This window comes from Alnus glutinosa, chromosome 4, assembly GCF_958979055.1.
Source record: "Alnus glutinosa chromosome 4, dhAlnGlut1.1, whole genome shotgun sequence".
Taxonomy (NCBI): Eukaryota; Viridiplantae; Streptophyta; class Magnoliopsida; order Fagales; family Betulaceae; genus Alnus; species Alnus glutinosa.
Genome location: NC_084889.1, coordinates 24840538 through 24892330, shown reverse-complemented (window position 1 = coordinate 24892330; position 51793 = coordinate 24840538). Strand labels below are relative to the sequence as shown.

The window sequence follows — 51793 nt, the reverse complement described above, 5'->3', positions numbered from 1 at the left end:
CACTATGAATTGATAAAAACAAATAGAAGTTCTTTATTATTATTATTGCTATTATTATTATTTATAAATTTGGTTCAATTCATTTCCTTTTGCATAAGGGGAGGCAAACATCCAAATAAAATAGATTGATAACTATGCATTTTCCGCTTCCTCCCCTTTTATCCACTTCTCTCCTCCCATTCAATTTCAAAATAGGAATAAATGTAAAATCAGTCATTGTGGTTAGCCTAAATTACAAATCGCTCCTTGTAGAATAAAAAATAATTCAGATATCTTTGAAATAGGCCAAAATAACAATTTTAGTCCATGTAGTCAAATTTTGTCAAGTATATTGAAAGAGACTAAATCAAGACACGTGTTACTCTTAATTAAAAAAATTAATATATTAAAAATTAAAAACCTAAAAATTAAAAACCTTATAACTTTAAAAAAGAAAAAGGGGTCCTTTGGAGGTGAGGGTGGCCTGCCGGTCACCCCTTTCCTTTGTACTTTTTTTTTTTTTTTTTCTTTTTCATTTTTTAAAAATAAATTTTTCAGTTTTTAATTTTTAGGTTTATATTTTTTTTTATTACGAGTGACACGTGTCATCATTCTATTGTTGCTGATGTGCCACATTAACGAAATTCATCGACTGTTTTGAAAGAATTTGACTACAGGGACTAAATTGTTATTTCGGCTTATCTCGAGGACCTCTAAATTATTTTTATACCGTACGGAATGATTTTGTAATTTAGGCCAACTACAAGTACTGATCGATGTTGAATTTATCCCTTCAAAATATAATCTGAATTTTTCCCAAATTGGAGTTGGTTGTTGGATTTGTACATTTTTAAGATATCGTTGGAAAGTAACCTAATCAGGCTCAATGATATAACTTGGGCTGCAAATGTGTTGAGCCTATGGACAGACTAATTCGAGTAATTTTAAGAACTGGAAGACTGTAAAAAGACAAAAATATTACAATAATTCTCTATAATATTACAATAATTAATCAATAAAATTTTTCTTGGATTAATATTTTGTCAAGATCTTTTTTAACATTTTTGAAGGGAGACGAGTTTTTGTAATTTCTAATCATATTGATATTTAAGGATCATAATGAAAATATGGGGATCATTTAATTTAACAATGTGCTTGATAAAATATTATTCCCATAAGAAGTGTGACCTTCCCAAGAAACACACTGATAAAAAAATTAGTGAAAAAAGTTGGTATGTTACCGAAGGTTAATTAAACACCTCTGGATTCATGGAAATTACTTTTTCTAATTACTAGCAATTTGGTCAGGTAATGTGAGAGAGCCTATATACATGAGATCCACATGTCAGGAAGGTGACCGAACAGTCTAAAATTTATTTAGGCAAAATGAATTTCATATGATCAACTCTTTTACATTACTTATCCAAATTGTTAGCAATTCATACAGATAATTATTATGGATCCAAATCCAACACAAAGTCCCCATTTCAAATATATGCTTTGACTCCAAATCCAAAACCAGCCAATCCTAAACTATGGGTGAAGGCCTGAGACATACCTTTTTGACTGAGGTCACCTTGGCCACTACATGCAAGTTGGTATTACTTTTTCCTTCAAACTTAAAATAAATAAATAAATAATCTTATTTAATTACCTTTAGAGCTGGTAATTCACGGATATATGAGTATTAGACATTGATTACTCTAGCTTCTCATATCATGAAAAATGATAAGAACCTAGATGTCATGAAGAATCAAACTAGTAACTGTAGGATTGACTATTTTGTTCTCATTAATTTGTGAATATTGCGTACGGGTCCAATGCCACCTTCTCAATGGCATGGAACATAAAATGTGGAGGGGGAATCTTTTCTAAAATATGGAGGAAAAGAACCAATAAAAATAAAATGATGAGAATACAGCCAGAAAAGAATTTAGTTACACCCCTATTTGTCACATAATAAACACAAAAGTTTACACTTGGATTGATTTTACCTTCTCTATACTTGATATCTCATAAATTAGCAATGTAAGCTCACTTTATCAATTAGATTTTATCATATTCTGACAATAACATAATGGTATCCTTAATTACCTAAAAATAGACCACTGAATTTTACCAATTAGTCAAACTGATTTGATCATAGTATTGAATGTTCAAGATTATTTCATTTAATTTTTTTTTAATCTAAGCCGAACTCGAACTGATCATCAAATTAGATAATATGTTCAAACTTAATTCATTTATTTTTCAAACAAGTTTAAGCTTGTTCACGAACTGTTTAATTAATTTATCCATTTTTTATATAAAGTAAATATTTTTATTGTTGATATATTCTAATAAATCCATATTAATAATTAGTTACTCAGTTATTATTATTATTAATATTTTGTCATTTGAGTTAATTTTTTAAATTAATTTTATTTATAAACTTATAAAACTTACAATCATCAACTTTATATTTGTAATAAATCACATATTTTGGCACATAATCGCAGAACTTTTTTATTTCTTCTCTTTGATTTGCCTGATTTGGAATATCGCTGAGACCATTGTAAGCTATTCTGATTTTTTAATTTTCATGGACGGGTATCGGCGACCTTACCTAACCTACCCCCCTCCCCCCCCCCCGGAGCAGCTCCCAAATTTGAATATTCCTCCAGCTCCAGCTCCTGCGCCGGAGTTGCAACCCATCCTATTTATATTATATCTTATAAGCTTATCTAGAATCTTTAACTATCCAATATTAATGAGTCTATACACACACATTTATATCAAAAATCACAATCTTAAGGATTTCATCAAAAAAGAAAAAAAAAATTACAATTCGTCCTCAGGAGCCTCTTCCTAATCCTTAACTTAAGAAAGGCTAGAGTTTCAACTCCAACTCTGTTGTTTCAGATGTGGGGAGCCTGATCAACAAGCGATAGATTGCCAAAAACCTGCCTGTAGAACATGCAAGAATGTCTTAATTGAATATGAGACAATATAAGAAGTCGACATCGGAGATCCAGTTTTTTATGATGGCAATGTAGATGAGATTTTGTATGGAGATGGGAACGAGACTCTTGTTGTCAGAAAAAGCTTGCTCGCTCCAAAAGGTGACTCTGAAGAAAATTGGTTAAGAACGAATATTTTTCACATCACCTGCACGATTGCAGAGCAGGTTTGCAAAATTATTATTGACAGTGGCAGTTGTGAGAATGTTGTATCAGAGAAGGTAGTTAAGAAGTGTTAGGTGAAAAACTAATTTGTTGGGGATCATGTACATACAAAGTAAGCGCAGCAAAAAATCGAATCCAGAAAAAATTTTGCTTCAAGATAAACAAGGGTAGATTAAACAAGTACACAAGTTCATGATACTTACAATTAAATTCGGCCTCTACTAGGCAGGTAGGGCTATTTACTTTTAGCTGAAAATTGTATTTGCATGTTGAATGAGCAAGAACACGCTCTTGACATTCATGGTGTTCTTGATTAAACATTTAGACCTTCTCTTTGATGACTGATTATGACCATGATTATGAATTCACAAACTATTTCAAATCAATAGAATATGTAGAAGCATAAACTAGAGAAAACCAAATATTCTTTCTTGAATATCTTTCACTACTCTCTTGTACATTCTTTTGTCTTTCACAAAAATATTTGTGAAACTTAAAGTCTCGTAGTTTTTCAACTTGTGAATCAATGAATTCTATCATTAGTGAATGTGTAATTTATGCTTCACTATGATCCTCTATTTATAGACTTGAATTTACAATCACAAATGGTATAGAAGATAAACTAAAGTTGTTGTAGAACTATAGAAGATTGGAGTCATAGAAAAACTAAGACTGTTGATGTGCAAATTTTAATATATTCGCAAGTGCACAAATCGTTTGCAATATAGCTTTTTGCAAGTGCGAGGTCGAATCCACAGGGAATTGTGTTGCGAAAATTAATCTCTATTCAAACTAATCTTATTTTAACCTAGTTCCAAATTTAAGGGTTTTTGATAAAATAAAACATAAACAAAATTAATGAAAATAAAAGGGTCTAGGGTTTTGGAATCCACACTCACCAAATCACAACACCTAATCTCATGCTCATCACACATATTCTGAGGTTTTCAAATGCAAATCTTAGGTATGTTCTACTTTTACTTCAAAAATAGTTTAAATCATTCAATGAATCCATTCTTCCATAAATCACAAAAGATATCTAGTTTCAACTAAATCATCAAATGTATCCATAGAATAAAACACAATGAATATCCAACATACATGAAAACCCAAGCCATCAATTTAATGAAACAATTTCAAATCATCACTTGTATCCGGAAATCACAAGAGATATCTAAAAATAATCTCAAAAACCGAAATAGAACAATGAGAAATCAAGCCCATAAACTCAAATAGTATAAACAAGCATGAAACTCAGTTTCTATTCACTGGTGAGGTTTCATCCTCAACCCTAGACGAAAGTATTAGCTAGACATGAACAAAGAAAGTATAAATAAACTACAAGAATGCATTAAAAACGAATAAACTTACAAAAGATTGAAGTTCTAGGTCAAAATCGACCCAAAAACTATAAGATACAGTGAAATCGGCCCCTAGGGCACTCCTAAGCGGCTTCTTCCGCGGCTCTCCCTCTAAAAATGAGAAAAGAATGGTATTTATAGATTTAGCTAGGGTTTCTGAAATTCCAACTCCGCATAAATTCGATCGATCGATCTACTTTTTCAGCACTTCCGAAAATCCAGCTTTTCTATGTATTTTTGCCTTGAAAATTATCATTTTTCTCTTATTGCCCTGCAATACGCAAAAACACTAAAACTAACCAAAACATCAGAAAGTAACAAAGCTAAAGGTTTAACTAATGTAAATTAAGGGGTTCAAATATACACTTTTTGGCACTCATCAACTGTAGTCAAAATAGAATTGGGGCTGCAGTCATAGAAGACTAAGACTCCTAGTCCTATCCTTTATGATACACAGCCAATGCGAGAAAAACACTCCCCTTGGCCTTGCATCATACGACCATGGGGATAAAATATTCCCCCCATGTGCCTAGGCCTAGGGTTTTTAACCCTACCCCACTATTACACACACTCTTAAGCATGGGCTTAGGTTTTGTCCCTTATACTCGATATTCCTGTAACTCCTCTTAAGCCTATTAGAATAAATTTCAAAAGGTCAAAGCTCTTTAATGACTTAAGCCCTTTAGAAAATAAATTCATAGGCCCAATCATCTCTAAGTAATGGTCCCGTTTGGTTCACGGAATAAACTCATAGAATGGAATGACTATTCTATACAAATAACTATTCTTTAGTTTGGTAGGGGTCTATTCCATAGAATAGCTATTCCCATTAGAATAACTATTCCTTTACGAATAGAAATACCTATTCCTCTAAAAAATAAGAGGAATAGCTAGTTCTTAGGGTAAAAATTACATTTTCCAAAAAAAAAAAAAAAAAAAAAAAACTCATTTTTTTTTCTTTCAAATCTTTTTTTTATAAAAAAAAAAAAAGAAAAAGAAAAAAAAAAAGAAAAAGAAAATCTAAACTCCAAGGTGGTTGGCCGACCACCCATTGGGGTGGTCAGCCAACCACTGTAAAGGGCCAGGGGTGGTCGCACCGCCCCCGAAAAGCCACCCCCGAAGGTCACTTGAGGGTGGCTGTGGCCACCTCCAATTCAACTGTGGGTGGCCAGCCACCCACCAGTTTATTTCAATTTTTTTGTTTTGTTTTGGTTTTTTTTTTTAGTTTATTTTTAAAATAATAATAATAATAATAATAATATTGGGTTTTTTTAGGAATTTTTGAATTTCGATTAAAATGTGTGAGTTATTACCGAACAAAAGAATAGGAATAACCATTCCATTCCACCAACTTCTATTCCTAGAAATAGTTATTTATTTTCCTAATAGAATGACCATTACACAGACCAAATGATGCCTAAGTTACTTAGAAATTAAATTTCTTTGACCCATGTTTTATTAGAAATTAAAAAAAAAAAAAAAAAAAAAAAAATTGGTCAAACCAAAAATAATTTCGACTAAAATATTATTTTTAGTTGCACCAAACACTATAAAATATAAAAATTATTTATTTAAAAATATTTTACGACAAAACAAATATATCTTTAAGTTTGGTTAGGTTCTTCTGTGAGGACTTGTCGCAACATTGTTTATCATATCACAATATTTTCTTTTTCATCTTTCTTGAAAGCAACCAAAATATTTTCAAAAAAAAAAAAAAAAAGAAAAAAAAAAATAAAGCTACCAAAATGAATAAAGAAATAAATAAAATATACCAAACATGCGTTGTTGTCGTTTATTTATTTTTGTTTTTTTATTGGTCAATTCACCTACTTTGACTACATACTTCCCGATCATGTATAAAGAATGGTAAATTGCACCATTGGTCCCTGTGATTGGCTCTAATTGTAAATTACTCCATGTGGTAACAAAATTAAATGGGGTCCCTGAACGTGTTTTCCTTCAGTCATTTTAACAGTTGCCGTTACCCAGCCACGTCAGAACCAATCAAAGGGCGACGCGTGTAATTTTTTTTATAAAAAATGTTAACATAAATTTCTGATTTATACAAAAAATATTAACACAATATTAACACAAAAATGACACATGTCATTTTTTCCCATGCCAACTACAGTACTTTCTAGGGTTTTTTTTTTCTTCCCCCCAAACTTATCCCCCCTTCTTTCGCCTCCCATCCTCACGTGTTGATGGCCACCACGTACCTTCTCCTTCCCCAGCGCCTCGATCATCTTTGCGCCCAGGTTGTACACGATCTCCATCTCTGAGGACTTCAGGGTTAGCTTACCGGTCTTAGAGGCAGCTCCTACGACAGCAAGGCGGTCGATCTGGATCTCCATGACCTCTCCCTCGATGACCTCCTCCTTGATGCGCACGCCGATGGCCTTGCAGAAGGCCTGGGTTAGGGCTTCGGTCTTCGACATCTCCAGCAAGAAGAGCTCGCTGCTGGCGAGCATGGTGAACGAGGTCTCCTGGCCAAGTCCATGGTGATGGCAATCTTGCCAGTTCTGGGTTGACCTCTGGTTCCAGGCTGACCCGCTAGGAGGATGATGCTGGCAGCCTTGCGGGCTGTGGTCTGGCCCTTCATGCCATCCAAGACTTGGCGGGGCTCGAGGGCTGAATCCATACCCAGGCCACGGATGTGGGAGTGTGCGCCTATGCACTCTATCTGCGTTATGTCTCAGCTCTCCGAGAATTTCAGCTCCGCCATGGCTCTTCCGTATAACGGTGGAGGTGGGAAACTAGTGGTACGAGAGGCAAAGATTTTTGTGTTAATATTTTTGGTGTAAATCAAAAATTTGTGTTAATATTTTTTTTTAAAAAAAATTACACGTGTCAGCCTCTGATTGGTTCTGACGTGGCAGGGTAACGGCAATTGTTAAAATGACTGACGGAAAACACATTCAGTGACCTATTTGTTATCATGGCTTACCAGAGGGATCCCCCATTTAATTTTGTTACTACATGGAGTGATTTACAATTAGAGTCAACCACAGGGACCAATGATGCAATTTACCTTATAAAAAAAAAAGAAATAGAAAAGACAGGACTAATGAAGAAAGTAACGGTCAAAGACTTCAAATAATTAAAGGAACGTGGCAGACACACTCCACTTGTATAATATATTATGCAACTTGATTAAATTAGTTGTGATTTAATTTGAAGTTTGATGTCCATGAGGAGTTCAAAGGTTAGAGCACTTGTAGTGAACTCACCAAAGAGACGAAATCACCAAAATCAGACGAGTTTCATCAAAATTGTGTCTGCAACGAACTCGTCTCTGCTACAGGAAATTTGGTGAGTGCCGATTTGGCTCATCTGTTCTGCTGAGCCAATTTCCTCTCGTCTCTTCTTACTTTTCATTTGTTTATTACCCTTCCCGCGTTCTCGATCTCCTGAAGCGAAAATTGGAGCTCCTTCGCACCTTTTCTCACAAATCACCTCTGCAAGCTTTTGAATCCCAGGTTTGTTTTGCTTTTATGGGTTTGGTTTGATTTGGTTTATGGGTTTTGATTTTGAATCTCATATTTTGATTTTAGTGTGTGGGTTTTGAATCTCTCTTCCTCTTGTCTGTGGCTGAGTAGTGTGATAATTTTTAGTTAATTGTAAACCCACCAACAGAAACCTTGTGGTTGAAGGGGTTACAAATGATTTACTGGGTTTTGGTTATAGGTTTCTTGGATACATTTGTTTCATTGGAATGTTGTGGTTGGGGAACAGAGGTATAGGGCGAGAATGGGTGCAAATAGACGAAAAGCAATGGTGTCTTCGTTGGTGTTGCTACTCTCTGTGTCTCTGCCAATTTGGTGAATGTGGTGTGCTTAAAAACATGTTTATTGTGTCAATCAATGTAACCGCAAAACTGATGATGAAAAGAGCAATCAAACCCATTCATCCATTCTGCCAACATTCTGCTTTGATGAGCAGCAGCTTTTGGAGATACCACCACCTATTGTTTTTTTTTGTTTTTTTATTTTCTCTATTTCTGCCCGACAAAAGGCAATCTACAAGGGCACCGAATTTCAAAAACCGAACATGGGTTTAGAAGTGTGCCATAGCCCACCACCCTTCACTTTTCTGCAATCACCTTCCTGTCTAGGCAGTGGAACTTCCCTTTATCATTTCCCAAACGTCAATCTCTTCAATTCTCTCTATATATACATTTTTCGCAGACCTACCTTCCTTGCTTGCTTGTATATATATACATGAGAGAGAGAGAGAGAGAGAGAGAGAGAGAGAGAGAGAGATGACAAACATCCCTCTTGAAAAAGTATTGAATAAAGAGAGGGATTATAGTATATGATAATCACAAAGTGTACATAGCAATTTATACAAAGGACCATTCGTGATGGACAAGATAGAGCAGTAAAGGAGAGTTACTGTGTACAGCAAGACAATTCCACATATCATGGAATTGTTAATTATAAAATATCTCCTAGTTAATTCTTTCTATATGTGTGATCTTCTCTATTGGACATTCCTTTCTTGCATGGTTGACAGTAGCAGAGTCTATATTTGGTGAGTTGAGACGCATCATATCTTGGACAGCAACATAATAGTCTGAATGATCTCTGTTGTCCTTGATTGTAGTAATCCTTTCCTTCCTGGATGATTGACAGCAACGTGTTCTCCATTTGGTAATTGGGATCACATATTTGACAGCTGCAAGGGTGAATCGGTTGCATGCTTGACAGCTGCAAGGGCTGAATGTACTGCATGTTTGACAGCTGCAAGGGCAGCTGTGGTATTCACTCTAACACCTCTGAGCCTATTCTTTTTCTTTTTCTTTTTCTTGAGCTCTCTGAGTTCCTGTCGCATGTGAGTCCTTGACCCATCATATGTAACCCCACCCACCTTCTCAATGGAGTTTTAAGTACTTAACTATATATACCATCTCTTCTTGCCTATTATATACAATTATAAATGATATGTACAATTTCATAGCTTTAATATCTGTTTGTTTAGTACATAACCTAATTCATATCCTTAATGAAGTTTATTTATCATTTGTAACGTAGATAAAAGCATTTATCAATATAGAGATATCATTTATGGAGATATCATTGCCAACCTTTATCTTTTTTACAAATTTTGGCCTTGACTTTATTTTGAATCTAGTAAACTTAAGTGTGATTTATTTTGTTCATGGCTGATGGTGGATGTTTATCAATATCTGTTGCAATTTTGGAAGCTTACATTTTTTTAGAAGGGAAGTGAATGATTTAGAGATAGGAGAAAAATGATATGAGATTTTTTCATCTCTTTTGAAGGCACTAGTTTTAGTTTAAGTTCTATTCTATTTTGCTAGTGCGCCCTAGAGGCTTAATTTTGTAGCTACTGAAAGTCATGATGCTCTGCATAGGTGGATCTTGATGTTTTATTTTGCCTCTAGCCGCTTGTGTATCTTGTAGCCCTTGTAAGTAACTTGGTGTTCTCTTATGCTGAAGGCCAAAAAACAGTCTTTTTGATAATGAAAATATTGTCTTCCAAGGATCTGCTGTTTTTTGTCTGCAACCTGTTGTGCTTGGATTTCACTCTATGCTTGTGTTGAGAAACTATTTAATTCTTGTACATCAGCCATCAACCCATTACAAATTGAATGTTCATATCAACTAGTGCACATCAACTTTTAGCCTGGTTGTGCTACTGCCGCAAGTACACTTTCAGATTGCTAATAAAATCCTGCTTTGGTAAGGGGGATGTCAAATCCATACCATTCTCTTTATCCTTTCTCATTTTATCATGTGGGCCATAGCAGGATGCAGGTCAATTTGTTTGATTGATTTCATGGGCTGAGAGATCCTCCAAATGCAAAAAAGAGCACTTAGAGCAGAAGGATGAGAAGCGAGAGCCATTTGATACAAGCTTCGGTGTTATTTTTAAGCTGCTGATGTAATTGGAAGGAGATCCGGTGTAGCATTTATAGCTTGGGTAGTAGTCTAGGCTTTCTGGTTTTTCTGCAGCATGGACTGATTTTCTACATATAATTTGCTTTATGGGGTGACTTCTGGTAGTTTATGCATGAGTTATTGTCTTTTTTCTTCTTTCCTTCATTTATATACATTTCTCTTTACTTGCAGTCCATGGCCAGCACCAATAAGATCAAATAGGAGAGGAATGAAATGGGGGTTTCTGCAGAGTTTTAGCCCTAAAAAGATTACATAATACTTATCATCAGATGACACTTGAAAAATCTTTATGATGGTGAACTGGTCTTTTCTTCAAAGTGGTTTGGACTCAAGTGTCTAGAGGTTTTCATCACTGGTGGATAGGTCAAATATGTCCTATATGGGGGGTATCTTTGACTCCTTGCTTGTTGGCTAACCTATGATTTTTCTTGCAGCAAATCCAAAAATGGTCGGGACCATTGGAATCACTTGCAGAAGACTGGAGATTTCTGATATTTGTGTTTCTTTTTTCTTCTTCTTTTTTTCCTTATCATATTTGACTACGAAATCCGCATATCGTGAAGGACAAAATTTATGTATTAGGATTCACCTTTCATTTTGACCACATGACTTGTTGATAGGGCATGTGTTGCATCTATACACTCAAGGACAGGCGGAACTTCGTGATGAAGTGTGCAGCATCCAGGACTTCCATTACTTCAATTAATTGTAGTTCCAACCACTTCAATTAATTCTTATGGGCGTTGGTGTTGAAGCATCCAGGACTTCCATTACTTCTTATCATGTATGGACGTTGCTATTAAAGCATCCAGAGACTTCCATAACTTCTTTGCATGTATGGGCTTTGGTTTTTCATTTTTTAATTCATTAATTGTCATTCAGAGCCAAACATCCAACCACTTCCATTACTTCTTATCATGTATGAACGTTGGTATTAAAGCATCCTTGGGCTTCCATTACTTCTATCCATGTATGGGCTTTGGTTTTTCATTTTTGAGCTCATTAATTGTCATTAAGAGCCAAACATCCAACTACTTTCATTAATTCTTAGCATAAAATGGTGTTGGTTTTTGTACGGATAATTAATTGTCTTTAAGAGCAAAATGAGCGTTGAAGCTTATATGAGCATTGGAGCTATATTCATCAATTGTAATTAATTCACAAAATGACGTTGGAGCATGTATGGGCGTTGGACGTTGGAGCTGTATGGACATTGAAATTTTAATAAATTTTGGTTTCATGGTAGTTAAAAGTGGTTGGAAGTGGTTGTTTTAAAATCAATAAAAAAAATAGTATTTATTTGAAATAGAGAATATTTAGAGAGTTTGATATTTGATGTCTTTAAAAAGTGAGTAGCTAAAATAACTTAAGTGCATTTTTTAGCCAAAATCTGACTAAACTTTGGTGAGCTCACTACAAGTGCTCTTAGCCCCTGGTTTGGCTAAGGTCTTTTGTTGTTTTTCTCTGGTTTTTGTTCCGAATTCCGATGAGCTTACAAAATAAAATAATAATAATAATAATAAAAAGGTATCGAATTTATCCGACCTTTAAAGTTTCATTGCAAAGAAACTTCCTCCAAATAATTTAAGATTTATTAAATCGAGATAAGAAGTTCAAAAAATAAAAAATAAAAATTGTGCAAATAAAGTTAAAATAGTTTAATTGTTACGAATATCTTAAATGCCTTAACTAAAATTTTAATCATGCATATATAAACTTATTTTTCAAAATTAAATTTTATCAGAGATTTATATTATTTAGTATTAAAACTAAACATCCCGTCGAATATAAAATTAAACTCAATTCATCGAATATAAGATTAAATGGATTATGGCTCCGTGATTGAGTCACAAAGGTAACAACCCATCGGCCCAATTCTTTCTGGTCAATTCCACTTCCTTTCTACCTTCCCCAGAAACACACTAACAAAAACAAGTAACGAAATTCTTAAAGTTTGATTGAGGATTACGAAAATCGAAGGAATGCCCATGCCACACGTCTCCTTATATTTTATTGCCATTATTTTTTTATTTTTATTTTTTTTTTTGAAGTTTAATAATTATGTGAGAGACCTCGTTTAAGTTTAATATATTGCTCAGCTCAGACGCGCTTTCTTCGGTGGACTCCGCAATGAGTTCCAAGTATACAAAGGTCTCTTTGCTCCTCTGAAGAACCTTCTTGGAACATTGTGCAGAAATATTGATTAATCTTTTGTTCATAATGGAAACCCTAAAAAAAATTATGTAAAAATAACTTAATTATTCTATTGTTATTTGAGGTTTAAGCCACTGCCTAATTTACATAATAAGGGTGCGTTTAAAATTATAATTTTGAAGACAAAAAGTGTAATTTTAAATCATATCGCAGAAAATGAATCGTTTGAAAATTGCATTTTTTAAAAAAATTACGATTTAAAAATGCAGAAAACTGTTATTTCAAATCACAGCTAAGGATATGTTTTTTTTTTTAAAAACGCACAATTTTAAAAGTAAACCTATGTTTTAAAATCTAAATTACGATTTTGCAGCGTTTTAAAAATAATTTTTTCAAATCGCATATTTTAAAATTGTTATTTTTAAATCGTACTTTTTAAAATTATAAATCCAAACAAACCAAAGCGTGCCTCTAAAAATTTAAACTTGACGAAGGGTTTATTAAAATAAAAGTATACAAGTGGACTATTTTTTTTGTTGAAAAACTCTTTCAATCCAAAGCAAAGCGCGTCTACTATTCATAAAAGATTCCTTTCCTACGTATAGGACCAAAATACTTTTTTGGTCCAGACCGAGTTGCTGACCATTTAAATTTCATAAACTTTTTCTAACAATATAAATCAAATATAAATCTCTCTTCTTCTTTTTTTCTTTTTTTATATAGATAATATAAATCTCTCTTAAGCACATGCAACGACTCAGCCCCTAGATTAAGTGCTTTAAATGTTGGAAAATATATAGAATTAGGTCGGTGGTTTACTTGATGTACAACTAAGTTTTTGTAGTATTAAAATCAATTCATAGGCCTTTTTTTGTAATATGAAATAAAAAATAAAAAATTTACTCACTATATTAAAATTCTTTTAAAATACTTGATGAATTTTGTTAGTGTGTAACACCAATGCCAGTCGCCAATTATGTTAATGCGCTACGGTCACCTCTGGTGTGGCTTACAGGCCACCTCAAAGGCGCCACACCTATGGGTTGAAGTAGCGTTCGGACTTTTCTATGGGTTGCGTGTAAGGGTAAAAATACAGATATAGATACAGAAATTGTTGTTATCACTTTTATATATCCGCATTAGCATAATGCGGTTGCTATTAACATCCGTGTTGTTATTACAATTATTATCCGCTATCCTTATAATAATAAATAAAGAACATATAAGATAATTAAATCATAACAAATTAGAAAAATTTCCTAACAGTGAAATCCAATTTAATTATATATAAAGGAAAAATGCGGATAGTGTAGTTATTATGCGCCTGTATTTTCACCTCTAACTGCAGGTAGCTCGTGGGCCATCCACAGCCACCCCCAACCAAGGGGTTTTTGCCGAGCCTCCCCACCCCACCCCTTTCCTTTGTTTTTTTTTTTTAATTAAAAAATAATTTAATTTTTGAAGTTTTTAATTTCTTTAAGTTTTTTAGTTTTTTTTTTATTAAGAGTGACACATGTCATTTTATTGACGCTGATGTGACGCACTAACGAAATTAATCCATAAATTAAGTGTTTTAACAGAGTTTGATTGGATGAAGCTAGTATTTATTTTTCCGGCTTACCCCATAAATCTTTGAGATCATTTTGATACAACATAGAGTTAATTGTAAATTAAGTAAACTAAATGGACTAATTTTGTTTTTTCTCCTTTAATAGTTCGATAAATTCAGCGGCCAAGTCCAAAAATTATTATAATGGGCATAACTAAAAATATGATAAACACAATTACAATAGAAATGGAATAATTTATCAATTAAATAATATGTGTATCACAAAAAATGTATCATTTTTATAATAAAATTTAAGGTATTTTTATCATTTTTGTTTGTCTCGCCGCCATTAATTTTTTTTTTTTTGGAGATATAATACTGCAAATTAACTTTGCTCCATGTACGGAATTAACCTTTTTTTAATAAAGAATCTTACTGGAGAGCAAATACACACAAACTCAGGTTCATCTGATAGGGGTTGAGGTCTAAATAGTAAATAGCATAAAAGAAAGGGACCATTCCGCAATTCCAACACAAGCTTATATATATATATATATATAAGTTTACCAACTTCAATTTGTGTATCATCGTTTCAAACATTTAACAATGTCACAGCCTCTAAGCTTGCTCCTCCTTATTCTCTCCCTCTTCTTCTTCCTCAACTTCTTAGCCACCAATTCTACTTCTTTCTCACCACTATGCGCCATGCATCATTGCGGCGACGTTCTGATCGGGTACCCCTTTTGGCTGCAAGTTGATAACGCCACCTCCGATGAATCATATTGTGGCTACAAGGGCTTCGGTCTCACGTGCCTGTCGGCCGACCAGAAACCTAGACTTACTTTGCCCAACGATACATACTACGTAGAGGAAATAAATTATACTCAATACACCCTCACCCTCGTTGACATCGACGCCGCTATCCAACCGTGTCCGAGGGTGCTTCACAACGTTACTCTCGGCACGCTGCCATTGAACTTTTCCGGTGGGGATCTGCACCTCAGTTTTTACTTTAACTGCAGTTCCTCCCACACAAAACTCGTGCCGGAGGTGCCTTACATAGAGTGCTTGGGAGAATCATATGATGGGAACCGGTCTTTTGTTTTTGTGGAAGGGGAAGAGACGACGGCGGGGTTTGAATGGTCAAGTATTTGCAAGGAGAAAGTGGTGGCGACTGTGATGAGGACGGAGATCGATCTTGGCAATCTGACTGGGGGGTTTATTGGGGCCATAAAAAATGGGTTTGGGCTTAATTGGAAGCCGCTTCAGGAGTGCGGTACCTGTGAGAGCTCCGGTGGGTATTGTGGGTACAACAGTACACGCGAGAACGCCAAGTTCTTGTGCTTTTGCGAGGATGGCAGCATCAGTGGTGAACGCTGCAAAGGTATGCTCTCTATTGCTCTGACAAGTGTTTTTTCGTTGATATGATTACATGATCTGCCTAATCTCATGTTAGGCACACGTTAATTATGGTCCACATGAATTGTTAAGAAATTCGATGCTACGATTACATGACCTGCCTGTTCTCATGTGGGATCCACGTGCATTATGCCACATGAATTGTTCACGGATTTAGGATTTTCTGTAATTGTTAAAATTGTAGGGGTTGGAACTTCAAAAAATTCATTTTAATGAACGGTAATAGTTATGACGTATTATTCATTTGGAGTCCAAAATAAAAATTTCGAGGAAGAAGCCCAAGCAATCACCCTTAAAATGGGTGTTCCGACCAGTCTTTCAAGACATTTTAAGGAAGGTGGTTCGACCGTGGCCGACGACACCCTTGGGAGGATTGACCAAATAAGCCTCTTTTGAAAAATATTTTTAATTTTCAATGGATGACGCAGCATAATTTTGACCGTTTACTTCAAATATATGGTTAAGATTTTAGTAATTGCATGCCTTCATCTTGAGGGCAATTGGCTACTCACCCCATAACTCCCCTTTTCTTTGTGTGGCACCATTACTAAAAGTATTTTAAACATGGCCGACTACCTTCAAAGTTTTTGAAGGTAGCTGCAAGCCTGCAACACTCTCAAAACTCTTGAAGGGGTGGCCAAACACCCTTAAAAGCTTTTGTTGGTAGCATGACCACCTCAAAAATCTCGTAAGGTTGCTAGACACGAAAATAAAAAAGGTTGTAGGAAGGGGTCAACTATCCCAAGCAAGCCAAGGTCACCCCTTCAAAACTTTTGATGGGTGATCTATCATCTTATAACGAGCTTGGCATGGGGTTGTCGACCACTCAAAAACTCTTGTGGGAGGGGGTAATAGACTGATAGGTTGAAGAAACCCTTTCATTTATTTTTTTCCTAAAAATAGATAATATGGCATAATCTTGACCGTTCATTTAAAATAAATTGTTTTAAGTTTGAGCATTACAGGCTCAGCTCCTTCCATATATTCTTAAGAATTAAAAAAGATCCTTATCCTAGATTTCAAGTTGCCTTGGATATTCATATATATGGTGGATTTTTGTTGGCACGTACGTACAACAAGCCCATAGATATTTTGTTTACTTATTTAATTCTTTTCATGTCTCTTCCTCCTAGTGGTATTAGGTAGGCTAGTATTCACTGGGGGCCATTGCCAAGACATTTGATTCTTGGCATAAGATCCCTGGTTAATGCCGCCCGCAGTTTCTCCACAGTCGTTTGTTTTAATTTGCTTGCTTGTTTTCACTTCATCATATATTTTAATTTCTTTTTCTCTAGTACTTTTGTTTTGTTTTGCTTCCTTGTTTTGACATCTGCATATATTTCTTCTTTATTTTTATTGCTATGGAAAGCTTTAACTTTTGCATATGTTTTTTCTATATCCATTATTACTGATAGTTCGAAAACTATGTGATAAGGTCATGGAACTATTTATATTAAGGCCATGGAAGTTGAGTTTTCTGCACTTATTTAAAGAAGTAAGCAAGTATATATCCAATTAAGTAGTTGTTTTTAAAAGGGAGTTTGGCTTTCTTGAAAGGCCAACAGTTTAGATGCATTTTAAGAAGTGTATTTGTTAATCGGGAAAAGTATACATACCCCCCTCAAACTATCACTTTATTGTCAATGTCCCTTCCAAACTACCAATTGTGTTTTTTTTTTTTCCCTAATTAAACTACCAAAACAATGTCAATGTCCCCTCGATAACAAAAATACCCTTCATAAAGTTAAAACAATTTTCATAAAAATACCCTTCATAAAGTTTTCTTTAAATTTCTTTAAATTAGTCTAATAAGTTAACATGTGTGTCTAAAATTAGACACATCAATTCAATAAATTAGATTAAAAAAAATTTCTAACCTAATTTAAAGAAAAACTTTATTCTTTATATATATAAACTCGCTCCTTGATTTCTAGACTTGCCCTTCTACCTAGCTAATTAAGACCAATGCCTTCATCCCTTCATTATTATTAAACCAGTATCTTCAAGGGTTTTAATTTCTGGAGCTTCTTTTTTAATTTGTTACTTTTTCTAAGGCTACGTATGCAGTCTCTACTAAGAACGAAATATATATATATATATAGAATATTAGGTCATAACCATTATGCCTAATCTCATAGACTCGAACCCACGTGACGAAAGCGATTACTAGGTTGAAAGTAATTTTTCTATGTTCCATGGTTTTATTAATTGTTCGAGTACTCCTATAACCTTTGTCGGTTCTATAATCAAGATCGTAATTACTTTTGTTCAAGAACTTGAAGGCAATTACCACCGAGGGTTCGGTATAGTGGAATTTTGGACTGTCTTAGTGCATGGTTAGGTTTTAAGTTCCAATCTTGCAATATATGGAAAGAGTTTGGAACTATTTGACTTGTTCATTGGCTTGGGTGTTGCTAGATTTAATGATTGGGCTAGTGTTAAGTTATGCCTCAATTGATCTTGAAGGATCGCTTACGATTTTTATCGTCTAAGCTGTTTTTAAACGGTGTCCAACGGGCGACAAGTGTTACCATAGTCACAATAAGTTAAGATCAGCTAATCTAGTTGCACCCTCCTGTCTTTTTAATTAGAAAGAAAAATATATATAATAGCAATTATAAATAAATGCCACTGAATTAATTGCATTGGGGACTTTGGGTACATAGTTGCTAGATGGTGCCCCCAGCCCATTCTTTGATAGATGGTATATTTAGAATAATTTTTATTTTATTTTTTTCAAAATGTTTTGAGTTTTTAAGTTTTTAAAAGATCGGAGATTTGTATTTTATTTGAAAAGTGTGTTAGCGATGAAAACATACACGTCTGATTTTGAAAAAAAAAAAAAAAAAATTTAGAGGTTGAGAAGTGAACATATATAGTGCTTAAAAATGTTATCAAACTGACCCTAAAAGTTTAATTAAAATTAGAGGGGTGAGATTGGACAGAGCTTTCTCAAAAAAAAAAAAAAAAAGAGATTGGACAGAGCAAAATATCGATGAAAAGTCTATGTTATGATGTTCTCAGGAGATAATCCTCAACCATTCTCATGATATCGATGAAAAATGTTTTTTATTTTTGGTGGTTAATTAGAAAAAAAAATGGTATTTGGAGATATTTATTTGTATAAATAAGAGCACTTTAAGAAATTTGGTTGAAATCTGATTTCATTCCGATTAGAAAATTTTGTTTTATTATCATTTTTATTTATTTATTTTTTTTTTTAAAAGCCATAAAATATCACTTCGATGATCATTGAAAATAAGTTGGTTTCAAGAAGAAATATAGTTCTGGAGAAATCATTTGGTAAATTAAGGGTTTCTAGGCTTTTGCTTCGAATTGTTTTTATGAGACTAATTAAGTTTATCAATCTCTGAAGTTTGAAAAGAAAGCAACAAAAAAAAAAAGAAAAAGAAAGAATATTTATATGCCTTTCATTATAATTTATACAAGTTGAACATGCAGCGAAATTTAATTGTCGATCTTTATTTGTGGAATTGGAAAATAGGAAACTCCATGGTGCTTTCGTAGCCTCACCTCCGCCATCGCCCGCCAGCTTGACTTCAACCAAAGTTTCTAACGTACGGATTCAATAGCCACGCGCGTCACGTCTTCTCTCTCTCTGATACGACAATTCAAACATGCAATCTATTTCACATTCCACCTCTCTCCAATATTCAACAATATGCTCCCTTCTACTTTACAAAACCCATCTCTCACTTTATCATTCATTCATTTTTCTCTGTCATTTTTGAAACAATGGATCATGTCCATCTCTCTCTTTCTTCCATCATCATCCTCTCCTTCTTAACAATACTACCGCCATCTTACTGCGACGAAGATGAACAACCTTTTGTGGTGTGCAACCTTACCTATAACTGTGGAAGGCTCAACAATATTACGTACCCTTTCTGGGGAGACAACCGACCTGAATATTGCGGTCAGCATGGGTACAATCTCAGCTGCCGCAACAATGACTACCCAGTTCTCAGAATTGAAGAACTAGAATTCCGCGTGCTAAACATCAACAAATCTACTCGAACCTTCACAATTGCAAGGTTGGACCTCTTGGATGGTCCTTGTCCTCCTCCTCCACATGCACCTCCAGTGTTCCAAAGTACCACCTTGAATCACACGTTGTTTGATTACGCTTCAACCGTTCAAAACATAACGTTACTCTACGGCTGCCCCCTTCAAGAGACCATACCTCCAGCCCCAAATAGATTTAATTGCGTTGGAGATAGTGATGGGAAAATTAATGCTTACGTCATAGACGAATTATACCCCTTCGGCATTCATGATCTTCAACAACTTGTAGAGAAATGCAACCACAGTATCAAGGTTCCGATTCTCCGGACTAGTTCTACAGATCTTCTTGAAGACCCTCAGGGTGAAGCTCCGGAGGAAGTGCTTCAACAAGCAATGGATCAAGGTTTTGAGGTGGAATACAGCGATGCATATTTGGCGAGTTCCTGTAAGGCGTGTGAGGCATCTGATGGGGTATGCGGTTCTAACGCCACGCAGCAGTTTGTCTGCTATTGCAGTGACCATGTGCAATCTTATAAATGTCCAAAGTCTGGTATGCATGCTTTCTTCTCTTCTCACTTTCTTGGATTAGGCTTTTCGCCGGTATTGTTCTTAATTGGCTCATGCTCTTAGCTATAGGCCACAAAGTGGTACAATCAACTTCTTTTTAATTTGGCACTCTGAACAGTTAATTAACAATCGCCTACCATAGCTATGGTTTGTTGGTCAATTTGGCAGGCCAAAGGGCCTGGATCCTTTTGTTTCTAGTAGTCATACCAATACAAAACTTCAAAAATACAGCTAAGATTGAAATCACCCATCTGAAAAGTCTGAGACGATTGGCCCGGTCAGTTCATTTCGATCTCTTTTCATCTAATTTCTGACGAAATCTAGCAGTTGATACTGTTGGAGTTATTTTTTCCCCTGGGCAATTTTATCGATAATACCCCCTATAAAATAAAATAAAATAAAAAGAACTCTGTTCTTAGAGTTTTATGCTATAATATTGAAGGCGATTGATCACAAACACCAGATATCGATCGAGTTGCTGCTTCTCTTCTCTTACCCTTATGAGTTTCATGAGTTCACTTGCAGGTTGCACTGAATCACTACCAAAAGATGAAAGTTTTTGGGAGGAATTTGGAACCATAAAAATATTATACCAATTGACTGGGTCATAGTATATAGTTGTCTGCAGGTCATGATCAAGAAATTTCTTACAGCCTTACATAGGTGCACGCCAATACCTTAACTACTCGTCAACTGTCAAAAGAGAGAAAGTCACCATTAATTGGGACTGTCCAAGCCAAGCCTTGTGTGAGAACATGTCCCAGAAAGTCACCCACATTTACCAGGTCGCCAGAAATTTATACGCGTTTGAGATGAAGGAAATTTCTCAGCTTAAGAAAAAAAAAGAGTAGAATCATGCATCCAAACATCCCCTTAGGGGCTTGACTATCTTACAAAAACCAATACAATTCACTCCACTACACACCAACTACGTAGGTGAGTATAAACAACAATTTCCCCCCTTTCCACTAAAAACAACAATGTGCTACTAGCATTCTGCAGCAAACAAACTTCTGCAGAACAAAATATTGACCCTAAACCACTATCTCACAATCAACAAACACAAATCTCTTCTTCCAAAGTATTAACACCTGGTCTAGTGGGAATATTCATGCTAACTCGTAATAGTTTGGTGGGTGGAAGGTTCTAAGGTCGAATCTCGAAATGGGAAACGTTTCAATTATTTTCATACCACTGGCTTGGGTGTTGCTAGTGTATTCGGTGAGGCTATAGCTCAATCAGCTTGAGGGAACACATGCAGTTTCCCGCCATCTAGGCTCGTCCTGTTATTAGTTCCCAACAAACAGATGCTATTATGATCACACTCATGTCAAATTAGACTATAAAAAGTTGAAGCACGAAATATTCAGCCATTTCAACCCATTTTCTCATCTCTTTCACCGGTGTCGTTCCGCATCCTCTCCCCCCCCCCCCCCCCCCCACCAAAATAAAAAAAAGAAAATATAATTTTGATTATTTATAATACTAAAAATATATAATTAATGTATTGTGGGTTTAAATTTTTATTCTTAGTGTAAAATCAATAATGCAACTTTGTCAAGCTATCATCTGATATATAAAAATAAAAAAAATAAAAAAAAAATAAAAATCTTAGGTTGGGTCAACCACTCGCTTTAGATATAGCGAATTAAGTTAGAAAAATAAGGGCATAACGTTGAATAATCTCTTTTTTATTTCTCTGCCTTCCATTCAAGTATTCAATAACGGAAAGCTTCACCAAATATCATCCGCTCCTTTCGGTTTAGGTGGTTTCGATCGCTCAAACCTGCTCAAGCTTGGCCTTGGAGGGTCATGGCCCCCTCAAAACTTTCTTAGATTTATAATTTTTTTTTTCCCTTTATATTTTAGCTTCTTTTTGCTGAATGAGGAGAAATATAATAGATAAATCTCGAGTATTTAAATTATTTTTTTACCAAAATACTAACTTAGTCAGGGGATTAAAACTTTATATTTTAGCAAAATATATTTGTACAATATGATGATTGCCTCCATGCTTCATTCATGTGTTTGGTACGCCCGTTTGTCTTTTACTTTAAGAGATTCCCCTTTAATTTATTTTCCAATAACATGCCCGTTTGCCTACTTTTGAGTCCTTTAGAGGACAAGTGCGATTTAAAAATAATGAAAACGTATTTTTTTATTAAAATATATTTGAATGTTTGACAAAATTACAGTTTAATCTTTATAATCGTGCATTTTTAAGAACCTTTTTTCTTACTTGCGATTTAACATATTTTTTTTTCGTTTTCGAATTTTAAAAAGATTTTTTAAAAAAGGCACTTTCAAACAATATTTCTTTTGAAATTTTGTTTAAAATTGCATTTTTAATTTGCTAAACGGTAGTGCCAAACGCATTCATGTCTACTATATCAAATGTCATCATTACTAGGACGATGTGTCTTCAATTGTTTGGCCAAGTTTTTGTCCAACTTTCCTTCCGACTCTCTGACCATGGATTCCAAAATTGTCAACATATAGATGGAAAATTACAACTTATTAAGATATATATATATATATATATATATATATATATATATATATAGGTTTCTTCTGAGTTCAGAAATTGACCCAAATATTAAACGAATTCCTTTCCAAATAATACAGTAAAATTGTTCAAATAAATAATGCATTTTTGTCATTGACTATTATAACCTTGACTGAGGACCACTTCGGGGGTTGTTGAAGGAACATACATATCTTTTGTGGTTGCTTGAACCTTTGTTTGTCTTTTCCCTTTTCTTTGTCAAACTCCAAACCAATAACAAACCAAAAACAAAACACAATTGTAATACTATATTATACCTACTACTTGGAATTTTCCTCCAAATAATGCTTCCACCCAATTCAACACCTTTCTTCCTCCTTCCTTTCTCCCCATGGAAACCCAAAACTTCTTCACGTCCCAAAAACCTTTCCATATATTCATTTTGTTCATCATATTCATCTTCACCAACTTAGCCAACCTCACTCTATCCCTTAACCAAAAATTCCAAGCCTGCACGCCTCGTGCTTGTGGAAATGGCCCAAACATAAGCTACCCCTTTTGGATACAGGATGAACAGCAACCTTTCTGTGGCTACCCCAACTTTGGTATTACCTGCAACGAGCAAAACCCAGTTCTCGAAATTTCCAATGATGAATATATCATTAAAGATATCTTTCACTCAAACCAATCACTTCTTGTGGCAAATGCCGCCGTCTATAAGGACGCTTGCCCTACTCCTTTGCATAACGTTAACCTTGATCGAACCCCATTTAATCTTACTTTTACTTTGTATCATAGTGATTTGTCCTTCTTCTACAACTGCACATCAGTGCCTGCATACCCCACGTATGAAGTAGCCTGCGCTAGCAAAGATAACCTTCATTCTTTCGCTGTTTTCCATGAGGAAGCATATCAGTTGGAAAAAACCTGCCAATCTTTGGTTAATGTTCCCGTGGATATGCTTATTGGTGACAACTGGACAAGCTTGTTCCACATGAATTATACTGAAATTTTGAAGATGGGTTTCTTGTTGACTTGGAGTGCGCCTAATTGCAGCAATTGTGAGAACAGTGGTGGACGCTGTGGATTTGATAATAGTGAATTTGTTTGTTTTTGCCTAGACGGGGATCATCACAAAACCTGCCATGATGGTAACTCTGTAGGAAATTTCCTTATCATCATTAAAGAGTTTCTTCAGATTTTCCTTCTTTTTCTTTCTGGGCATAATTTATAGGCAAACTATAGTGAGCACAATTTTCTCCATGGCTTTTTTATGATAGAAAATTCAATCTTAGCAGTTTTTAATCGGGCTACCGTCTGAGACTGAGAAGATCTTTCAGCTTTTAAATCAATTTTGAATTACTCAAAGGCTCTCAATGAATTATACATGAATGGTTTCTTGAATTAGTTCTTTGAGATCTGAATTTTTGATTGGCTGACTGGTTTCGTTTTATCCTTGATTCTGCGTGCTCTGTTTTTTTCTTTTTTTCTTGGTCTTTTAAAATCTGTTCTTAGTTTAAGTCTCATCTGCGTTCAGTCAAGTCAATGTGTGCCAGTTAAGTCACTTCTCTGGAAAGATAATATTTCAGCTTGGAAGACTATTAATCTGGAGCATTAAGTCCACGACTAAACAAGAATCGCTTATTTTTCTTTGTGGGCTCGTTTCTGTTTGCCGCCAGATGTTAGTCCAATGTTCTTCCTGTTTCATAGCCAATGCTTGAAATAAAAAATCGTATGACTTCGGCTTTTGTTCTCACCTGAAGCCAGGAACCAACAATTAAAACTTGTAAACAATGAGCCAAACAACATTTATCCCAAATGAATCTTATGAAATTTTTCATGGTCAAGTTCTGCATTTCCTTAAGATTATAAAAATCTATGCTACCTGTCTTATACTTAATGCCACTGTACTATATTCAATAACCTTACAATTTATCTTCCTTCTTGGCATCAAGCTTCTTTTCTTTTCCTGTAAGTTCAATTGCAGCACATCTTACATTTGAAACTTCTGAATTAAGCAGTTAATTAGGAAAAGAATATGGGCAGGTTTTGGCTATAGTAATATATACGAGTTGTTATATTTATATTGATGATATTAGTGTTCTGACACTTCATTTCTTTCATTGCTTATAGGTAAAGCAAACTGGAAATTGAAGACTATTATAGGTAATATATCTATTTTCGTACTTTTTGCCCTTTCTGTGCAGTTTTTACAACGTTTCTGAACTGGGACCATTAATTTCAACATGTTGCCACTATCCCTTTTACCCAGGTGTTTGCGCTTCTATTGGAACTGTGGCTATAATGCTCATCATCTTCTTTATCTATCAACGCCGCAACAAGAAAAAATATGCTCCCTCATCCTATGTCTCCCGAAGCATCTCTTCTTATCCTTCTTCTGTGACGGATCCTGAAAGGGGTGTTAGTAACTACTTTGGAGTTCCTCTCTTCAGCTACACTGAACTTGAAAAAGCCACTAACAATTTTGATTCAGGCAAAGAACTTGGAGAGGGAGGCTTTGGCATCGTATACTATGGTAAGAGCAAGAAAACAAACACAAATAGCCACACCATTTATTAATGTTTTTCTCCTTACTAGAGAATAAACTCTGAGAGTGATCTGGTTTGGTTTGATTTTGTGCAAAACGCAATCAAACTTCAGAGGTTTTTTGAGCTCCATTGTATCCTGGAGAAGTGTTTGCTACAACCCAGTACACACCAATTGATCGTGGGAACAAATAACTTAAAGAAAGCGAGTGTGTAACGCGCTTTAAGAGCACTTAGTTTTCTTGTTTTAATTTATGTACTAACAAAGGTTTCTTTCTTCTTATATTTCTTCACCAGGCAAACTTCAAGATGGGCGTCAAGTTGCAGTCAAGCGCTTGTATGAAAACAACTGCAGGAGAGTCGAGCAATTCATGAATGAAATTGCGATCCTTACTCGCTTACGCCACCAAAACCTCGTCTCACTTTATGGGTGCACCTCCCGCCACAGCCGTGAACTTGTGCTGGTTTATGAATACGTTCCCAATGGCACCGTTGCTGATCATATTCATGGAGAATACGCAAAACCTGGTGCACTGCCCTGGCCAACTCGAATGAAGATTGCCTTAGAGACCGCAAGTGCTTTGACATATCTCCATGCTTCTGATACTATCCACCGTGATGTGAAAACAAACAACATTCTTCTTGACGACAATTTTTGTGTGAAAGTCGCAGATTTTGGACTGTCTCGCCTTTTTCCAACAGACGTCACTCACGTTTCAACTGCTCCACAAGGGACTCCTGGTTATGTCGATCCAGAGTATCACGAATGCTACCAGCTTACTGGCAAGAGCGATGTCTTTAGCTTTGGGGTAGTCTTGATCGAGCTTATATCATCCATGCCTGCCGTCGACATCACAAGGCATCGACACGAAATCAATCTGTCTAACATGGCTATCAACAAGATTCAAAACCACACATTGCACGAGCTTGTAGACCAATCTCTTGGATTTAAATCAGACTACACGGTACAAAGAATGATAACTGCAGTGGCGGAGTTGGCATTTCAGTGTTTGCAACATGATAAAGACCTGAGACCATCTATGGCAGAAGTACTGGAAGCACTACAGGATATACAAAATAAGGACTACACTAAAGACGAGGCAGAGGAGATGGACATAGCAGCAGATGATGTTGGGTTGTTGAAGAAGGATCCGCCGCCACTTTCTCCGGATTCTGCTCTAAATTGGATCAGCACATCTACAACATCAATTAGCAGTACTTAAAATTATCCTTCTTATTTTCAACTTTCACTGAATTTTATAATCCATCATATGCCAAATATTTGTACCAGCGCCCCCCACATATACTAAACATCCATAGTTTGAGTGAGAATACGAGCTGTACAAATCATGTCAGAGCTCTCGTGGGTTCACTTGGGGTTCATGTTTTAAGCAGTGAATTTGTTACATTGATTTATCCTATTCATTAATTAAGAGTTCAATCTGTTTTTTCGGTTGCACATGACCGTTGGATGTGAAAGAATTTGAATAACAAAAGGAACCCTGTTTGTCAATTCATTAAACCAGAATGCCTAATACAGCAGGACAATTCCACAAAATGTGGAATTGTCAATTACAAAAAATATTGACAAGATTTTTCCTTATCAAATGAATTGTATATTTGAATTATGATCATGTTTCCTTTTAGAGCTGAGTTCCTTTTTCTCAGTGCACTGAATGAGAATCCTTTTGCAATGAATTCCTTTTCTGATGCTGCAGAATCGTGACTTGCTAGACTGGATACTGCTTAATCTTCAATTGCTGGTTTGGCTGTTGTTCCAAGACCTTTGATTGCTGAATTTGTGGCGACAGACTTGGCTGTTGGATGGACAAAAATTAGCTACAAACTAGTTTAATAAAGTGACATGTGTTCTCAAAGCATGTGAGAAACACATGTTTTCTTATTAACGCTATTAAAAAAAAAAATGTGTTTCTCACATGCTAAGGGACACATGTAATTTTATTAGACTCGTTTGTATCTAATTATTACAAATCAGTTTGTAGCTAATTTTTGTCTTTTGTTGGAGCTGCTGCATGCGTTCTCTCATAAGTTGTTGCACTCTTGACATCCCCCCGCAAGGTGATGTGGGGAGATCGAGCTCACCATCAACTTGGATTTCAAATGAAGGAAATGAGTAGACGATAGACCCTTAGTAAATACATCTGTGAAATAAAAGAGAATTAAACAAAAAAAATAAAGACAATAGCGAAAATAAAAGAAAATAGAGATAGAATTTACGTAGTTTTGTCTATAAACTATGTTCAAAAGATAAAGACCAAAGGATTACATTTCACGTTTATTCCTTGATATTTTTACTATACAAAAAACTCATATTTATATAAGAATTGATATAGATAAGTATGATCATTAAACCTGATTACAATCAATCCTATAAAATGCAAGTAATGTACAATATCATTTTAATATATTTCCATTCAATATAGGAAATATATTCTCTAATATCCCCCTCAAACTCAAGGTAGAAGATTTTGAAAGCTTGAGTTTGAATTTTTTTTTTTTTTTTATTATTATTATTATTTCTTTTCGAGATGGCAACGGGCGGCAAAGACTAAAAACTTGCTGAAGTTGAGGGTTGCGAGCGGCGGTGACTGGAGGCGGTCAACAACAATGATCAAAGATGGGCCTTTAATAATAATAGCTAAAAAAAAAAGGTCAAAATAAGAGTCAACAAATGGATGAAATGAGGCCAACTATGGGCCTTAAATGAGTATAGGTTTTAAACAAGAGTAATGATTGAACATCACCTAAAAATACAACTTTTCACCACCTTGACTATGTGGCAAGGTGGTCCCCCACTACTTTTTGAGTTTTTTTATTTGAATAATGATTCAATGCCACCTAAATATACAACTTTTCACCACCTTGCCTATGTGGCAAGGTGGTCCCCCACTACTTTTTGAGTTTTTTTATTTTTTAAAAATAAATTAAAGTGGGGGACCATCTTGTCACATAGACAAGGTGGTTAAAAGTTGTATATTTAGGTGGCAGTGAATCACTACTCTTTTTATTTTTTAAAAATAAATTAAGGTAGGGGACCACCTTGCCACACAGACAAGGTGGTGAAAAGTTGTATCTTTAGGTGGTGTTCAATCACTACTCTTTAAACAATACCACAAAGATCAAAAAAAACTTAGGCCAACAAATTTTCAAAATGAGAACAAACAAAAGACTGAAATGAGGCCAATTATGAGCCTTAAATGAATATGGATTTTAAACAATATCATAAAAGCCAAAAATATTGGGCCAACAAAATTAGGAAAGGCCAAAATATGGGCAATTTAACCTCTCTTCTTTTTTTTTCAAAACTTTTCATCTTCCCGAGAGTATATATACACCTGATTACTCGTTCACCACAAAAACTAAATCCTAGCCTACCCTTTCACACATTTAATTAAACACCAAAGAGGTAGAGAGCAAGACATCGTCAGTAGTAGCCCACGACATGAGCTCACCGGACAATTACCTAAAGACTTCCAATAAATCAACATAAAACAAAAATGAAAACAGACTTACAAGAAATCTCACAAACTTGCAAGAAATGACACAGAACAATATCTACCAACTTTCAAGAAAACGACACGGAATAAAACTAAGGAATCAATCAATTACGGCAAACCCATGTAAATGTTGTCTTTATTTGTAGCATCATGTATCACAAAGATCCATACAGATACAAAATAAAGTTAACCCCAAGGATTTGATAAGTAAAAGGCAATTAATCAAAAAAGAAACAAAAAAAAAGATAACTCCAAAGATCCAATGAGTTGAAGGAACTTATTGGAGTAAAAAAAAATGACACGTATCCGTTACCATATTTGGATACTGAAAATGTGGTGTGAAGAAGAGGCAATGCGAGAGTGACAATTACCTCGAGAAATGCTGTTAATTATTACATTTTTTTGTCATTCTCATGAATAGAATCGCAGATCAACAGTTCCTTTGTTACTATGCACTTAAAATTAAAGGTGTCTTTTTAATTTTTTTTTTTTTTGAAAGGAGAGGTGTCTTTTTGTTGTTTCGTATTTTAAAACAACCAACCAAATGCTCATCTCCAGCATGATCCAACCATGTTATGTTGTTTGAAAAAAACAAAAAAAAAAAATGTTCTCAAACAGGTTGCCAAACGGACTATCACTTTCACACGAATCGTATCTTGAAAATCTGTCAAATGAAAGGAGTGAAGAACAGAAACAAATCTGTCCTTTTGATTTCCCCATCTCTCTTAAGTCTTAACTCCGTCAGATGATAAAAAAAATCAATTTTTATTTCTTACTTTTTTATTTCTACGTCAAAGAGGACTCCTCCTCACCCTCCTATCATTGATAATTTTAAAAAAAGTAAGACAAAGAGAAATAAATGTAATCATTCTCTGCATTAAAAAAGACAAATAAAAAAGCTGACTCCGCTCTTCGAACGAATAAAGGTTCTTTTTTTTTTTTTTCTTAAAAAAAAAAAAAACCAATTTGTTTTAATTTAATTTATAAAATTATCATGTCATGTTTTTTTAACAGCAATAGTTGATTAGTTGGGATGGCTCTTGGCGTGCAACGTACGTGCCTAGTTTTCTGTGTTTTGTATTATTGTAATTGTTAATATTATAATTTTAATATTATATTTACCTTATATTATAAAATAAATTTAATATCTAAATTATTGAAAAAGTATATATTGAATTTGTTAAATATTAAATTTATTTAGAAAATTAATTCAATATATATTTGAATGTATGCTTGTTCAATGCATCTCTCATTTCCACCTCAATAAATCATTCTTTTTTGTTTCCAAAGAAATGTTGTTAATTAGGTTACTTTCTATGATTCAATGCTATAGCAGACAATAATATGTCTAGTTATTTTCTGTAAATCATAATCTCGTAATTATGGGATTCCATAGTAAATACGCATGCATCAGCTGTGTATATATATATAGTTTGTACACCACCTGCTTAAAATTATCAAGAAAACAAATAATATTCTCTCGAGTCTATTTCATTTTGGTGCTTAGTTTTCTATGATAGATTTCACTAGGAGTTTACATCCAAATGCAAATGTAATTATTTGTAATATTCACAGCTTAATCCGCAAAATATGAATGTTACATATAGATATTTTTCTCGATTTTTTGAAATTTAAATTCAACTATAATTTAGTGGGCAAATTCGAGGCAAATAAAGTTGAAAAGAATGTTTGGATAATTTGACTTTCTGAGATAAAATAGAAAAAAGTGAGATAAAATCTAATTTATTTTTGAAAAACTCGAACATTGTAGCAAATAGAACCAAAATTCTTCTTGTTCTCAAACATCCAACTTTCTTTTTTTTTTTTTATAGGCAAGATTATTTTGTCATCTATTTCAACAAGTGGTGATTGCACCGTAGTGGCCCTTCCTCGTCTTAATATTCATCGCAATATTGCTTTTTGTAAACATGCATAGGGGCGGAGCTACTACCAAGCTTGAGGCCTAAGATTTTTTCAAAAAAATTTAAAAAATTAAAAAATAATAATTTAAAATTTTGCCCCTGAATTTTATTTTATTATTTTTTTTTTTAATTTTGCTCCCCAATTTTTTTTTTTTTCTTTTTTCAACTTGGCTCCTCAAATTGCAACAGCTGGCTCCAACCGTGAACATGAGGACAACTTAAAGGACCTTTGTAGGGCCACCACTTAAGAAATATTTGTCCATTGTAGATGTCATACATTTTAAGGACCAATTGTCCTACGCCATTTCTTTATTTTATACGCATATGATCTTACTTCTTGAAACTTCTTTCAAATTTGAACCCATATCCTTACACTTTAAGAATACACAAGGAAATGGTAATTAATCACAAATTAAATCCACATTAATCAAAGCAAGATGGACAGTTCATTGATGATCGTTGATCTTGAACATAAAATTAGAACTTACAGTTGCTGTGATCAAAGTTGAGACTTCGACAACTATAACTAGCATCGATTATTATGACCGAAATTTTGATATCGGCGACTTTTTGGTCGGCGGTGATTTTGGATAGCATAAGCTATTATTGTTGGAATTTGGCCACTTATTTACCTGAATTGGGCCAAACTTATGCCTCTTTCGACTTTTTTTTTTTTTTCTTCAACCGATTCTTTTGTTTTTTGTTTTTGATGGCGGGGCATGGGTTGCGAACAGCGCGGCTGAGCGGCGATTTCTGGCCGGTGGACTGATGCTGTCGATGGCCAGAAGGTGGCGGCGCGGTTGTCTGTGGGTGGTGACGCCTCTGGCTGCTGGTTTGATATGAAGGCAGCCACGGGCGGCCGTGAGGGGCTGGTAAACGGCCATGGAAGGTCATAGAAGAAGCTGGCGGCGCTGGGTGGTGTACGGCTGGCTATTGTTGCATGTTCTTCTTCAGTAGTTGTGTTGAGATTGACGGAATACCAAAAGAAAAAGGATGGGTTTGTGCGATTGGTTGGTATTTGTTGCAGAACGTACAAGGTAGATGTGAGATCCGATCAAAAAACAGAGGGGCTAGCGTTCGATAAAGGGTCACAGTGGAGCAGCGGATGGGACAGGATCTTACTCGCACATACCAATAATCAGATAATCAATTAAATTGGACAGTTTAAGCAAGAATAATTTTGATTGTGGAAGGCTTGATGATAGGATTAAATGTTTCTATATACTCAATTTCACTTTGTTGATTCAAAGCCTTTAGCTACTAACCTAGTTAATGTTATGAAAGGAAGGTTTAGCACGTAAGAGTATTCTTAGCGGGCTCTTTACATTTAACTCTACTTCAAAATTTCGTGAAAAAATTCATATAAACAAGCTCTTTACTCAATATTATATTTAACATTAGTCAGAATTCCTCTTTAAATGTTATGACCCTAAAAAGCTAAAGTTAACTTCTTCTAATATTATTTCATCCCTATGCACGGCTACGGTTTGAATTACAGTTATAGTTGGACAGAGAAATTAAATTCTGATAGTTAGTTTCGCTAATAAAAAATAAGATTTAGTTAAAATAGATAAATATTTAGAGAGTTTGATATTTAGTAAATTTGAAAAGTGGCTAGCTTAATAATTTTTTAGAGTTCAATTTAGAAGAAGTTTGAAGAATCCATTATGAATGCTCTAAGGACCAAATTCAAAAGGGATAAGAGAGCTCCATATTCCAATACCATAGCACGTCCAAAAAAAAAAAAAAACCAAGTGTTTTATGAAGGGAAAAGGATCCTCTCCATTTCAAATGAAACGGAGAGCATCCATTTAGTGTATTTAGGAGGAGTAAAATGGTCCAATTAAATTGTACCATTTTACCCCTCCTAAATACACTAAATGGATGTATGAAGCCGTTCTATTATTATTGGCATAACTTAAACACCGATAAAAGAAAAATAATTATCAGCGCATAATTACAAACGACGACGATTTATCGGCGTTGGTAACTATGGTTCGAAAATTTATTTGTGTTTTAGTAAAGTGCAGATAAGTATATGGAATGAAACACCAAGAACTTGTCAGCGTTAAAATAAAAAAGGCCAATAATTATTTAACTAAATGAACCCGTTTTTTTAAAAAATAACGCAGTATTTATTGGCGTTGGGATGAAAATTTTGCACCATAAAATTTTAGCCCTAATCTTATTATCTCTCACTTTTGTCTCTAGTTTACTTTCAAGTTGGCAGGGTTAGCCCAAATTACTCTGAGCTTTAAACTTGGGCCGATCGATCGTGCTCTAGGAGATCGAGGACACTAGCGTGGATTGAAACCATTCTAAAATGAAAAATGCTACACAAACTCTCACACTTTTCTATCGTGGCATGGCACTAAAAATCATTATTAAATCTAAAATTTGATAGTAACTAATTTAAAATCTAATAGTGGTTTTTAGTACTGTATAAAAAGATTGCGCACTTAAGACCGAAGTGTTTATAGCATTTATCTTGTAAAATAAATTTGGAAGAGACATTGTTAATCGATTGCCCCTTCACATCAATTATTAATCTTAAAAAAACTGCACATAATTATAAAAACAAACCAAAGGCAGTTCCATCGGAGTACTCGGCTTAAAGCAAAATCACATCTTCCTACACTAACACCACAATATATACTTTTGCCATTGGGTGGCATTGCCTATTTGCCTATATTTTCCATATATATATATATATATATATGAAAAATATTAAAATATTAAAATATAATATACACCTGAAATCAATGCATCATCTAATTCCTTCAACTCCCCCATTGAGGAAAGGCTTTGAAGTCTTTAATTCCCATCCGATGATGCGTCCGAGATGCAATAGTTGATGGTATTTTCAATGTTGGGCGTGCCAATAACCCAGCCGCTATACCCCACGTGTCCATTGCAATTGCTTAATCCAAACTCCACGTCAGTAATATACCCATTTTGTGGAAACGATCTCACCATCTCCAGTTGAGGATTAATGGAATATTGCTGCATCGTTTCGACTGTAAATTTTCATCTACGTTAGTAATGTCAAAATAAACAATAACATTAAGGCAGTCTCATTCAAAGCTCCATCCAAAATAAATAATAACATTAAGGCAGTTTAGAGATACTGTAAATATAACTTGGAAATATAAGTATTTAATACCTTGTGTGATTAAGGCAGTCTCATTCAAAGCTCCATCCACCTCCTGCAAGGAACTCCAGGTGTTATATGCTTCCCACACCAATTTCTCCATATCCCTCTGCAAATGCATGCCCGCGATACCACGTACACATATATTAGTGAGACACAAGTATACACAAACAAAGTATTTTTCTAAATTGATCAGTCGAAAGAAATTAAAATTATTTTTTGGATCGAAACAAATTCCTACAACCGAGTTTTAAAAAAATAAAATAAATAAAGAAGAGGAGTCATACCCTGTCGATGCTGTTTAGATCCCTTGAAACGTAGATTTGGCCATCAATTTCAGCCCTAACAACTTGGCATATAGGATTCAAGGTAAGGGCAAAATTGTGTTTCCGGAGGACGTAGAGTTTGGTGCCCAAAGTGCAAGTCTTGGCATGCTTTATAGTTGCTTCCCAAATTTTCTCAGACATCCCAATACCTAAAGTCTGTTGCCAAAATAATAAACAGGAAATTAATTAATTTCGATTAATTGGAATCTTTATTTGTTAATTAAGAAGTTAATTGGTATATATATATATATATATATATATATATATATATCAATTAAAAATGGAAATTACATACGTTTTTAAGCTTTGAAGGGTCGACAACAGACAGCTTCAAGAAGTCTTGTACTGTTTTGATTCCCGCAGTTGTTAACTTCCTGTGGAAAGCTCCATCTTTCCCAATCTTCTCTAGCCGCCAAACTTCGTCTTCCAACTGTGGTGGATGGTGCTTTTTGTACACTTCAGGAGGAGTGACGAAATTTAGTCAGTATTATACATATTAATTGGATTTTTTTTTTTCTATTTTCTTTTTAAAAAAATAAAAATAAAAAATAAAATAAAATTGAGCTACTCTAATCTATTGCAAATTCACGTAAAAGTCTATACGAGCGTCACGTGATGCCACATAGGTAAAGAAAAAAAATTATTAACAAATAAAATTTGACCGATAAATTTAATTGTTTAGCAGATAAATATGTATTAACAAATTATAAAAAAAGGTTTCGTGCGTGTGCTTCTTTGTACGTGCTTTGACGAGATCAAAAAGTAATTGAATAAAATGAGGGAAAAATATCAACAAATTCAAAATAAATAAAATATAAAGTTAGACTTGAGTCAATGAAAAGGATAAACAATTTTAATTAGATAAGGTTAAGCGCGTAAAGAAAGAAATAAAATAATAAAAAAAAATATATCTAAAAGTTGGGAATCTTTTTGGGACAAAATATTTAGAAGAAGAGGCCAAACTGCTGGCTGTACGTTGTTGACTAAAAGTCAGTCGTTTCGGAAGGGTGAAAGGGGAATGCCCATTCTATATATGCTAATTATGGCCGTGTTTTGCAAGTGGGTTGTCATGTTAAAATAGTTTTTTTTTTTTTTATATATATATTTATGTATTTTTTTTTTCACTTTTTTACATTTTATAATAACAATTAATATCAAAACATTCACATTTTTTTCATTTTTTATATCATATTCATAATATTTTTTATTACTATTTAAATAAAAAATTCATAAAAATATAAATTTTTTTTTTCACTTTTTTATACAAATTTTTTTACTTTATATCACATCTATTATTTTTTACCAACTCTTAAAAATATCAACTCACTATTTTTTATTAAAAAAAAAAAACAAAAACAAAAAGATTTAAAGTGTTTTATACTTTGTCAAACTTGGAACCTTGACCACACGTACATGCACTTCTCTAATAAGTACAAATCCAACGGCCAAAAAGAAAATTATTCAACTAATATTGGGATCAAAAATTTAATTTTGTAATTAAAACTTCACTTATAATTTTTAATTTTTATTATTTTTATAATTATATATTTAAATTTTAAAAAATGTCAATTTAAAATATCTATTTTTCAATTTTTTTTTTAATTATAACCATTCGTTAAAATTTTCTGTCAAAATTTTCAAAACACCCAATTTTTTTAAAGAAAAAAAAATTATAAGGTGTTAGTCAAAATTTAATAGAATTTACAAAAAAATCCATGCATGTATCTTCAAAATTTTATAATTTTTTTAAAAAAAAAAAAAATACAAGGATATTTTAAAAATTTTGATAGGATTTAATAGAAAATTCTAACAGATAATTGAAATTAAAAATAATTGAAAGATGGATACTCTAAATTGACAATTTTTAAAGTTTTAGTACCTAATTGCAAAAGTGATGAAAGATCAAGGGTTATTGGTGAAGTTCTTCTTAAAAATAGAATTCTTTAAATTTTAAAGATTATATAATTCTCATTAAAGTCTTCAATTTTTTCATCTAATCATTTATCACATCTTAAAGATCTTATTTTTATTTTTTATTTTTTATTTTTGGTAACTAAAGATTTTAATTATTTTATTAATTATGGCCTGTCATCTAGTTTGTAAGAAGATTATAGCTACAGGTATAGTACCACAAGTATTTTATTAATTTAATTTCGTTAATTGTAGGTGGAGGCCAGGTGACAAAATTTGAACATATATTTAATAATGACCAAGACTTAATGAAATGATTGAGACCAAAATATTATGATGTCATCTACAACCAATGAAATGTCGATTATTATCATCACCATCTTCATGGTGGTTTGGTCGTCACTGTATATACGGGTTTGCCCTTTTGGTCAGACTCTGATCTGACGGGGATAGTTAATATATTGCTACTTGGATGAATATCCCATGATCCAATGCTTTGAAACATATTAAGATTTAATCAATCTATAATGAAAATGGCATGCATGTCAAGGTTTAATTAATTTGAAACTAATTATGAGAGAATGAAAGTTAATTTGTTTGTAAAACTTACATTCTCCGCGATGATCTTTGACAACAAAGGCTTCGGTCATGGCTTCACAGATCCGAGCAGTATCTTGATAGCTTCCCGGAACAACTTTTGCACCAAGCCTGAATTTCCGGCCCCGAATCCAGCTGGAGTTGTCGGTAAATTCGATATCTCCGATTTGTGCAAACCCTTCTCTCAGGGTAACGGTCAAGTCTCCTCCGGTAAGCAACGGCCGCTTGCCGGCTCTCTCCTTGACGATTTTGTTATTAAACTCTTCGCCGGTCCAAGTTTCAGAATCCCCAGGGAAGTCGCCGTCAAGAACGACGAGTTCTATTTTGATCGAGTGCTGGAGGACTATCGGAACCATAGGATGATCGCTGTCCACAAGATGGACTTGAAGGGGATTGCTGTCCATGTCTGTAATCTTGCTTCCAGTGAATATAGGAAGCGAAAGTTTCTTGCTGAAACAAAGTCTCAAGCTTGATGGCTCTAGTGCTTGGATTCGCAGTGAAGGAGACCTTGTGATAGTGTGGGAATGGCGTCTCAGAGTTGTCTCCACCTCTTCCTTCACCTGTAAACATCAAAAGAACCAAATTTGCATCAGCATGTTTTTCCTTAACCATTGCAATAATATATGGATTAATTAGAGCTTAACAGTTGCTCAAAATTTATCGATAACAATGACCCAGTTGCTTATTTTTAATTTGTTTGGATCGATGAATACCCAGTTGCTTATTTTTAATTTGTTTGGATCGATGAATACCCAGTTGCTTATTTTTTGTTTGGATTAATACCCAGTTGCTTAATTACCAAAAGAATGAATAAAGATACATGAGTGTTAGCTACATTAGTCGGGTTAAGCAGGATTTATAAATTAGGGTTAGAGATAATTAAGCATGACATACCACTCTTCTAAGCAAAGGTTCCAAGGATGAGAAAAGGTTGTGCAGAGAATTCACCATAACCACTTCTCCGATAACACTGCAGTCAAGGGAGAATAACAAAACTCTAATTAACATCCATCAAAGAAAAAGCAAGAAAAATAGAGAAAGAAAAAAGCATATGTATATATATATATATATATATAGCAGCTGAAATTCTGAACACATACGAAGCAAAAGAAGGTCTGGGTTTCATCCGTTTCTCGGGTGGCTGATCTTGGTCGGATTTGGAATCATTAAAAAAGCGTTTCGCCGCCATTGCCAACAAGATTAAATTCCAAGATCACAGAGAGAGAGAGAGAGAGAGAGAGAGGGGTTGGGTTTTGAGGGGTTGCTAGGGACGACACAGGTAGCTATATATATGTTTAAATAGGAAATTAAAATACTAGGAAAGATAAAAAAATGAATAAGAAAGAAGCTTCTTGGAATGAAAGAGGAAACATCTGGGTAACAAAGCAGAGGCTAGCTAGTGACCTGGGCTTATGTGATGTAACGACTTTGACGTCAACTTCCACAAGTCAACTTATCTCTCTCTCTCTCTAACCTCTCTCATCTCTCTTTCAATCACAATCACATGCATTGATCGTGTGGGACCGATGATCCAACGGCTTAGAGTCACCGTGGATTTAGACATGCAATAGTTATCGAATTCGATTTACAAATAGGAGAGAAGAAATGTTGGTACATATACAATTCAAACTACTTCCATTTCTCGGAAAGATCTGATTCATGTTGGGGCCCTTAAACACCGGTCACTGGAGGGCAGAAAGTCACCAACCCCATTTCCATGGCCATTTATAAACGCGTTTTAACGCGATAAATTCTTTCTTTTACAGAGAAATTCAAAAAAAAAAAATTAAATTAAATTAAATAATTAATAAACTATGTGTATATAGAGGGTGGAGTGATTTTTTGGAGGTGTGTTATTTCTACGTCATTTTGATGTACACTAAGATACATTATAAGGTGTAGGGCCGCCCTACGCATATTGGTCCTATACACATTTGTGCATGGATCCCACACTTGATGTGTCTTCGTGTACACTTAAGATACACCAAGGTGATGTAAAAAAATCATTAGCTACCTAGCTAATGATACCCTTGAAATTCCGGCGTTTGGTTCGTATAAAAAATCAGCGACAACAAAAAATTGTCGGCGACTTTTGCGAGTTCCGACAGCAACAAAGAATGAAATGCAAAAGATAGTCTGTGCAAGAAGATCGAGGAAACGCATGCTCAGAACATGGTTTAACAGTTTTAAAAAAAAAAAGGAGAAACCATTTCATGAAAATTAAAGAAGGTTTTTCTGGTCAAATGACCACGATTTTTTACTGTACAAACATCAGAAAATAGGAAAAAAAAATTTACATCGAATCAAATGGAGACCGACTTAATTACAATTTTGCAATCCATATTTTACTTTGTTAAATTACTACTTATCGCAAAAGTTAAAATTAATACATAAAAAAATAGTAAATTTAATCATTTAATTTATATTAGGACATTTTTCATCTCATACCTAAAAAATCAAACTTCACTTAATCGGAATATTAGTTAAAATTACTTATTTAAAAAAGAATAATTCATTAAATTAATTTATATTCTCCACAAGTCTTGAGTGAAAAGGAAAGCATGCAAAACAAAAGATAAGTGATTGATAATGATAGAATTAATTACGACATCCTACATCTGCCAAGCTTAAAACGGACACGAAAATCTGGGGTTTAATCTAACAGAAAAAGAAAGTAGAAGTCAGTAACCTGGAACTGTTTGGCAACTTTCCTTCATTCAAAAATAGTCAGACAAAAAATGGTCATAAAGTCATCACTTGCAATGAATCTACTTTTCCAAGTAATTTCCTTGAATATTCTCCCCATATTAATTATTATATAATTACCATCTTCAACCTCTCTACTGCAATGCCGGCGGAAATCCTACGCGGTTAAATGTACCGATCGGTGTTTTTGTGGAGGGCATTCCGGGGGATCGATGGTGGGTCATCCCAATTTGCACTGTTGGGATATGCCACCTCCACGTGTGCCGCGCTTTTGCTCTTGACCACGCCGGACGTACTCATTGGATTCAAAGGAGGACCAAAATTCACCCCTTTCACCTTATAAAAGGGACTTAGGGCACTTTTGGGTGTTTTTTTTTTTTTTCAAAAAAAAAATATATATATATATATATATATATATACATATTTTAAACTATTTAAATTTGTGATTTGTGAATACTGAAAAAAATTTGAGTTTTAAAATTATGTTCGAATGATTTAAGAAATCTGAAACAAAATTTAAAAATAAAAAGTTTGGGAGTGTGAATTGAATTGAATATAATTGAGAAAAATATATATAAAAATGATTTTTTTTTAATTATTATTATAAAACTAAAAAAACTGATTTAAAAAAAAAAAAAAAAAAAAAGGAACACCCCCAGCTGCTCTTTTGGAGGTGGTTGAGCCACCCTCGAATCAAATGGGGGTGGCTAAGCCACCTCCGAAAATCAGTCGGGAGTGGCTCGGCCACCCCCCATTAATTTTGGGGGTTGCCAATTCACCCCCGAATAACCTGGGGGTGGTCAGACCACCACCAGATGCCCAAGAGTGGCTCGACCACCCATGGATTTTTTTTTTTTTTTTTTTTTTTTGAATTGGGTTAAATTGTTTTGAGTTGGGTTAAAAACAGATCGTAAAGCGGGCCGGGTAAAAGTCGAATACAAATTTAATTTTAAAAACCCACCCAAACAACATTTTCAAACATAATACAACACCCAAACATACCTTAACCTCTTAATAGTAGATACGCGTGCACTTGGTATTGTAACTTTGTAGATGAAAAGTACGATTTTAAACTAAATTGTAGAAAATATTTCATTTGGAATTGCTTTTTTAAAAACTTGCAATTTGAAAAATGTTAAAAATATGTGTTTTCAAATCATTGAAAAATTGGTATTTTTTTAAAAAACACAATTTTAAAGGCTAAACTCCGATTTTTTCAAACGATTAACTGTATTTTTAAAAATTACGTTTTCAAATCTCATTTTTTTAAATCGTAAATCAAAACGGACCCTTAATAAATAAAACTCGACCATCTATATATAACCTCTACCATCTACAACAACGAAGTTCATACGTGGTAACGGGTAAACCCTAAAGGGATTGGTTCAAGTGGTGAAGGCCTTGAATTTATTGGTTTGATTTTTTAAAAAAAAAAATTCGGGTCACACCGGCAACAAAGTTAAGTCTAACTTGATTCACGTCGGGGCGCCTTATATGGATTCAAAATTTTTCTTTTTCAAGTAAATACACAAAGTGACCGTGCCTTAAGAGTTTTCCATCATTAAATGAAAAGGTATATATCATACACGGTTAGCACCATTAATTACCCAAGTTCAACACGTGTGCTCATGGATTGGTGGCATCTAAAAGAACGAATGTGTGGAGCAGATGTGAAGAACAAATAAAATAAGTGAAGTGCAGGGACGTTTCAGTTGTCCAATTCCTTTGGATTCATTCTGGAGGGTATTCTACGGCATGGTGGGTCATGGTGGACCTCAAGATGCCCCGCGTTCTTTTTGACCCATGCATTAATCTTTCACAGAACAAACCCTATTCGCCATTAATTTTAAGGGTTAAATATATTTTTGGTTCTTCGGTTTTAAAAATTTTATTTTTTAGTATTTGAGTTTTAATTCGCATCACAGATGTTATCTCAATTTTGAAAAAAAAAATAAATTAATACTTCAGTCAAATTTTTCATCCAAAAACTAATGGTCCGCCACATGTCAATCCCTGAGGGTTGACACATGTCACAATATAACAAATTAAAAAAGTAAAAAATAAAAAATATTTAAAAATTAATTATAAAATTATAAAAACTAAAAAAAAAAATTATTAAAAACTTAAAAAAATGAAAAAAGAAAAAAGAAGAGGGTGGCTGAGAATAGGGAAAAAAAAATAAAAATAAATAAATAAATTGAAGTGTTTTCACCATTGGGGGTGGTTGGGTTAAAACCCTTGAATTTTTTCTTTTTTCTTTTTTCTTTTTTCTGGGGGTGGTTTGACCACCCCCAGACCGGCCAGCCTGGGGGTGACCGAACCACGCCCGTGGCCCTTGAAAGTTTTTTTTTTTTTTTTTTCTTTTTCTGCCATGGAGCCCTTGGGGGGTGGTTCGGCCACCCTAGACCGGTCAAGAGGGTGGCTCTGCCACCTCGCTTCTTTTTCCTTTTCTTTTTTTTAAAAAAAGTTTTTAATTAATTTTTAAATATTTTTTTATTTTTTTATACTACAACACGTGTCAACCCCTGAGGGGTGACACATGGCAGGACGTTAGTTTTTGGACGGAAAACTTAACTGAGGTACTAATTCGGTCTTTTTCCAAAATTAAGGTACCATCTGTAATACGAATTGAAACTCTGGTACAAAAAAAAAAAGTTTCCAAAACTCAAGGACCAGAAGTGTATTTAACCCTAATATTAATTGCTAGGATTCAAAACAGATCCACTTCTCAATCTAATAGATACGTACGCCGTGTAGAAACAAAAATGAAGGATTTGTGAGCACAGTCTTTCTCGTGCGATAATATGAATAGAAACTAATTTAAAAAAAAAAAAAAAAAAAGGGAGTTAGAAAAAAGGGGCCATTTTAACAAAAAAAAAAAAAAAGTAAAATTAAAAGGAAAAACTTCTTGGGATACCGACACCGTAAAAATCAAAAGTTCAAGATTATGATTATAAAAACATTGATATTTCATGTGGTAAGTGAAATTTTTTCTCTATATTTTATGATATGTCCATTGAAATAATATTTTTCAAATTACATCGAGTTTGCATTGTGTTTTAATGTGGTATGAACCTAGTTTTTATGTAGTATTTCATGGCATGAACTATTTAGTAGAATTTTTATGATTATTTAGAAAGATTGAAAAAAGTTTTTTTATGAGAAGATTCATTAGTATGAAAGAAGGAAAAATGCATATGTATATGTTAATGTGAATGAATATGCTATATATATATATATATAACCCCTCCGGCAAGGGATAGCTAAATTGGCTAGAGACCACGCATCCTCATGAAGCGGAGGTCACTAATTCGAATTCTCCCTCCTCCTTTTGTGTGAACATATCAAAAAAATAAATAAAACCCTTCGGCAAGCGAAAATTAGCATGCAACAGTCATGCATTGATACCGTGTGAAAATTTAGTAAAACCCAATAGTACGACGTAGCCACACAAAGATGTGGGCTCACCTGAGATTCATTTCTTTTATGTACAACCCATGGTGTCATTATAATCATAGTCATATGTTACCAATGACATCATAATAGTCATGATCGAGCAAGGATGTGTTTCCCCACTTAGTTTAGTGCACCCATGGTGTTAGCACAGTCTTAGTCGCATGTCACACATGGCTTAGCATAATCATAGTCGTGTGTCATCTATGGTGTCAGCATGGTCATGGTCGAGCAAGGATATTGTGTTTCTATAATACATCGAACTTTAATTAGGGTTAAGGGTGCCTTAATTATAACTTAAGTATGTTAGGGTTGGTTCTCAGTTGGTAAAGTGTAAGATCTTGGATTTTTTTAAGAATTTCCTGTCTGACTGAACATTCGAAGTTGGATTCGAAAGTTCAATGTCTGTTTGAAATTTTTTTTAAAAAAAGTTGGACACCTTAGCCTTATGTTCGTGCATGAGAGGCCTTTATAAGCACTCTTAAGTTCCTTCCCACCCATTTTCCCATTGCTTAAGAAACTCTAGAGAGAGAGAGAAAGAGAGAGAGAGAGAAAGAGTGGGTTGGAGAGAAAGAAGGTGGATTCTTGGAGGTTTATCTACAAGAGAGAAATATTAAGTTGAGCTTTAAGATTTCTGGGTTTGAGGATAAGCGTTCGAGCTATGGAAATTCATTGTAGAATTATAAATAAACATTCCTACATGATGTTGCAGAGAACTGAAGATATTTTTACATCATTGAATTATATACTTTTCTTACATTATGTGAGCCCTAATTGTATTTTGTTTGCATGATAATATTTCAAATGCTAAATTATGTATTACGTACCAAGCATGTTTTAACTATGAAATATGATGAAACAATTATCTAAAAATGGAGTTGGTGTTCAGTATGGATTACTCGATAATGAGTTCCAATATGAGTACAGCTACCTTGTAATGGGGTGTCGATATGTGTTACGATTACTCGATGACGAGTCTTCGATATGAGTTACGGTTACCTTGTAATAAGGTGCTGGTACGACGGCCTAGCTGGTATGTTTACGATCTCTTGTGGTTAGGGAACCAATACGATACAGATTACATATGGAATGCTGTATATTTTGCCAACACTCTATAGTACGAGGGTTAATGTACTAGTACGATACGGTGCCGTGTGTTCCAGTATGCGATAATAGCTTAAAACTGCATATTTTCTCTATTAAAATAAGCATTATCATGCTATGTTTTATTTTAATTCTTACATCTTAGATTCAATTAAGGAAAAGTGTTGAATTATTAATCTTGAGCATAAAAAAATATTCTAATGTAGGAAATTGCTCTGTTTGAACCTTTTCATAATCAAACCAAGGCAAGCCAAGCAAATCAATGAAAGTCAAAGCAAAGGAAGAAGGAAAGGAATGAGAAAAAGCTGTGGAGGACCAAGGAAATAAAGAATAAATTTGTGGGGCCCACGTAGAAGAAAACAAAACATGAAAAATAAGAAGGGTCTTTCCTTAACAAGGCAAATTGATTTTCTTTCCATACTTGGCAGACTTGTGGGGACCTAACTCACAAAATATTTCATTCCGTGAAAGAATCAGCACCGAATCAGCTATTTCCATGCATAACTCACCAACACATGTATTGAGACATGGAGAAGTCATGCGTTGTATTAATTGTCGAGATTCGTGATTTTTTTCCATGAAGGGCCAAAATTGCAATAATTCATAAATAAGGAAAGAATCAAGAAAGCATGCGTGCGGCATCGAAAGACCTAGCAAATTAGTCTATATATATCATGCTTTGCTTGTGCAAAAAGGAGAAGCCAGAGGAGAGGAGAAACAGAGAAGGGGGCAGTTATGGAGGCTCTCAACCGGTTTTGTTGTTTGTTATTTATGTTTTTCATAAACATAAGTGGCTAAATCTCTAACTAAGGTTAGGGGTGAAACTTAGTATTTTTATGTGTTCTTGAGACTATGTTATTTGTTCTTCATAGATTAATGATTAAATTTAGGGATGATTTTTATTTGAGAGTAATTTAATGAAACAAGTTTATTTTGATTCATTATAATTTTTGTTTATATCAAATGCTTACTTTGTTTGATTTGTTATGATTCGAAAATATACTGAATGCTTAATTTATTGTGTCATGTTTTTGAAGTCAAATTCTTAATCAACCCATGTTTAATTTATTTTATATTTATCTTGCGCTTAATTGTTTTATTTTCCGATTAGGAGAGTTGATTCTCTATCTAGTTGAATTAAAAATATGTCTCAAGAATATGTAATAAATTGCTAGGTGGATCCCTGAGACCTTAGTGTTTTCTTTTAATTTTTATTAATATAATTTAGTTAATCATCTATCCATTGCTCCACTTTTTAGTGGGAAAATCAATTCAATTTACTTTTCTGCACAGTAATAGGAATTTTACTTAGTATCTACTATTCCCTATGGATCAATCTCGTACTTATCAATAATTTATTACTTGCGAAAACCTACACTTGGGTTTGCACCCTTTCTGGTACAACAAGTTTTTAGCACCGTTGTCGAAGAATGTGCTTAAGACACTAAGTTTAATTTATGTTATTTATTTATTTTAATTTTCTTTTAGTTTTGAAATGCAAGATTGATGGAACAATCCTTTTTCAGGTGTGTACCCAAGATCATTTTGCAATCCATACTCACAAACATATAATCACAATTGGCAAAATCACTCAAATATCAGTTGGAAGAATCATTCATTTTTCAATGAACCCCAAGAATTTCATTCTCATCATCCTTTTGTGTCACCACATTGAAATACATTGGAGGATACATTGCAAAACTTTCTTTAAGTCAACAACCAAATCCTTCAAACCAATATCGTGGATGACACATTACAAACCAATACCTTGGAGCAAACATTGGAAGCCTTCATGAAAGAGCAAGCGCAAATCAACCAAGACACTAAGCAAGATCTTCAGGAGTTGAAAAACTCACTCAATAGAATTGAGTCATATTTGAAGAATGAGAGTGAGAACGAAAGATTTTCTGATCCAATGACTCAATATGGGGACAATGAAATTGAAAATCCTCAAGTGGACGATGATGATATGTTTGGTGATGTTGAGGAAGATGTGGATGTCCATGAACTGAAGTTGGTTGAAACTCTTGAGCAAGATCACTTTGATATATCTTGTCTTTATTAACCTTTAGAATCTTGCTTGACTAACTCTTGTGATCTAAATTTTTGTGAGGATTGCACACTTGGATTGGAGTTAAACACCTGGAAGCAGTTTGAACTGCCACCTCATGAGCTCAACCCATTGCCATCGAATGACAATGTGCAAAAGGATAACTCAAAATCCTTGCCAGTAGCACACAAGTATGCGCATTTAAAATTCAATGATGACTTTCCACCGGTAAGTTCATCCAAACTTGATGCTTTGCAATGAGATAAGTCATTTGATGTTTTGTATGATTATAAAAGCATGATGGGTTGGAATATTGCTGATAAGAAAAAAAATGAACTAGAGAATCATGCTTTTTAAATTTATGTTTGCGTTGTAGTTTGGGTTTTCTGTTTTAGTTTTGTTTTTCTAATTTTTGCAGGAATAAGTTTAGTTTCTTTTCATCACTTCAAGGTGCTCTTCTTAATCTCTACTTATTTACTTTATTTTGTTACATTTGGGACAATGTAAACTTTAGGTTGGGGGGAGGAGCTTGATGCTCGATGTTTGTCGTTGTTTTTGTGTTGTTTTGTTTATTCGTTGTTTTTGTATTGTTTTGTTTATTATATATTTTCAAAAAAAAAAAACAAAACAAAACATGAAAACAAAAAAAAAATGATATTTTCAAAAAAAAAAAAAGTTTTTTTTTTTTTTTTTTGTTTGGCGTCTTGTGTGTGTGTGTGTGTGTGTGTGTGTGTGTGTTTTTGTCTCAATTTTGTTTAGTAAAAAAAAAAAAAAAAATTGTTCTAAGTTGTTGATTGAGTATGATTACATCGTAACTGTGGTTTGTATGTCATTGATTTGTTTAACATATTGAACACTGTATGTCATTAAAAATCTGAATCTTTTTACTCACCTGTTGGATTTGAGAAATTTCATTTGTTTGAATTATTTATCATATACACATTAGCATTGGTTCTGTGAGGTATAAGATTTGAATTGAGAAATGTGTGTCTTGAGATTTATAGGATGATTTTATTGATGAAACCTTGGCTTAGATTCCAAATATATATATCAAAAAGAAAAAAAAAATAAGAATATCATCAGTTTGAGTCTCATTGAGTAACCGGACCTCTTGCCTCACTAAGCATTGAGTGTTCGCGTAAAAAGATGAGAAATTCAATTTGATTGATTGTATGGCTAGTTTGGCTTCGTAACCTTTTTGACTTGAGCAATTAAGCCATTAGAGATGTTTTTACATCTACTGCCCTAAAACCATCTGCTTTGGGAGTCACTGGCCCAACACTCGTTATACAGGTCAATTAGAAAGCTTAAGGAGGTCGCATTGCATAGCCTACAAAAATAAATAAATAAATAAATAAAAATTGATTTTAGCCTTGGTTATTTTTATCTGATAGAATTGCTACAAATTTTGAAATACACAAACTTTGAGAAAAATTGAAACCTCATGAGTCTATGTTAATTTCACTTTGCACTTAGTAGAACATGTGTTGTCTCAGTTTTCCAGCTATGAGTTGAATGATTTTTAATGACCAGATGATGTGATTGTGATGTTCACCTTGTTAAACTCATTAATGATGTCTAAACCATGTGTTTGTATGGAAGTCTTTGTTTGTCAACAACATAGTGCTTTAAAATGTTTGTGGATATCATCCCTGACAAACCCTCACGAAACTTCACTTGTCCACTAGGGAGTCTTAGGGATTTAAAAGACTTGTTGCATACGCTAAATACAATCGTACATCCCACGAAAAAAAGATTTATCTTGTTATTTTTTATTTTGTTTTACATTGCTAAGGGACTAGCAAAAAGTCGATTGGGGGGGGGTGTGATAATAGCTTAAAAGTGCATATTTTCTCTATTAAAACAAGCATTATCATACTAAGTTTTATTTTAATTCCTACATCTTAGATTCAATTAAGAAAAAAGTGTTGAATTATTAATCTTGAGCATAAAAAAATATTCTAATGTAGGAAATTGCTCTGTTTGAACCTTTTCATAATCAAATCAAGGCAAGCCAAGCAAATCAATGAAAGTCAAAGCAAAGGAAGAAGGAAAGGAATGAGAAAGAGGCGTGGAGGACCAAAGAAATAAAGAATAAATTTGTGGGGCCTACGTAGAACAAAACATGAAAAATAAGAAGGAGCATCTCTTTCCATAACAAGGCAAATTGATTTTCTTTCCATACTTGGCAGACTTCTGGGACCTGACTCACACATATTTCCTTCAATGAAAGGATCCGCGCTGAACTAGCTCTTTCCATGCATAACTTACCAATACATGTATTGAGACATGGAGAAGTCATGCATTGCATTAATTGTCGAGATACGTGATTTTTTTTCCATGAAGGGTCTAACTTGCAATAATTCATAAATAAGGAAAGAATCAAGAAAGCATGCGTGCGGCATCAAAAGACCTAGCAAATTAGTCTATATATATCATGATTTGCTTGTGCAAAAAGGAGAAGCCAAAGGAGAGCAGAAGAGGAGAAACAGAGAAGGGGGCAGTTATGGAGGCTTTCAACTGGTTTTGTTGTTTGTTATTTATGTTTTTCATAAACATGAGTGGTTAAATCTCTAGTTAAGGCTAGGGGTGAAGCTTAGTATTTTTATGTGTTCTTGAGACTATGTTATTTGTTCTTCATAGATTAATGATTAAATTTGGGGATGATTTTTATTTGAGAGTAATTTAATGAAATAAGTTTATTTTGATTCATTATGATTTTTGTTTAGATCAAATGCTTACTTTGTTTGAGTTGTTATGATTCGGAAATATACTGAATGCTTAATTGATTGTGTCATGTTTTTGAAATCAAATTCTCAATCAACCCATATTTAATTTATTTTATATTTACCTTGTGCTTAATTGTTTTATTTTCCGATTACGAGAGTTTTTTTTTTTTTTTTTTTTGAAGAAAATAGAGAAATATTATTGCTCAATCTGAAGAAATACACTCTGTTGCTACAACACTTTTGATAAAAGAGGGACACTCCCCTACCCAAGTATTGTTCAACAGAAGAGAAATTGCACATTTGGCCAAAACATGAGCAGTCTTATTTGCTTCCCTACAAACATGTACCACCTCCACAGCAGAAAAATGAGAGAAAGAAGATTTAATATCATCGATTAACTGTCCAAATACCTGATCACAGGAAGCCGTTGTACGCAAAGCTGAGACTACCACCAATGAATCCCCCTCCATTACTACTCTGTTTGCCCCCATTTCTCGACCAAACTTCACTACACACCACGCTGCCATTGTTTCGGCAGCGTTAGGATCCACTATTTAGGGGACAGTCTTCATCTTTGCTGCAACTAATTGACCTTCTGCATCTCGGATTACTATCCCAACTCCCATCTTCATTTTTTCCTTTGAAATTGCCGCATCCAAGTTGATTTTCCAAATACCTTCTGAAGGTTTTTTCATCCCTTAATGTTCGTAGACCTGTCACTGGTAGAAACTTCGTCACTGCCAGCTGCATATGTAAACCCTTCCAAGGAGATCTTTGCTGCAGCCATAACCTGAGTTGGATGAGTGAGAACTCCATTAAAGACAAACTCATTCCTCCTAATACAAACCATGCGTGCCACAGTCCAAGCCTCTACCAACTCCTCTAGATCTAGCCTTTCCAGTAGGTACATAAATAACCCCATACCATCCGTTAGAGAATAAGACATTTTTTGCAGCCTCTTAACCCCTTCCTGCCAAATTGCTACAGCAGCTGGGCATCCCCAAAGACTGTGGAAAACTGTTTCTGGTTCGACTTTACAGAAAGGGCACAATGGATCATCAACTATCTTCTTTTTATGCAAATTAACCTTGGTAGGGAGCAGGTTGTTGCAAACTTTCCAACAAAAGTTTTTAAGCATCGGTGGAGCATGCAGTCCCCAGATTGTCTTCCAAACCTCCACATAGTCATTTGCACCCGAACCTTCTCCTCTATCTTGTGTCAGCCTATGTTTTTCCAAGTGATAAGCGCTTCTCACCAAGAAGGTGCTTGCTGTAGTACCTCTCCCAATAATTTTATCCTCCTGCCTCAAAGGACTAAGCAGTACACTACCAATTCTAGCCACATCACCTGAATCAAACAGACTTCACACCAAATTTAAGTTCCACCAACCGGTAACTGGATCAATCAACATATTGACTCTGGCTTCAGGATGCCAAACTGGTTGTAAAGGAGGTAGAAGTCTAGCATGAGGGGAAGGTAACCATGCATCCCCCCAAATTTTAATATTTGCTCCATTACCTACTCTCCACCCCATTCCATTATGCAGTAGAGACTTAGCCTTGGTAATACTGCTCCACACAAAGGAGGGCTCCTTCCCAAATTAGCCTCCATGAAACCTACCCGTGGATAGTACTTCTCTTGCATAACACAAGCTACTAGAGATGACGGATTTGTGAGAAGCCGCCACCCTTGTTTTGCAAGCAACGCCAAATTGAAAACCTCCAAATCTCGAAATCCCATCCCTCCCCCATTTTTTGGTGCTCCCATTCGCTCCCAACTCATCCAATGGACTCGTCCTTGATTAGATTTATGTCCCCACCAAAATTGACACATAAGAGAGTTAAGGGATTTACACAGAGATCGCGGCAACCTGAAAACACTCATGCAGTAAGTAGGCAATGCTTGGGCAATCGCTTTAATTAAAACTTCCTTCCCCGCCTGGGAAAGGAATTTCTCCTTCCATCCATCCAGCTTTGCCTTCACCCTACTGCAAATGTTAGCAAAAGTTCTCCTCTTAGATCTGCCCACCAAAGTTAGGAGGCCAATATACTTCTCAAATCCAGTTGTTATAGTCACCCCCACTATATTCTGGATAAAACCTTGAAATTCTGTTCGAGTGTTTCTGCTGAAAAAAACAGAGGTTTTTGCCACGTTCAGTTGCTGCCCAGAAGCTATCTCATAAGTTTGTAAAATCTGAAAGAGGTTTATCCACTACGGGAAATTGGCCCTACAAAAAAGAAGTGAATCATCCACAAAAAATAAGTGACTCAAACAAAATCTACCTACTGCAATTGGGATTCCCGTGATACGGTTCTCAGCTTCTGCCTTTGCCATCAAAAAGCTTAACCCTTCCGCTACAATTAAAAAGAGATAGGGTGACAATGGGTCCCCTTGTCGCAAACCACGGGATGGATATATCTTCCCATATGGTTGGCCGTTAACCAAAACCGAATATGTCACACTTCTAACACATGTCATAATAAAGGTGATCCACCTTTCTTCAAACCCCATTGTTCGCATCATAGCCTCAAGAAAAGGCCATTCCACCCTGTCATATGCCTTCCTCATGTCAACCTTAGCCACCATAAAGCCCTTCTTTCCACTCATCCTAGAATTCATGGTATGAAGTGCTTCAAAGGCAATCAAAATATTGTCCGTAATAAGTCGACCTGACACAAAAGCACTTTGATGCTGTGAAATGATGGAAGGCAGCATTAGCTTCAGCCTGTTAGCTAGTACCTTAGACACTAACTTATACATCACATTACAAAGGTTAATTGGCCTAAAATCAACCACAGTAGACACACTAGCCATTTTCGGAATCAAGGCTATGAATGATAAAGGAGTTGAAAATACCCCTATTTAAAAAATCCAACACTGCACCACGTACCTTAGCACGGAAGAACAAATCCAGCTTGCAGTAGCTTCTCCACTTCTTCATGTATGGCTTGGTTTCTTTCGGGAGCAAAATTTCTTCTCTTTTACTTAACGGGTCGGTGATTTGGATCGACATTCAACCTGTGCAAAATCACTGAAGAATCGATTCCGAGAAAGCCACCAAAGATGCTTGTTGTCGTGGCACCAGGCGAACACGTCCGTATTGTTCTGGAGGAAAGCCACCAAAGATG

The 51793-nt window shown here is 34.5% G+C and overlaps 2 protein-coding genes and 1 long non-coding RNA gene across 8 annotated transcripts; 2 read left to right on the top strand and 1 right to left on the bottom strand.

Moving 5' to 3' along the window:
• Positions 1-7719: 7719 nt before the first annotated feature.
• Positions 7720-11394, top strand: LOC133865934 (uncharacterized). Of its 4 annotated transcripts, none has more exons than XR_009899842.1 (3): positions 7720-7986; positions 10281-10453; positions 10603-11394. It is a non-coding gene; the product is annotated as an uncharacterized LOC133865934 (long non-coding RNA). The 4 variants fall into 4 exon arrangements; XR_009899843.1 differs by lacking the exon at positions 10281-10453 and adding an exon at positions 9142-9266; XR_009899841.1 differs by lacking the exon at positions 10281-10453 and adding an exon at positions 9113-9266.
• Positions 11395-14704: 3310 nt separating this feature from the next.
• LOC133865930 (LEAF RUST 10 DISEASE-RESISTANCE LOCUS RECEPTOR-LIKE PROTEIN KINASE-like 1.2) lies at positions 14705-26720 on the top strand. Of its 3 annotated transcripts, XM_062302454.1 has the most exons (5): positions 15389-15518; positions 19059-20129; positions 24786-24818; positions 24925-25188; positions 25496-26720. In XM_062302454.1, exons 2-5 carry the CDS (start codon positions 19310-19312, stop codon positions 26419-26421), a joined length of 2043 nt encoding a protein of 680 aa, XP_062158438.1. In that variant the 5' UTR covers positions 15389-15518; positions 19059-19309; the 3' UTR covers positions 26422-26720. The 3 variants fall into 3 exon arrangements, with proteins under 3 accessions (XP_062158439.1, XP_062158438.1, XP_062158440.1); XM_062302455.1 differs by lacking the exon at positions 19059-20129 and having other exon boundaries at positions 14705-15518; XM_062302456.1 differs by lacking the exons at positions 15389-15518; positions 19059-20129 and adding an exon at positions 22928-23803.
• Positions 26721-33120: 6400 nt separating this feature from the next.
• LOC133866775 (protein SAR DEFICIENT 1) lies at positions 33121-37901 on the bottom strand. The gene is made up of 7 exons (XM_062303405.1): positions 37724-37901; positions 37518-37593; positions 36637-37183; positions 34411-34571; positions 34077-34271; positions 33802-33898; positions 33121-33655 (listed from the first exon to the last, which is right to left on the bottom strand). The coding sequence occupies exons 1-7, from the start codon at positions 37810-37812 to the stop codon at positions 33453-33455; spliced, it is 1368 nt and encodes a 455-aa protein (XP_062159389.1). The 5' UTR covers positions 37813-37901; the 3' UTR covers positions 33121-33452.
• Between the last annotated feature and the right edge of the window lie 13892 nt (positions 37902-51793).

What these genes read in the sequence shown, in the direction of transcription:
- LOC133865930 (XM_062302454.1), top strand. Translation starts at nt 19,310, where the DNA reads ATGGATCATGTCCATCTCTCTCTTTCTTCCATCATCATCCTCTCCTTC. An exon ending in TTATAAATGTCCAAAGTCTG is followed by an intron (nt 20,130 to 24,785) that starts GTATGCATGCTT and finishes CATTGCTTATAG; the next exon opens with GTAAAGCAAACTGGAAATTG. An exon ending in CTTTGGCATCGTATACTATG is followed by an intron (nt 25,189 to 25,495) that starts GTAAGAGCAAGA and finishes TTTCTTCACCAG; the next exon opens with GCAAACTTCAAGATGGGCGT.
- LOC133866775 (XM_062303405.1), bottom strand. Translation starts at nt 37,812, where the DNA reads ATGGCGGCGAAACGCTTTTTTAATGATTCCAAATCCGACCAAGATCAG. An exon ending in AACCTTTGCTTAGAAGAGTG is followed by an intron (nt 37,184 to 37,517) that starts GTATGTCATGCT and finishes TGATGTTTACAG; the next exon opens with GTGAAGGAAGAGGTGGAGAC. An exon ending in ATCTAAACAGCATCGACAGG is followed by an intron (nt 33,899 to 34,076) that starts GTATGACTCCTC and finishes ATGCATTTGCAG; the next exon opens with AGGGATATGGAGAAATTGGT.